This window comes from Myotis myotis, unplaced genomic scaffold, assembly GCF_014108235.1.
Source record: "Myotis myotis isolate mMyoMyo1 unplaced genomic scaffold, mMyoMyo1.p scaffold_m19_p_7, whole genome shotgun sequence".
In the NCBI taxonomy this organism is placed as follows: Eukaryota; Metazoa; Chordata; class Mammalia; order Chiroptera; family Vespertilionidae; genus Myotis; species Myotis myotis.
Genome location: NW_023416379.1, coordinates 27182148 through 27254236, shown reverse-complemented (window position 1 = coordinate 27254236; position 72089 = coordinate 27182148).

Sequence of the window (72089 nt, the reverse complement as noted above, 5' to 3'; positions counted from 1 at the left end):
ACAGCTGTTATTGAAGCTTAAGATCATTAGCACAGGAAACTTGGCAACGGCATAGGACTGGGTTATAAATATTGGCTTCAGATGTCACTTTAGGACAGAGTTAAATTCTCTCAGGATGTAGTAGCATGGATTATATGAGAAATCTCAGTTGAATCCAGTTACTGGTGAGAGTAATGAATTAGACCAAAGGAAAAGCATAAAATTAAATTTGAATTCATGTTGTTTTTTATTTAAAAAGTTTGTGAAGCAAAGTTGAAGTGTTTAAATTTTTTTGTAACTTACAAGTTGTCTATACGGAAAGTTATTGAACTTATCTAAGACTCACTTTCTTTCTAAGTAAAATTCATGTAGATATTTTTTTTTTCCCACAGCACCAAGCACATACTAAGCTCTTCTCCTTCCTTGTCCTTTTTTATATTTTTCTTCATTTCTCCCCCCTCCTCCTCCTATTCTTCATCTACTAGTATTAGAATCATCATCATATTTACACATTTTGTGACACAGTGCCTAATTTCTGTTTTGAATAGATTTGTCAGTTACTTGAATGTTTTCAAAAAATCACATTTTAGCTACTACAGTAGCTGTAATAGAACAAAACATTATACATCAAATCACTTTTCCCAGGGATGTACATTTTGAATAATAAATGCTATTTATTCAAACACCTATTCTAAAAATGATTTGAGGCTCTTTATAAAATTACATGCATTCTGACAAGCAAAAAAAAAGTGATGAAAATAAGGAAAGAATGACATGAAGTCAGGGAAAGTTAATACACCAATGAATGCCATAAAATAATGAGTAAGGATCTGAGCAGTAAATATCTTTGCTTTTCCTAGACTAATGCATAAAAATTATAATAACTATAAAATAATAACAGCAAGAGAGAATAAGAAAAATTACGTTTCATAAGTTGTAGAGTTGGTAAGATTGAATCTCAGAACAAGAACAGTAAATGAGGACAAGCATCACTGCTATTACTGAAAAGATAGAATTTTCTCCTTTAGTCCCTATGAGGTAAGTACTAGTCGAAGAGGAAAATGGCCTAGGTATTTCTCCAGTACATGACTGTGTTCCAAGAATGCTAGCTACAAGGTATTTTGACCTTGAACATTAGCATTAGACCAAAGTAAGGATCAATGAATGCTCTTATTTGACTGGTCATAACAATATGGTTCCACTGTAGACCTCTGTGCTGCTCTGACTCGATATAAGAGTAAGGTTTAGAGTGTCTTAAAGAGATGGCTTCACTGCATATTTTTTGACCCTTAACCAATTCCACAAACTCTGGTAAGAAATATGGGGCAGTAGTCAAGCCATACATATCAAGGCTGATTACCTGGATAGCAGGGAAAATACAAGGCATACTAACATGACAGGCATAGGACTGACATTTTATCATGACCATAAGAAACTAACCAGAACATTTGAATTAGAAAGTCATTCTATTTCTACACAGGAAGAATATTCTGACCCCCAAAAGCAGGTCACAAGATCCTCACGTGAGAGGTAGATGGAGCAAAGGCACATCCTTATCTCTGAAGACAAGGGAGGCAGAGAGGTATCTGAATGAGCAGTTATTAAGTTTCCCCAGGTTTACTACACTTAGCTCATACCTCCTTTGTTTTCTATCACATTTTCCATGGTTTTCCACTCTTCATCAAACCTTACATAATCACACTCAGGGTTAAGTATTCCTTCAGATCTTCATTTCCTTATGAAGGCTCTCATGTCACTTAGCATAGCCTATATAATAAAAGCCTAATATGCTAAGTGGTCATCCATTCAAACAATCAAAGAGTAATAAACTAATGATATTCTAAGGACACTCAACCACTTGCTATGATGTGCACTGACCACCAGGGGACAGACAGTCGACTGGTTGACAAGTCGCTATGGCATGCAATGACCACCAGGGGGCAGACACTCCAACCAGTAGTTAGCTTGCTGCTGGGGTACTACAGATCAGGACTGAGCGAGAGGAGCCAGACATTCACTGAAGCCCTCCCGTGGTCCCTCCCCAGCTGTCCAACCTCCCACGTCCCTCCCCGGCCCTGATCGTACACCAGTGGGGTCCCTCAGCCTGGCCTGTGCCCTCTTGCAATCTGGGACCCCTTGGGGGATGTCAGAGAGCTGGTTTTGGCCCGATTACATAGGCCAGGCCAAGGGACCCCACTGGTGCACAAATTTGTGCACTGAGCCTCTAGTACAGTGATGGCGAACCTATGACACGCGTGTCAGAGGTGACAAGCGAACTCGTATTTTTGGTTGATTTTTCTTTGTTAAATAGCATTTAAATATATAAAATACATATCAAAAATATAAGTCTTTGTTTTACTATGGTTACAAATATCAAAAAATTTCTATATGTGACACGGCACCAGAATTAACTTAGGGTTTTTCAAAATGCTGACATGCCAAGCTCAAAAGGTTCGCCATCACTGCTCTAGTATATCAAATATATTTGAATGCTTTTCACTTGTTAATCTGTCTTTTGTCACAGATACTCAGCTAAGAGCCAAAAGGGTAGAGGAAAATATGTAAGTTTTTCTCCCCTATAGCACAATACTTTAAGACTTCAGTTTCCTTGTTTGTAAAATGTAGAGATTGGTCAAAGTAATACCCAAGTTCTTTCCAATCAATAACATTCTAAGATTCTAGTAAAATAATTAGTTTTAAAATAGTTATAAATATAAGAGATACAAAAAGGAAGGGAGAAAAGCTATGGTAATATTTAGGGAAAGAAAGAACACATTTTAGAATAACAGTGACTTTCTTCCAGGATTTTTCCTTTGGAGGAAACACATCTCAAAATAGCAGATGCTGGCCCCAGTGTAAGTGAGATTTAACACCTGTCTCATTCTCATGTCTTTTATCATCATGTATAGAAACCACAATAGTTTAATTATTTCCACTAGCCTAAAGTAATAAGGATTTGCAGTTAAACATATGTACTATAAACTTCTGTAAGTTATGCTTTAAAATTTGAGTCAATATAATTGTAAAATTTCAAATACAGAATGTGAAGGAATAAACTGCTCTATATTTCAAGTGATATCTTTGTTATGAAAACATGACTCTAAATCCTCAGTGACACTAACCTGTTTCCTAAAGCATCAGAAAGAAAAAAAACACACAGTATCAATGTAGTTCCACAGTTCATTGTTGTACTTTCAAAGTATTGCCTGATTAAAATGTAAGTTATTTTTTATTGTAAGAAATATCTATTTTTCCAATCTTTATAAATATAGTAATAGTCAAGGTAACCAGCACTTGGGACAATCTCAACTCCAAGAACTTGAAAGTGGGAGCCTTAAAATATTTCATATTTGTTAGGTTCTGAACATATGCATTTAAAAATAGTATCCTGAGGATTTAAGGTCAAAAACAAAACTAAATTAAATTAAACAACAATTGCAAAAATCCTAAGTATTCACATCAAAGATGTTTAAATGGTAATTAATACCACCAACCAACATAATTCAGGGGTGTGGAATCCATGACACAAAGTGAAAAGTATATTTAGGTTAAGAGAGTTTATATCCTAAGAACTTATAAAGGACAATTGCAATGTGCTGCTTTTGACAATCATTTTCAAGAGTCACATTTCAAAAACATTTCAGAAAGAATTATTTATGGAATGCTCATTTGACTAAAGATCATTTGGCTATTTATATTGTTGAAATTTCATTCAGTTTGTAACTAGGGTTGGGGATAAAACAGAAAACTTTAAACTGGACATCCAGACTTACATTCTTTTGCTATTTATATCATTTGTTTACTTTTTGCATTTCCTCAGCTTGGACAGGAACTTTCTGCTTCTAGTCAATTTCACTCTTATTTTTGGCACATAAGAAAATTTTCCAGTACTTCTGGAAAATGTTACATCTAACACATTTTTAGCAAAGAAATGATGGAAACATTCCCATTGGGATTTAATAAATTGGATGGTGATAATTGTCACAATTGTCCCAGGAGATACCCACAGTAACCAAAAACATGTCTCCCAATTGTCTCTGGCAGCCTGGCAGCAGTAATAAATGTACCTTCTCTCCTGCAGCCCGATTCAACACCACCATCCAATGCTATCATTCCATTCTTTAAAACATCAATAGCCTCCACGGTTAGCCTGAAAACAACTCTTTCATAATCCAGCCCCCCCACACCCATGAGTTTTCTGAATCATTCATTGAGAATCCCTGTCAATATTGCAGCCTAGAGAACTGAACTCTGGTCTCTAATGAGTGCAGTGAACTCTGGTCTCCTGTCAGTTACCAAATTTATTTGTTTAATCACTTCATGTTATTTAACACTAAACATTGTATTACCATAAATGTACCCCTAAAGGCTGTGAAAAGGTAAAATAATATTTTGTTTATAATAAGGTAAAGTTTTTGTGGTTTAAATATACTTTGTTAAAAGGGAATCTAAGGATTAATTTTCAGATCAATACTCATCCAAAACCTTCATTTAGTATAGGTGCAAAGATAGCTCATTCAAATTCCAGCTCTTTCTGCTATCATTTTAGTTGGTGCTTTCAATTTTATCTACCAGCTGGTCAGAGGTAAATTTTACTTGCTTTATTGCTCAGTCAGAAGAAAATGTCCACACCAGTGTTACTAAACTAAAAATGAAAGGGAAATTATAAATGCAGCTTGTGGAGGACGGAAGACCATTTCCTTTCAGTCACTCTCAATTTGTCCCTGACCGTATCATGACAAGTAACTCTGCTGCCTCAATCCATGGAAAGTACTACTACTACAAAATACCCAGTGCTGCCTGTAAAGAGTACCAAAACACAACTTCTCCACCGATATTTCTGAGGAACACCATGCATCCCAAAATTGGCTTTCCAACTCAGTCACATTGATCTCAGCCAACATCTTTAGTTCAAAGTTGGCAATTCCTGCTAATAGCACAAACGTTATGATAAACAAGATTCTCATGTTATTATAAATGGAATGTCTGTGACCACTTTTGTCTTTTAATGTCCCTTTGCATCAAAGAATATTGTTAAAATTCCCTAATGTGTCAAGGAAGAGTATAGGCTAAATAAAGATTATGATTTACTCCTTCATAGGAATCTGACATGATTCATATTTAATAATTTTGCCTGCTTAGTTTACATTGAGCAAGTATAATTTTTTGTATACCTGAATTCTCAAATCAACATTAAACTGAAGAGGAAATAAAGCAATTTTATATTAAGATTATAAGCATTTCATATTATATTCTAAAAATGTTATAATTTTACATTGAAGTCTATGACCCATTTTTAGTTGATTTTTGTGTAAGGTGAGATATAGGTTGAGTTTTAGTGCCTGGTGAATAGATCTGTGACATGAAACCAAATGCATGAACTATAAGAGAAAACAATCAATAAATTGGACTTCATCAAAATTAAAAATGTGTGCCCTCCAAGAGACCCTATTAAGAAGATGGAAATACAAGCTATAGACTGAGAGAAAATATTTGCAAACCACATAACTGACAAATAACATATCTAGAATATATAAGTAGCTCCTAAAATTCAATGTTAAAATAATAATCCAATTAGAAAATGGACAAAAGACATGAAGAAACAGTTCACCAAGGAAGGGATACAAATAGCAAATCAACACATGATAAAATATTCACCAACAGTCTCCATTAAGAAGATGAAAATTAAATCCTGGATAAAGTATCACAACCTATGTACCAGAATAGCTAATATTTCACACATTACAACACAAAATGCTGGCCAGGATGTAGAGAAACTGGATGTCTCTTTTATTGCTGATGGAAATGTAAAATAATAAAGACACTCTGGAAAATAACTTGGTAATTTCTTACAAAAAACCAAAAAACATACATACACCATAAAATCCAGCAATCACATTCAGTGCATTTATCCCAGAGAAATGAAAACATGTGCAACCCCGCAAAACATGGACATGGTGGTTCACTGCAGTTTTATTTGTAATAGTCAAAAACTGGAAACCATCAAAACATCCTTCAACAGGTGAATGATTAAACAAACTGCTGTACATCCATAGCATGGAATACAACTCAGCAATAAAAAGGAATGAACTATTGATAGATATAACAACTTGCATTGATCTCAGGGCATTATGCTGAGTGAAAAAGAAAACAATTTCAAAAGGTCACATACTGTATGTTTCCATCAACATTTTTAGAATTGTAAAATTATGGATATGAAACACAGACTAGTGGTTACCAGAGTTTGAGAATGTTGAGGGGAAAGGGATGGGTATGACTATAACAGGGTAGCATTAGAGAGATCTTTGTGGAAATGAAATAATTTTGTATTTCAATTGATGTAGTCATTACACAAAACTAAAACATGTGATAAAAAGACAGAACATGTTTATATACACATTGTACTCATGTCAAATTCCTATATTTTATGTTTTACTATAAGTAGGTAAGATGTAACCATTGGGAAAAACTGAGTCAAGGATTAAGGGTACATGGGACCTTTCTGTGCCTTATTTTCAATTTCCTATAAATCTATAATCATTCCAAAATTTTAAAATATTTTAAAAATTTGATCAGAACATCACATTTTGCATAGGCTACTGGATAAACTAATTCCTCTTTTAGGTTGAAAGTAACTCTATCGAAGTTATTACATAGACTTTTATGCTTTACTTGGCATATTTTATCCTAAAGTTGAAATCTTTAAATGCTGTTACTTAAAACTAAGTGTAATACTGGACCTCTCTAACTTATGGTTACCTGCAAACTACATAGCAAACTACATTGGGGTGGGGAGTATTACCCTGGTCCCGCCCCCAATTAATATGGTCCACCTAAGGCCTTCGACCACACTTGTCAACATCAGTATCTGACCTAGGCAGGCCAGCAAAAACTTTTATTCTCCTGTCTAGAGTGAATGATCTAGGCTTGAGCGATGTGATCCATACAGATCAATCTAAGTATAGTTCTGAGATTAATTTATGGAACATTAAAAAAGTGCATATATATAATCATTTACCATTTGTTCATAGATTTGTAACTTCTCATCACATGGAGAGGGTTGGCCAGAGAATTAATCAACAGGCTAACATCATCTTGAGTCAATGAATCTCTTTGTTTCCTTATGTTTTGTTTAAATTAATGTGGGTTGGGTGTCTGACACCTTTAACCCAGGGTTCTGATAAATATAACAATGAATAAACATATTGACAAAATTCTACTTTCACTTATAATATTTCCATTTGAAGAAACTAAAAAAAGATATATGCCTATGATCCATATTTATAAGTGAATTAAGAAACAGGATAATATTAAATAGATAAAATAGCTTATATTAGACTGTTTTTTTAATTACATAATTGCAACATCATATGATTCAATCAAATCAGGTCTCCCTGATTAGTAGTCACTACGTATTTAGTTAACTAATTTGTTGTTTAATTACTTATAGATTTATTTATACTTGTTTATTTCCACAAAAATTTGAGGTCACATTTTCCTAAATATGAGGAAATTCTGAAATTCCTTCTATGAATTAGCTGGTTTAAAACAGAGTATATTTCAGAAGTCTTATTATATTCCCAAACATAAATGACAGTATAAATAAAACTGAGAACTTGAATTAGAGTAGTATTTATCACATGATATCATGGTGATAAGAGATTTTTTAAAAAGAATTGCAAAAGCAAATCCTTAACTCCTCTATTTGCAGATGGGCATGTTTTGACTTCATTTACTCCCACTCCAATAATACAGTATTTTAATTCAAGAATCTTTTTAACACCTGTCAACCTATGAAGAAAATAGATACAGCATAAAATTTTAAGAGAATGTTTTATAGTTTGCACATGAAATGTTAGCTTCAAATGAAGATAAAATTTTAAAATATTGATATTATATTCACTGGACTTCTTTTTTATTTGTATTGACAAAGTATTTCTAAATATAGTCCTTTACTTCATAAATAGAGCCTTACTTTAAAAAAATAACTCACTCTTTCTTTCAATATTTTGGCATTCTGCCTCATTCTGTATTTGAATATGAAGCATTTAATAATTAAGTTGCATTCCTTGCAACTTTTTCAATTCCTTGAAAGCCATCTCTCTATGGGAAAAACAGGAAGAATTTAAAGGAAAAGAAAAATGTTTTCTTGAATAGTCTTTAAGGTTCAGAGCTATATCCCATGACAGTTTAGAAACCCAGAAACACATTAAGAACTTTCATTAAGTACATCAAAACATGCAAAATAGGATCCTTTTATTTTTATCAAAGTTTGTATGTGTGCATGTAGCACAATTTATTATCCAAACAAATCAAAAACTAGAATTAGTAACACAGAAAGGAAATTGCCTAGGAAATAATGTATTTTATATTTTTCATTTTATCAGAGTAAAAAAAAATCACAAGTAGAATTATTTTCTTTTTCTTGAAGTAAAATCCACAGAACATAAAATTAACCTTTCTACAGTTTATAATTGAGTGGCATTTAGTACATTCACAGTACTCTGCAACTTCTATATTAAGTTCCCAAACATTCTTTATCACTTTAAAAGAAAACCCCTCATTAAGCAGTCATTTCCCATTCTCCACAACCCCCACCACTATCAAAAGCTAATTTTATTTCTGTCTCTATGGACTTAACTCATACGGCTATTTCACATAAATGGAATCTTACACTATGTGACCTCTTGTGTCTGTTTTCTTTTACTTAGCATAATGTTTTCAAGGTTCATCATGTTGTGGCATGTATCAGCACCTTATTTTTGTACGGCTGAATAATATTCCATTGTATGCACATTCCACATTGCTTATCTTTTGAGGGAACGTTTGGATTGTTTCTGCCTTTTACCTATTTTGAATAGTGCTGCTATGAACATTCACATAGAAGTAGTTATTTGAACACATTTTTAAAATTATTTGAGGTCCATTACTAGGAGTAGAATTGCTGGGTCATATGATATAATTTTTTTTTTTTTTTTTTTTACTTTTTAAGGAACTGCTAAACCATTTTTCATAATGGCTACACTATTTTACATCATATCAGCAATGGATTGGGGTTCCAATTTCTCCACATGTTTGCCAACATGTTGTTGATGATGATGGTAATGATGAGGATTACAGCTATACTAGTGGGTGTGAAGTGCTATCTCACTGTGGTTTTGATTTGAATTTCCTTAATGAACAATGATGTTGAGCATTTTTTCATGTGCTGGTTGATCATTTGTGCATCTTTAGAGTTATGTCCAATCAAGTCTTTTAACCATTTTTAATTGAATTGTCTTTTTATTATTAGGTTGTAACAGTTCTTTACATATTCTGTAATCTAAGCACTTACCGAATACATGGTTTGAAATATTTTACCTTGTTTTGAGGTGCTTTGGGTTTTCTTTTTACTTCTCAACATTGTTCTTTGATGCCCAAAATATTTTAATTTTGTGAAGTCCAATTTATTTTTTTCTTTTGTTACTTTTGCTTTTGCTGTTATATCTAAGAATCCAAGGTCATGAAGATGTTCCCTTGTTTTCTTCTAAGAATTTTATAGTATTAGCTCAGACATTTGGGCTATTGATTCATTTTGGGTGATATTTTGCATATGGTGTGAGGTAGGGGTTTTGTAGCCTCATGAATAGTTGAGTCACTAGAGAAATAACTCTGGATATAATTAAAAAATGTTTTACTGAGCTTTATAGCTCTTAAACTTAAAAAAAATACTAATGTGGATTTTGATGGACATATGGATCTTTTGAAACTTGTAAGTAATTGATACTATTCTGGAAATAATCCATATTCAATTCAGTAGATGCATTATTAGAACTATTTGTGCCTTCCTGACTTGTTTCTGCTGATCACTTCAGCAACAGTCCACCAACTCTGGCAGTGATTGGGCTGTTTCTAAGATGGTAATATCAAAGCATATCTATTAACCTTCCTACAGTCTGCAAATATGGAAGGGAGTGGATTTCAAAACCTCCCCCATGATTATATCTCTTCATATTTATATAGGATTTTCCATTTCACAAAGCATTTTTCAACACAATACTTTATTCAATCCTTCATTACCCTTGAGATAGATAAGAGATGTAGTTTTTCATTATTTTACACATAAGAAAATGGAATCTTTGCCAAGCTAAATGATCTTTCAAGGTCACATGACAAAAGTTTCAAATCAGTATCTGAAACTCAATTTTTGGATTCCAGGCTAGTTTTTTTTTTCCCTTTTCTTCTTCCCCCACTATGACAAGAGATTTGTGATTCTGGAGAAAATTTAGAAGACAGAGTCTTTCTAAAAATTATTTTAATTCACTGAAAAATAATTTTTAAAAAGGGATAAAAAGCCATGAAGTACTATTTTGCCTCTAAATGAATGTGTAGTGCATATTTATAAGCTTTTAGTACAATATTTTATAACCAAACAGCTGCTGAGACAATGAAATTTTATGACCAGCATCTCAGTTGGTGTTTTTCTCTTTAACACAATAAAATAAACTTTTTGTGATATAATTCATCTATTTCATCTGCATTTCATATAAGCGTCAGCAAAAGGATACTCAAAAGGACAATCCAGGAAATAAAGTCACATTGTCAGTATAGTAATATAAAACCACATGTTGGTTATATATTATCTTTATTCATGTGTATGCCTGATGATAGTGAACCATCGTTTTTGAGAGTCTTTTAAAAGAGATCACAACTAAGACTCTCTTTTTTAGAGCTACATGGTATCTTTAGCTCATCAGCAAATCACATATACTTATTGAACAGCTTTCATATGAATAGCCTTGTGCTAGATATTATCACTGAATAACAATATAAAAAATAAGACTTAGTCTCCAGCTTTAGTTTACAATCAAAGAAAGGAGACACACATGTATGCTGCTAACTATGTTATAAAAGAATATGCCATGGCCAAGGTAATAAGCTGCCCTGCAAGGTAATGAATTTTCTCTCCCTAGAAGTGTTAAGCACATGCTGGCCTTCTACTCAATGGCACTGTTATAACAGGGACTGATGCATGGGGACAGGGCGGCAGTGAATCATTTCTAAGAGCACTTCCAATTTTAATATAAGCTCTAAAATAATACAGTTTACAGTTAAAGCTGTAAAATAAAACCCTTTTCAAAGTATTTGGTTGCTGTTGTATTAATGCTTTTCCCCTGCTTATGATTTTCTTTATTCATTATTCATGTGTGCTATGAAACATTTTTATTACTTCCGAATGGAACATTTTCTACAACAGAAATAGCCTGGCATGCTTTTTTTATAATAGGAGTTCCATCCAAGATAAGTCCTATAGTTATTCCTAGCGACTTTCTTTTGTTTTCTTCCTTAAGCAGTCCTCTAACATCTGATAATGCTGATTTCATCACCAGATAACCCTGCAGATAATGCTATCACATTACTTTTATATACTGGATCAAAGCATTCCATAAAAACTAAAATATGTCATAATCAGTAGATGAAAGCCTAACAAATGTAAAATAAATTTTAGGGAAATTTAAAGTATTATTTGGCACTGATCAGTACCATATAAAGTATGTCAAATTAAATAATATCCCAATATGCTAACAATGTGTTTTCTAAGAGGTGAAAAGGTTAATTGTTATAAAAGGAATTTCCAAAAGAATGCATCGTCTATTTTATATTGAAATCTCAATTTACTATGGCAGGAGGCCATATTACTGAACTTTGCAGATTAGCAAGTAATTGAGCAAACATTTAGAAATAGTTTTTCCTAATTGTTGGTTGTTGGAGCAGTATATATTTATCATATTTAGCAATCCTAATTAAGGGTAATAAATTAAGGTGATCTCTGTTGTGAAGTACATTTTTATCATACATTTATAAGTTAATAAACATGAAATTGCTAAAATATTTTTAAGACTAATTTTTCATGGTTGATAGAAAACTATTCATCCATTTGGAGGAAATGAATATTTTAAAAAGTGTTTTACTGAATATTACTCGCCGTAACAATATTCACTTCTCAAACTATAAGCTGAATACATCTTGATTGTGGGTTATGGTGATTTGTAGAGAGTTTAACTAGTGTATACAAATGAGTTGAGCTTTTTTCTGAAAATCCACTAATTTTATGTTTCCAGCTTTCAAAACAATAGAGAGCCCAGTGAGGAATGATGAGCTGCACGTTGGGATACACCATCAACGTGATAGGATGAACTTGATCAGCAATGATACTTAGGTATGTTGTGCTATTCAGACGTTGTTCCACAAGAATTAAAGGGCCCAAATCATGCCAGGAAAACATGCCCCAAACCATAACACTGCCCCCACCAGCTTGAAGGGTTGTACTCATGTATGTGGGGTGCATGCTTTCATGCTGTTTCCGCCAAATTCTCACTCTGCCATCTGCATGATGCAACTGGAAATGTGATTCATCTGACCACATGACTTTTTTCCAATGCTCGACTGTCCAATCCTTGTGTTCCTGTGCGAATTGGAGACGTTTTATCTTGGTAGCTGCAGAATGCAAAGGTGTTTGAACAGGCCTTCGGCTTCCATATCCCATACAATACAGTGTGCGGCTAATTTTCCTACAAACATCAGGTGGTCATAATAATCTGGCCACTCAGTGTATATGGAGCTAGCTTAACATAAGCTGTATGGGCACAGTTTGTCCTAGATAATGTGTCATAAAAATAATTGATTTTATAGCTGTCTGTATATATGTGAAAGACTAATATGAGATTTGGCAACATTTGAAATGTTTCTTATATTTAGAACCTGATACATATCACTATTTTAATAGGTAGACTATGATTAATTAGTTCACAGACATTTAAAAAGTCATATTAAATAAATAGTAGACCAAATTGAGAGAGGAAGACACTAAAATTGTTATTTTGGCTCTACTCCTTTATCTCAGTGTATAATCTCCTGGTTGCTATAAAATGCAAGTCAAAATAGTTCAAATTATAAAAGAAATGTTTTGGTTCATGGACCAAAATGTTCTGAACTTCCTTTTCTACTTTCACAAAAAGCTTACTTTGACAGTTCAAATGTTTTGATCAGAGCCCTTTCCTCTCTCTAGTTCTCATTTCTGCCTCCTTGGTGTTCACTCCATGCTTAGCAATTTTCTGTCCTTGTGACCCTACATTGGCTTTCAGTGCCTCCCAGACCTCTTTTCATTCTCATATACATCAAATAGAGAATAATAAGAAAGCATCTTTTTTTTTCCAGAAATCTTATAAAAGAGCACCACTCAATTCCTTAGGTACATTTATAAAATAGGCCCTGAATCTGGCCAGAGAAAGGGTTGGTTTGATAAACTTAGGCCAATGACGCTTCCCTTCTATGGCTGAGATGGGGGTTCAACCCTCTGAAATATATAGGCTGCATGAGGAATGACAAAGCCTCAACAAAAATAGGGATATGCTTTTAACAGGAGAAAAGGGAAGTGGATATTGGCTGCCCAACAGATAATGTACATGAAACTTGTGTTTTGCATCTCTACCTTTCCACTAATCTTCTCCTTGCTTTTAAGGAATTGATAGAAAAATCATTTTTGTAAAGATCAGAGACCACAAAATGATGAAGACAAGTATCCTCCTTCCTCCCATCTAGAGCACTATTACCAAATGTGTTTAAGAAGTTGCCTCCCATCTCATAATGTTCCAGCATCCATGGAAAAAAACAAGTTGTTGAATCCCAATCCTTTTGATAGTATACTCCACTGTCTAATCCTATACAATAAAGAGGTAATATGCAAATTAACCCTCATGCCCTCATAAGATGGCTGGCTATGACCAGGCTAGCAGGGGTATTAGTGAGGGACGACCAAAGGACTAAATGAGCAGACTGCATGGTGCCACCAGGCTGGCAGAGGGGGGCAGTTGGGGGCAACCAGGCCAGCAGGGGTGGGGGGCAGTAAGGGGTGACCAGGCTGGTGGGGGGAGTAGTTAGGAGCAACTAGGCTGGCAGGGAGGGGGAAGTTGGTGACGACCTGGCTGTAATAGGGGGCAGTTAGGGGTGACCAGGCAGGCAAGCGAGTGATTAGGAGCCAGCTGTCCAGGATTGTAAGAGGGATGTCCGACTGCCGGTTTAGGCCTGATCCTTGGGATCAGGCCTAAACTAGCAGTCAGACATCCCCCAAGGGGTCCCAGATTGAAGAGTGTGCAGGCTGGGCTGAGGGCGCCCCCTCCCCCTTGCATGAATTTCATGCACCAGGCCTCTAGTTCTTAAATAATAATCATAAATGTAAATTGTCTCTCCAAGTGTAAATAGAACAAAGTAAAAATTTACAGATCCCTTCTGTTAATTAAATCATATTCCACAATTTTTTAATCTTTCCAAAGAAACCTGCAGGCCTCAGTTCCTCAATTGCAGGTCCTGTGGTTTTCTACTTGGGCCCCTGAGCCAACTAGCAAGAATATAAATATGAGTCGGTGGGCAAATAAAACATGTGAACAGATGAAAAATACAAAATTTAAGCTGGCATTCAGATTTGTAGATTGAGGTTCTCTATACCAAAATCATGTGATAGGGCTCTACTAGGTGGGAAAGAAGTCACTGCCTAAGCTGGAATTGTGCTAGATTTCCTCTAATTGTGTCTTCAGGTTCACGTTCCACCTTTCTTCACCCTGGCTTGTGCACCAGTACTGAAGTGGTATGAAGTGCATATATTTCCCTCACCTCTGATTTCTGGCTAGGCTTGGCTATTAATAGGCACCAGCAGGAAATAAGTGGGGAGTTGGAGAAGGATGTCATGAAATATTATTTCCCAGCTCTCTCTCCTCTAGTAACTCACCATGTGTTGGTTGTATTTATCTAGAAAATTCCACAGCTTATGAAGGCAACTTTCCCCAAAGAGCTATCTTTTCTACTTTCAGGAACCACACCTTCCCTCTACTATGGCTAGCCTGAGAGTTGGATTGTAGGATTTAGTAAGCCATGCACACATTTCTTTAAAAAGTCCACTAAGCTCACTCCAATTTACCTGGTAAAATATGCCATTCATTTCCTGCTAGGACCATCACTGACACCAGGATCCATTAAGATATGGGAATAAAATAGGAAAGACCAAGTTGTGCTCAGCAAAAGCAGGAATGGCCTGATTAGACTAGAGATCAACATTAAGGAAGTATGAGAAATATACTTGAATCATCAGGAGAGGGCCACATGATGGAGCCCCTAAATCCAGAGGACTTTAGAGTTAGGTTGACAAGAATAAAATAACTAGAAAATGTTTTGAAGATGAGAAGAGCATGTTGAAAATACCATTTTATGATATTTATTTTGTTGTTCAAGGTGGACTGGTAATGGAAAGGACTTAAAGATGGGAAGAAAAATGTTAAAGGCTCCTATAGACACCTGGGCAAAGACTGATACAAGTCTAGGCAATGGAGTTGATAAGGAGGAAAGGTGAAGAAAGATGGTTGCACAGGATCTTTCAATTATGGAGAACTAAATAAGGAATATGAAAAAAGGGGTTACAGAGGGTAATCATATAATTAATTATGCAAAGAAGGACACTTCTGAAAGTGATAAAATTTCCATCAATACTTAAGGCAAGAAAATAGCTACATACTAGGATCACCCACATAAAACAGGGAAATAAACCATCCTAGGAATAAACAAAGCATCTCAAGAGCAAAGCATCTAAAAGCAAACTTGAGTAATTTAGCAATTGATTGCTTTTGGTAGAGACAAAGAAATTAAGCAATAAAGCCAATTATATGGGAGCAGGTAACAAATAATGGGTCATTCTTTAACACAGATTTGGAAATACCTAGATAACATTGATAGTACTGGACTAAACTCATGGTCAGTGGAGTACACAGGATGACAAATATAGATTTAAATCTTGTTGACATAAGGAATGAATCTGTCCTACCAAGGAGATAATTTCCGTGACAGAAATTCCTTTCCTCTTAACTATTTATGTCTGTGAATTATTTCCTCCACTGCAGTCTAAGATCCTCAAGGGCAGGGCCTGCTTCTGATTCACTTTTGTAAGTCACCAGGTTTAACACAGTGTTGTATATCTAGAGATACAAATAAATGTTTGTTGAGTTAAAGACTTGTTTTATTTAGGCCACTGTAATAGCATATCTATTACTATGTCTCTGCTGCCACTATCACTCTGCCATATCTCATCCTTTACCAAACAAATATTGCTGCTACTCAATCTGGTTTGCAGTCTAGAAATGAGAACAGTCTAAGAATCAGTGTCTAGCCAAGGAATGAACTATGGCAAAATTCATATGTTGCTTGAAAGTGAAGCAGAATATAAATATAAATTAACTGTATTGTATATACAAGTCTGATGTCTTGTCTAGGCAATTGAATGAGCAATAGTTTCATTGAAGTACTGGGTAAATATATATATAGCTTTTTGTATGTTTTGTGTTTTGTTTTCAATTGCAGTTGACATTCAATATTATATTAGTTTCAGGTATACAGCATAGTGGTTAGAAACTTATCTATCTATATAAAAGCCTAAGTGACCATCGCAACCGAATGGACGACCAAACAGGCTGCATGAGGCAACCAGGCTGACAGGGGGGTTAGTGAGGGGTGACCACACAACCGAGCAGCAGACTGTGTGGGGTGACCAAGCTGGCGGGGGGGGGGGGCAGTTGGGGGCAACCAAGACAGCAGGGGAGGCAGTTGGGGGCAATCAGGCAGGCAGGCAGGTGAGAGGTTAGGAGCCAGCGGTCCAGGATTGTGAGAAGGATGTCTGACTGCTGGTTTAGGCCCGATCCCTGGGATCGGGCCTAAACCAGCAGTCGGACATCCCCCATGGGTCCCGGATTAGAGAGGGTGCAGGCTGGGCTGAGGGGACCATCCCCATCATGCACGAATTTCATGCACTGGGCCTCTAGTCCTAGCTAATAAAAGAGAAACATGGTAATTAGCGTATGACCACTACCCTTCCCATTGGCTAATCAGGGAGATATGCAAATTAACTGCCAGCCAAGATGGCGGCGGGCAGCCAGGCAGCTGGAAGCGAACATGAAGCTTGCTTGCTTCAGTGACGGAGGACTCCAACGTTCCCCGCCTGCCGCTGCCAGCCACTGAGCTGCAACTCTAAGCAACTATGTTACAAATATAGAAGCTAAACAAAACCCCAGAAACCTGCTTTAGTGCCGGGCTTCAGCCAGCAGGATCGAAACATTGTTTCAAATACAGAAGGTAAACAAAGGCCAGAAACGTGCTTTCAGCAGTGGAGGCCTAAGAGCTGGAGCCTCAGAGCTAAAGCTGGCCCAGAATAAAAAAAAAAGAAAAAAAGGAGCGGTTGGGAGCTTCAGTCACTGCCAGCCTGAAAACAGCCCTCAGCCCCTCACCCAGACTGGCCAGGCACCCCAGTGGGGACCCCCACCCTGAAGGATGTGTGACCAGCTGCAAACAGCCATCATCCCCTCACCCAGGCTGGCCAGGCACCCCAGTGGGGACCCCCACCCTGATCCAGGACACCCTTCAGGACAAACCAGCCAGCCCCCACCCGTGCACCAGGCCTCTATCCTATATAGTAAAAGGGTAATATGCCTCCCAGCACTGGGATCAGTGGAGCCGTGAGGCCTCCCGGCACCGGGATCAGCATGACAGGGGGCAGCGCCCAAAGCCCCTGATCGCCCTGCTCTGTGTGACAAGGGGCGGGGCCTCAACCTCCCTATTCGCCCTGCTCTGTTCGTGACAGGGGAAGGAGCCCAACCCCCTGATCAGCCCTGCTCTGTGCCTGATAGGGGGGAGCTCCCCAACCCCCTGATTGCCCTGCGGCTCTGTGAGTGACGGGGGGAGCTCCCCAACCCCCTGATCGGCCCTGCTCTGTGCGTGACAGGATACGGAGCCCCAACCCCCCTGATGGGCCCTGCTCAGTGCATGACAGGGGGCAGCGCCCCAACCCCCTGATTGGCCCTGCTCTGTGCGTGACAGGGGGTGGCGCCACAACCTGCCCATCGACCCTGCCTTGAGTGTGACAGGGGGCAGTGCCCCAACCCCCCAATTGGCCCTACCTTGAGCGTGACTGAGGGTGGCATCGCAACCTCCTGATCTGCCCTGCTCTGTGCATGACAGGGGCGGCGCCCCAACTCCCCAATCGGCCCTGCTCTGAGCCCGACCAGAGGCTGCACCTAGGGATTGAGCCTGCCCTCTGCCACCCAGGAGCAGGCCTAAACCAGCAGGTCGTTATCTCCTGAGGGGTCCCAGACTGCGACAGGGCACAGGCTGGGTTGAGGGACTCGCCCTTCCCCCCCGAGTGCACAAACTTTTGTGCACTGGGCCTCTAGTATGTTATATAATTAAATGTTGTCTTTTTCGTACTCTCTTCTTTATATTCATATCTGAGGTGTTAGAATATGTTATTTTTTCTTTTAATAAGATAAATGGAGAAAATTGTTATATATGCATAACGTATTGATGACTAAGGTCAATATTTGACCTCTAACAAAGCAAGTTTGCTCTAGCTATTCACTCATTCTCATGCTTTAGCAATTGATTTTACAGATAAAAGTAATGTCTTTCACAGTCATTTTAATTTTTTAAAAGAAGTACCATCTCTTCATTTGTCATAAAACATACTTCCTTGCTCTACATCCAATAAATATGAAGTATGTGCTGATAAATTCATTCATTTATCATTTAACGAAAAATTTACCAAGTATTTGAAATGATGCTAAATGAAAGGCATGGATTTTGAGGGTGGAAATTAAAAAATAATTAATAAAATATCATCCCTGATGTCACAGTTATAACATTTTTATGGTGACACACTTATGTGATTCTTTTGCCACAATATTATTTGAAAGAAATAAAAATGTATTAAGAGCTATATGATCTCTCTCTCTCTCTCTTTATCTATCTATCTTTCCCTCTTGCCCTTCTTTCTTCTTCACACTTAAGATATCTATTTTCAGAGCATAGCAGTGCTAAATATTCATTAATTTTCAATGTCCTGGGTTTTTGCCAATTCAGATTTAGTTGATGTTCCATTACACTGTTGAGCAGATTTCATGGCTCTCTAATCAAATTAACTTACTTCCAAAAACAAACATTTTTATAAAGCACTTGCCCAAAGCAATTGTGACTTAGCTCCCATCTTATTTTTTAAATAAAAAATTGAACAGCAGTTTATTAAGCTCAGCACATTACCTGCTGTGTAAAGAGACCAACACACAACAGTTGCAACCAATCTTCCTATAGCACTTCTAACACACACTGTAGATCAGAGAGTTTTATACCACTAATATTCAAAGCCCCCTGGATTTCAATTATACTTTATTTATTATCTTAGCTGCTACATCATTTGCAATGCATAGATGCATAGTAATCTTCTTCTACCTTAATGGTTGTGAAGTATCTTCTTTGATGATATTTGTCATTTAATATTAAGTTTGATATGCAAAACACAGCTAAATCTTGACAAGCCTCATAAAAACCCATCCTAAATGAGCCATTATACAGGGGTAGACAAAAGTAGTTTACATTTGTGAGTATGCAAGAGTTTATTTTTGTATTATTACTTTTCTTTCTATTTCTGGATTGCCCATTGAATTGTGTTTTTGAGGGGGATTTTTGTATTTTTTTCTTTATTGATAAATGTATTACATTTATGTCCTTACCCTCCCATTTCCCTCCCATCCCCCACTCATGCCCTCAACCCCCTGGTGTCTGTGTCCATTGGTTAGGCTTATATGCATTCATACAAGTCCATTGGTTCATCTCTCCCCATTCCCCCCCCGCCCGGCTCCCCTACCTTCCCTCTGGGGTTTGACCGTCTGATTGATGCTTCTCTGTCTGGATCTGTTTTTGTTCATCAGTTTATGTTGTTCATTATATTCCACAAATGAGTGAGATCATGTGATATTTATTTTTCTCTGACTAGCTTATTGTGCTTAGCATAATGCTCTCCAGTTTCATCCATGCTGTTGCAAATGGTAAGAATTCCTTCTTTTATTTTTACTGCAGCATAGTATTCACTATGTGCACCAGGCCTCTAGTATGTTATATAATATTGTGTACTAGTAGATGTGTACTAGTAGATGTACAACAGTTTTTTACTAGTAGATGTACAACAGTTTTTTAATCCACTCATGTGCTGATGGGCTCTTAGGCTATTTCCAAATCTTAGCTATGGCAAATTGTGCTGCTATGAACATAGGGTGCATATATCCTTTCTGATTGGTGTTCCTGGTTTCTTGGGATATATTCCTAGAAGCAGGATCACTGGGTCAAATGGAAGTTCCATGTTTTTTGAGGAAACTTCATACTGTTCTCCACAGTGTCCGCACCAGTCTACATTCCCACCAGCAGTGTACCAGGGTTCCTTTTTCTCTGCATCCTCTCCAGACTCGTCATTTGTTGATTTGTTGATGATAGCCATTCTGACAGGTGTGAGATGGTACCTCATTGTCATTTTGATTTGCATCTCTTGGATGATTAGTGACCTTGAGCATGTTTTCATATGTCTCTTGGCCTTCCTTATGTCCTCTTTCAAAAAGTATCTATTTAGGTCTGTTGCCAATTTTTTGATTGGGTTGTTTATCTTCCTTTTGTTAAGTTGTATGAGTTCCCTATAAATGTTGGCGATTAAACCCTTATCGGAGATAACATGGGCAAATATGTTCTCCCATGCAATGGGCTTTATTTTTGTTTGTTGTTTTCATTTGCTGTACACAAGCTTATTATTTTGATGTTGTCCCATTTGTTTATTTTCTCTTTAGTTTCCATTGCCATAGGAGCTGCATCAGTGAAGACATTGCTTTGGCATATGACTAAGATTTTGCTTCCTGTGGATTCCTCAAATATTTTTATGGTTTCCTGTCTTATGTTTAAGTCCTTTATCCATTTTGAGTTTATTTTTGTGTATGGTGTAAGTTGGTGGTCTAGTTCTATTTTTTTGCATGTTTCTGTCCAATTTTCTCAACACCATTTATTGAAGAGACTGTCTTGACTCTATTTGTATGTTCTTGCCTCCTTTATCAAACATTAATGGAGCATAGTGGTTTGGGTCGATTTCTGGTTCTCTATTCTGTTCCATTGGTCTATATGTCTGTTCTTGTGCCAGTACCAGGCAGTTTTGAGAACAGTGGCTTTGAAATACGGCTTGATATCTGGTGTTGATATCCCTCCTACTTTGTTCTTCTTTCTCAGGATTGCTGCAGCTTCAGGGTCTTTTTTTGTTCCAGATGAATTTTTGGAGAATATGTTCTAGGTCTTGGAAATATGCCATTGGTAATTTAATGGGGAGTGCATTGAATCTATAGATTTCTTTGGGTAGTATTACATTTTAATGATATTGATTCTACCAATCCATGAACACGGTATGTTCTTCCATATTTTTATGTCTTCCTCGATCTCTTTTTTCAGTGTCCTGTAGTTTTCAGAATACAGGCCTTTTACCTCCTTAGTTAAGTTTATTCTTAGGTGTCTTAATTTTTTTGGTGCAATGGTAAATGGTATTTTTTTAAAATCTTTCTGTTAAGTTCACTATTGGTGTATAAAAGTGCCATAGATTTCTTGGCATTAATTTTGTATCCTGCTACATTGCCAAATTCATTTATTAAATTTAATAATTTTTTGATGGAGGCTTTGGGGTTATCTATGTACAGCATCATGTCATCTGCAAATAATGGCAGTTTTACATTTTCTTTTGAATACCTTTTATTTCTACTTCTTGTCTAATTGCTATGGCTAGCACTTCCAGAACTATGTCAAACAGGAGTAGTGAAAGTGGGCATCCCTGTTTCATTCCTGTTCTTAGGTGAAATGGTTTTAGTTTTTGCCGATTCAGTATGATGTTGGTTGTAGGTTTGTCATATTAGGTTTTTATTACATTGAGGTATGATCCCTCGATTCCCATTTTGCTAAGGGTTTTTATCAAGAAAGGGTGTTGGATTTTGTCAAATGCTTTTTCTGCATCAATTGATATGACTATGTGATTTTTATCTCTCATTTTGTTTATTGATATATCACATTTATTGATTTGTGGATATTGTACCATCCTTGCATACCCTGGATAAATCCTACTTGGTCATGGGGTATGATCTTTCTGATATAATGCTCGATCCAATTTGCTAGAATTTTGTTGAGGATTTTGGCATCTATGTTCATGAGGGGCATTGGCCTGTAATTCTCTTTCATTATGTTGTCTTTATCTGGTTTTTGGTATTAGGGTAATGCTGGCTTCATAGAAAGAGCTTGGAAGTGTTCCTTCCTCTTGAATTTTTTTGGAATAGTCTGAGGAGGCTAGGTTTTAGTTCTTCCTTGAAAGTTTGCTAAAACTCCCCTGTGAAGCTGTCTGGCTCCAGGACTTTGTTTGCTGGAAGCTTTTTTTTAAAATATATTTTATTGATTTTTTTACAGAGAGGAAGGGAGAGGGATAGAGAGTTAGAAACATCTATGAGAGAGAAACATCGATCAGCTGCCTCCTGCACATCTCCCACTGGGGATATGCCCGCAACCCAGGTACATTCCCTTGACCGGAATCGAACCTGGGACCTTTCAGTCCGCAGGCCGACGCTCTATCCACTGAGCCAACCGGTTTCGGCTGCTGGAAGCTTTTTGATTACTGCTTCAATTTCCTCCATGGAAGTTATCAGTCTATTGAGATTTTTAGATTCTTCCTGATTGAGTTTTGAAGGTTGTATTTTTCTAGGAATATGTCCATTTCTTCCAGGCTGTCTAGTTTGTTGGAATAGAGTTTTCTTAGTATTTTCTAAGAATCCTTTGTATTTCTGTGGGGTCTGTTGGTATTTCGGCTCTTTCATTTCTGATTTTGTTTATTTGGGTCCTCTCTCTTTGCTTCTTGGTAAGCCTGGCTAGTGGTTCATTAATCTTGTTCATCCTTTCAAAGAACCAGCTCTTGGTTTCATTGATATTTTGTATTGTTTTTGGTCTCTATGTCATTTATTTCTGCTCTGATTTTTATTATCTCCTTCCTTCTGCTCACTCTGGGCTTCCCTTGTTGCTCTCTTTCTAATTCTTTAAGTTGTAGAGTTAGATGATTTATTACTACTTTTTCTTGTTTTGTTTTGTTTTTTGAGGTAGGCCTGTAGAGCTATAAACTTCCCTCTCAGGACTGCTTTCACTGTGTCCCATAGATTTTGGATTGTTGTGTTTTCATTGTCATTCATTTCCAGAATGTTTTTAATTTCTTCTTTGATCTCTTTGGTAACTCAATCATTGTTTAGTAGCATGCTATTTAGTCTCCAAGTGTTTGAATTTTTTTGATTGTTTTTATTATAGTTTATTTCTAATATTATGCCATTGTGGTCAGAGAAGATGCTTGATATGATTTCAATCTTGAATTTGGAGAGACTCTGCCTGTGACCCAATATGTGCCCTTGACCACAATCAAATCCAGAACCCTTCAGTGCCCGGGCTGATGCTCTATCCACTGAGCCAAACAGGTTAGGGGCATTTTAACAGAATTTCTGCTGTCTATAAATTTAGTTGATGCAGAGAGAGAATAAGAGGTGTGCATGACCATTAGTACGGCAAGTTATATTACATGATGAGGAAAGTGGTTAAGTAATTACTTAGATAGTTAAGTAATTTTCAAAGGTAAGTGGAAATATCTGAATCCAGATAGCTGGGCTTCAGAGCCCATATTTCAAACCTTATTACTTTTACATCCACTTTGAATTTCTGTCAGCATTTTCATTGTAAACAACAAAATATGGACATTAATGAGCTATCTCAATTATAAAAAGGTTTCTGAGATTCACCCACTATCACTATCATCTACTTTGTTCCAACTATTTCCTCTATTACTGTGTTTTCATCCCACATCACCCAGTACCATACAGTAGCTACCATAGTCTTTACTGGGAAACTCTTGGTATTTGGAAACTAGTTGTTCAGAGTTAAGAATCACCATTATGTAAACTATGATATATATTTTATTGATTACTCAAACTCTATTTTGAATACTGTGTGAATAAAGGCTTGAACTTTGAAATAAGCCTCTAAGTTCAAAGCCAGCTCTACACGTTCTACCATATTTTGAAGCATAATAACCTCACTCAGCATCAATTTCCTCTTTTATAAAATACTGCTATTAACAGCACTGATTCCATAGAGTTGTAATGAATAAATTAGATAACATATAGAAAGAATCTCAATAGATTTCATGTGACTCACTAAGTGCCCAACACTTTAAAAAATTAATAGTTCACGATGCAATTGCTGAATGATTTGCAAAGAATACATGATGATTTCAGAAAATAATTCACATTAAAGTGATTCACTGTTTAAATTTCTTTTAGAATATCCAAACTAAATACTTATACTCATCTAGAATACATTTATTGTAGGAAGCCAGAATGACTTTCTCATTTGTCAGGTTTTAGGCATCATAGTTTGGTGTTTTATACATCTTAATATATTCAGGAAAGCCCAAGAGAAATTGGTAAAAGTTCAGAGAAATCAAATGTAATAAAAGAAAGTGACTTTTAAAGTACTAAGGAAAGTGGGGTTATTGAATCAGCATCACCCTGACTGTGCCCTATGATTCTAGTGAAGCTTCAATAAAAACACCAAACAATGTACCCTGCAGAAGTTACAGATCCTTTGGGAGAGGACTAAACCCAGGAGGTACCATAAACCCTGTGAGGACATTGCATTTACAAAATTTACAAAATGTACATTATCTTAGAAATGCCAGTAGCTTAGCCAAACTGATCTAAAATGTAATTTTCTAATAAACACAAATTGAGTCAGGAAAGGTATTCTTATCAATACACATTTTAGCTAAATATTAAACGGACAAAAGAGTGAAGCTGAAATCACTATTATAAAATGAACTTTAAATAGATCTAATTTTTTATTTTAAAATGCAATTTTTAAATTATAAATAGTGCTGCTATGAACATAAGGGTGCATATATTCTTTCTGATTGGTGTTTCGGGATTCTTAGGATAGATTTCTATAAGTGGAATCACTGGGTCAAATAACAATTCCATTTTTAATTTTTGGAGGAAACTCCATACTGTTTTCCACAGTGGCTGCACCAGTCTGCACCCCACCAGCAGTACACTAGGGTTCCCTTTTCTCCACATCCTTACCAGCACTTATTTGTTGATCCAAAAGGAACCATGAGATCCAAGTCTGCCCTTTTAGTTTGTGTTCACTGTGTGTTTTTGTATAAATACCTTAGTATCCCTTTGTTTGTATTTATCATTTGTACAACTGAATGAAACATTTTCTTTTCTTTATTAATCTATGAAATTTATAAATAGTTATTTTTTTCCTTGGAGTGATGTTGGCACTAGATATAGACCACATAGCAATACACAATCTTAGGAAGCATTTTAGCCATCGTGGAGTCAGTCATTATTGACTCTGGATCAACGAGACATTAAGCAAAAATCCAGGAACCAGCCAATTCTCAATGTCACTGATGCACATTCATTGCTTTATAAAATAAGCAAAAGAAGAACACTTTGGTTTATAGAAATAATGAGAAATTATGATTTGCATTTTTGTTTTTGAACTGCTTTTCCTAAATCACTTGACTTTCTGATGTCAAATTCAACAAATTCAATTCATATTGATTATACAGACCACCTGGGATTTTTATACAAAGCAATTATTTAACAATTGATTTTTTTCTACATTAATGGCTTTTGCATATTAATGATACATTTTATTCCCCTTAAAACTAGGCACCTAAAGTAATGGTCTGCATGTGCTTGGTCATATTGACAAAGAGTTTAACTGAAACTTGAATTGGACTTCTGATACTGGAGGCATAATCTCTTCAACTCAGCCCAGTCCCACTCCTGTCTATGTCTTTTTCCCAGATCTAATTCATACACTAATATACTGGCATGAGTCTTGCTTAGAATTTTCTCATGATTTTAACACAACTTCCACAATAACAAAAATTAATAAAGTACAGGAAATTAATAATGCTGTTAAAATGAACTGAGCAATTCTAAACTATATATTTTCAAGTAAGTCAGTGAAAATTATGTTAACTCATTACTGAATCACAAAAAAGCTTGTGTATGAGAAAAATAACATGACTATGTGCTATATTTGTTAAATATCTACATGCATTCTGTGTGAAAGCACCAATAAATTTTGACCAATAAAATTGTACAAGCAAAAAGTGAATCTAGCTGCCCCCATGTCTAACTCAGTGGCAGATGCAAGGTGCCTCATTTCTAGTATCTCCTAAAAGAAATAGAGCTGACACTAAATAACTTGACTCACAGTCTTAATTACAGACTATAAAATGTTCTGTAAATGAGTGATTATGCATTTTCCATTTTGTTGGTTATTTCAGTGGATAAAAAGTTTAAAACTAAGCAAAATTTTAGTTAAGGCAAATCACATTTGCTGAAATAGATTTATTATCTAAAGAGCAATTAATAGCTTGCCAGTTCCATATCCTAAGTCCTTTTAGCTCTGTGGACTACCTATATGATCTCAGGGAAGCCTTGTCTCAGCACATGAGTCTTTGCAGCTTATAAAATGAAGACTGATACCTGCTGCTGATTAATCCCCCTGATTATGTAGATTTAAAACAGTGATTTGTAAAGAACATTGGGCTTTGGGGAAGCAAATGAAAGATTAAAAACAAACACATGTTTTTATTGTTATTGCTAAAAATTCTATGACTATATTGGTTGATAACATTCCTCAGTGAGAGATTTGTACAGGAGATTGTTATTTGAAAAAAACGTTTTCCATGCTAAATGTTATTCATTTGTTAAGTTAACCATCAACACGATACTTGATTTTTCCTGTAATTTGTACATTCTTTGAGTTTTGTGGAATTACTGAAGAGAAAAAAAACAATTCTCCTTTTTTCATGCTTGGGAATATCTCATTATAAATCTTATTCCACATTTATCCCTTTAAAATGAAAAGAGAGAGAGAGCCTTACCTGATTTGGTTCAGTAGATAGAGCATCGGCCAGCAGAATGAAGGGTCCTGGGTTCAATTTTGGTAAAGGGCAAATATCTTGGTGGCAGGTTCTCTGGCCCTGGTCATGGTGCATGCAGGAGGCAACTAATCGATGCGTCTCTTTCACATCAATTTTTCTCTCTGTCTCTCCCTTTCCTTTCCACTCTTTCTATAAAGAAATGGACCCTTAGGTTGTTTCCAAATCTTAGCTATGGTAAATTGTGCCGCTATGAACATATGGGTGCATATATCCTTTCTGATTGGTGTTTCTAGTTTCTTGGGATATATTTCTAGAAGTGGGAATATATCTGGGTCAAATATAACTGGGTCAAATGGGAGTTCCATGTTTAGTTTTTTGAGGAAACTCCATACTGTTCTCCACAGTGGCTGCACCAGTCTGCATTCCCACCAGCAGTCCATGAGGATTCCTTTTTCTTCACATGCTCGCCAGCACTTGTCGTTTGTTGATTTGTTGATGATAGCCATTCTGACAGGTGAGAGATGGTACCGCATTGTCGTTTTGATTTGCATCTCTCGGATGATTAGTGACCTTGAGCATGTTTTCATATGTCTCTTGGCCTTCCTCATGTCTTCTTTCAAAAAGTATCTATTTAGGTCCGTTGCCCATTAAGTGCCCATCAACAGCGAGTGGATTAAAAAACTGTGGTACATCTACACAATGGAATACTATGCTGCAGTAAAAAAGGAATTCTTAGCATTTGCAACAGCATGGATGGAACTGGAGAGCATTATGCTAAGTGAAATAAGTCAGTCAGAGAAAGATAAACATTCATGATCTCACTCATTTATGGAATATAATGAACAACATAAACTGATGAACAAAAACAGATCCAGAGACAGAGAAACATTGATCAGGCCATCAAACCTCAGAGGGAAGGTAGGGGAGGTTGGGGGTAAGGGGGAGAGATCAACCAAATGACTTTTATGCATGCATATAAGCATAACCAATGGACACAGACACCAGGGGGGTGAGGGCATAAGTGGGGGGTTGGGGGGCAATGAGGCGATAAGCATACATAAGTAATACCTTAATCAATAAAGAAAAAATAAAAATAATAAAGCTTCAGGAAAGACACATACAAAAAAAATAAAAATAAAAAGCAATGGGAAATATCCTTGGGTAAGGATTAACAAACAAAAGGAGAAAGAGAGAGAGAGAGAGAGAGAGAGAGAGAGAGAGAGAGAGAGAGAGAGAGAGGAGAAACAAGCTTCCAAAACAAGGGCATATTCTAAATGAGATGATTTAGTCTATAAACATCCATTAATTTTTTTTTCGTTTTCATTTCCTACACAGGCAATGACCCAATACATTCTGATTTTTCAATGACTAGAAGTGGAAGATACTGTTTTTCACAGAAGGAAATAAACAAAAGCTTCAAAACCTAATTTATTCAGACAAATAATTTATGTGCAGAGGAAGGTGGTTGTGCAGATTTGGAGAGTGCCAAATACCAAATACCCTACATTACTCCACAAGACTCACCATCAGTAGTTGCAACTGCTAAGGCTTTGAAGCTTATTATATGATTGAAGTAAATGACCCTGCTTTAGGCCTTTTTCCTTTTTATTAGTTTGTCACAATGAAGGATAATTAAGTGTGTATGTCATAAAAACCCTGTACAAGCACGGGTACAGAATTAGCATAAAAATTCAAGGCATTATAAAATAACTATAATAGTAAAATAGCGGTATGCCATAATTCACAACCACAAATATCTAATATTAACAGTTCAGAAAAGAGCAAATACATTTCGTTGTTGGAAAGTCCTGGGTATTTCATGCCATTATTTCATGTGTATTTATGAACAAACTCTTAAGAGGAAATATAGAAGGAAAAATAAGTTAGTAGTGATAGAAAATAATAATCAGTTCAGCAAGTGGATCAAGCTGAGCATAAATTTAACTCACTCAATTTTCCCTTTGCCTCCTCTTTTTTTCTTTTAATTTATATTCACAGACCAAGAAGAGCCCTCAAAAATCATCTCATCAAAGCCACTATGAGATAATATAATCAAGATAATTCCAAGAGTCAGTATCCAGTAATAAAATATGCTAGTAGGTATCTTCATTGTTTCATCATCTTGACTCATGTAATGGTTTTCCACATATCACCTCTGAGAACTTTCTTTATCATATTGGAACTAAGAACACCGGCTCACACTCTCTCTTTCATGGTCATTACTTTCTGTTATCGCTCTTGTGGGCTAAATTGTGTTCTCTCCCCAGCATTCATGTAGACTGTCCAATAAAGCAGAAAGTCAAGGAGATTAAGCATTCCTTTTGAAATTAAACCATCAAAGGTCAAAGGTTAAAGGCCACAGGCTAACTTTTACAGTAAGCCTCCTAATAAGACAATTTTCACGTAACTTATATGGATAAATCTATTATTTTAGGGGAAATATTACTATTTTCTTAGTACTTTAGCCAAAGGTGCCTTAATCCCTGGTGAGAAGATAAACAAGTGTCTAGATCTTCTGTGTCAGAAGAGACAAAAATCCCAATTCTCACTCTTAGATACTTAATATATTGGTGGAAATGATGGTAGCTCAGTGAAAGCTCAATGGCAAGAAAAGGCATGGAAGCCCTGAAATTAAAAAAATCCCAGAAAGAGAAGATAATTTGCTTATTGAACACAAGAGCCATAAGATTTGAGAGGTCAGGTGGGTATAAGATGAAAACTAATTCTGGTGCAACATGAAGTTGAAAGCCTTCAGAATCCAGTCATTTGGCCAAACAATTTACTTTGGAGAAAAAAATGTCTCACATGCAGTTCTTAAATGAAGAGAGTTCTAATCTTGGAACTCATGCATGGGACACCACTGCTACCAGTGTGGAGATAGATCCAAATAAGGACATAGCTTCAGAGGAGGGTAGTCTCCATGAAGTAAGGAGAATTTCTAAACAGGAACATCTGTCAGCAAGAGCAGTGGGAATGAAATAAAATAATTCCTGGTTCCCTTGGAAGCAGGACTATCCACTCGTCACCCCATCCTTCTGTGATTGAGTAAATAGCAGAGTTCTTGTATGATTTACAAGAATGAGAGTAAAGACCACAAATGGAAGATGATGAATTTCTTATAAATAGGACATGTGGATTTTCAAGGGATTAATCAACTAAATAAGAGATGAGACCATATATGAACCCCTACCTCCTATGTAGGCTATAACTGCTCCATGTAGACTAGTGCCATTCATATTCCACTCACCCACACTCAAAATCTTAGGATCATTTGCTATATGACTCCCCCCGCCAACTATTTCCTTCTGTTATATGTGCACACATACTCATACATATAAATAAACATCAATTTTCCAATTCTGACGCCACAGTTTCAAATCTGTATTTTCTTTTGTATTCCAAAAGACTCACAGAATCCAAGCTCCATTATCTAGCTGGACTACCATAAATATTATCAAATTATTTTTATCCTTTCAATAGGTCTTTTACATAATTCATTTCTCATTTCAATGACTACATATGAAACATTATTTTATTTGCATATGAATTATTAATATCTATTTTAATAGAAGTCAAGAATACACAGAATCAAAGTGGCAGCTCTGAATAAAATTTCACTTATACTGCTTATTGTGAATAATTTTTTCAAGTTTTATAAGCATTAGTTCTGTCAATAATTTTTAAATAATTATTTATTGATTCCTACTATGTGCCAGGCAGTGCTTTAAATATTAAAGATTAAGTAGTGAGTGATACAACAAGCTTCTTTACAGGGAGTCTACATTTTGGTATGAATAAACTTCATCTGAAAATTCACATCTAAAAGGATAACTAGATGGACCTTTTAGGATAACGGTGAATATTTAATAATAAACACAAATAAAGCATTTCGCATAGTGTCTAACACCAAGTAGCTGACTAATAAAAGCCTAATTTATATTCTCAATTAAAAAAATGACAAGATGTGTGCCTAATAGGGGGAATGCCTTCTTTTCCCCGGGAAGGACTCTAAGTCACCATTACCCATGAGAATATTAAACTGAGATGGATAGCCCTGATGCAGCGCTTTGGGCCCAAGGACACCAAAAACAATGCTCAAAATGCTCACTTAATAAAAATCACATCTAATTCCTAACCTAAGAATTCGCACCAATTATTCACATATTGTTTTTTTGACCTCTATTCTTCTTCTTTCCCCTAAAATAATCTTTATGAGAAATATCTTTGAAATATTAATATTTTAAGAAATATTATACATGATTATTCCACTTTTTCAGCATAGAAAAACATTTTAACCCTAATTTTGATGAATTTTAGAAAAACAAAATGTTATATATTTTTTGTACTACAGGCCATTGGAAAGTGAAGTTCACTTACACATTGTTCAGACTTCACTATTTCCCTCTTATATCCTTTTCTTATCTGTTTCCTCTGTGAGTACCCAATAGGTCATATATAAGTACTAGAGGCCCGGTGCACGAAATTTGTGCACTGAGTGGGGGTTCCCTCAGTCCGGCCTGTGCCCTCTCGCAGTCCAGGACCCCCCAGGGATTGGGCCTAAGCTGGCACTGAGACATCCCTTTCTCAGTCCGGGGCTCTCACAGTCCAGGAATCCTCGCTCCTTACTGCAGCAGGCGGGAGATGCTCACGCCAGGACTGAGCCCAGCTTCTAGCTGAGGAGGGGTAGTGCCGCTCAACCAGAAGCCAGGCTCACTGCTCCTTAGCACTGACCCCACATCACCACCCACTGGTGGTGGGGAGGGGCAATCTGGGGCCAGGCTGGCTAGGGGAGGGGCCATGGGAGGTTGAGGCGCTGTGCTTGCACCTGTCCTGCCTCTGTGGAGGCTCTGGGACCATGCTGCCCACATGCCCCCCACCCCTGCCTCTGCAGAAGGTGTGGCGCCGGGACCAGGACCAGGACCACACTGCAGCTTCTCCAGCCACCTTTGCGAAAGGGGCAAAGCAGGGACCAGACCGTGACACCATCTCTCCCGCCAACTCTGAAAAGGGGTGCGCTGGGACCACTATGGCTGGCCTCCCAACCCACTGGTGGTTCCGGAAGGTCATCTGGAAGGATGTGTGGAAGGTTGTTCGGCTATCCAGTCTAATTAGCATATTATGCTTTTATTAATATAGATAGACTCATTATCAGTTGTGAGATCACAAAATTGAACAACTGTCTTGATACCCTGCTGAAAGCAATAAAATAATTACTGTTAATACCTATATTTAAATTCTAACATACCAACTTATCTATGATTAACATAATTTATGAAAGATCTACTGAATTTTGGCTCATTCTTAATTTTTATATTTTGATTACACAATATCATGCTTAAATGTAAAGACCTTTACAGAACATTCTTTGTGATGATTAGATTGTGATAACACTTGGTAATCATTCATTAATTCACTATCATTAATCATAAAAGTTTCCACATACAACCTCCTTTTTTTATTTTAGAATATTTCTGACTTCATAGTGTTAGATTTATTTTCTTTTCATCTGACTATCACCTCTTATACTCTGCTTCAAAATATATTAATTATTTTTATGTAGGTTATTAATGCTAAAATCTCATACTTCCAGAATAGAAACAAGATCAATGAGATCCATGTTCACTCTAAATGTGATCTTGCCCTAGCTGGTTTGGCTCAGTGGATAGAGCTTTGGCCTGTGGACCAAGGTGTCCTAGGTTCAATTCTGGTCAAGGGTATGTACCTTGGTTGCAGGCTCCTCCTCGGCCTGGTCCCTGGTTGGGGCCCCTGCAGGAGGCAACCAATCAATGTGTATCTCTCACATTGATATTCTCTCTATCTTTTCCTCTCCCACTCTCTCTCAAAAATAAATAAATAAATAAATAAATCCAAGGAAAACTATCCTCAGGTGAGGATTAACAACAACAAAAAAAGTGATCTCAAATGTAAGGAATCTTTTTCAATAACTTAGTATAGTCAGTGAGCTTTTAAAATTTTTAATAGCCAGCTTCTTTGTGCTATTAAATTTAACCTAGAAACACAGTATAGAAAGAAAGAGAGAGAGAGAAAAGAAGGAAGAAGAGGAGGAGAAGAAGAATCAAAATCAAATAAGTATCAGAATAATAGTAAGAAGAACAACAAAAACAACAGGAACAACTGTCTGGTTAACAGAGGTTGTTTCCCACTTGACCTCTTTGATTTTAAGATGATGCAAGAAATCTTAAAAGAATCTTCAGAGTTTGATTTCAAGATCTTGGTATGGCTCTAACTCCTGACTTGGAATTACAGTGAAGGGATTCTCAAAGAATCCGAAATTCCAACACCCAAATTATCCAAAGAGAACAGAGGAATGAAACCCTCTTACTGAGGCAAGAAGGTTCCCCATTGGTAAATAAAATTTTTAAAATTATTGTATATTGCCCTTGCCAGTTTTGCTCAGTGGGTAGAGCATCGGCCTGTGGACTGAAGGGTTGGATTCCAGTCAAGGGCACATGCCCGGGTTGTGGGCTTAATAGTTATTGATACACTTAGATAATTAAATAATTCACAGATACTTAACTTCAAACACATTTTTTTTGTACTTCCTGGCTAATAAAAGTGAAGTCAAGCCTGGTAAAATATTCCCTCAGTAAGAATACAAAAAAACTACAAAAATGTTACCAAATTTTTTTAAATCCATAATTTTTTGCCATAAATTCAAAAGGAGGAAGCCAGAAAATATATCAAAGATTATCTATGACATGACTTTAAAACTCTCCACTTTTCCCTAAATTCCTGAGGTCATTCTCAATGACCTCAAAATTGTCATGAATATTCATGAATCACCCTTCCAGACTAATAGGAAGTAAGTGGTTTTTAAGCATGTGGCTACTAGAGATGATTCTCTCTTAAGCATAAGTCACAGAGAGTCAAGGTGAATTAAAGAAATTATTGCAATAACAAAGTGTACCCCACACCATAAAATATTATATCACTGCCAATCCAAACTCTAGCTGCACTATGTAAGTGAATTATGACACAGGAAATTCAACAATATCTAAGAAGAGAAAGTAGAACACATTCCTCTAAGGCAGTGGTTTTCAACCTGTGGGTCACGACCCCTTTGGGGGTCAAACGACTTTCACAGGAGTCACCTAAGACCATCAGAAATCACATATATCTACACTAATAAAAGAGAAACATGCAAATTGGTGTCACTCCACTACGCCCACTAGCCAATCAGAGTGACTATGCAAATTAACCCAACAAAGATGGCAGTTAATTTGCACATGCAGGCGCAGAGTGAAGACTGGAGGCTCCAGCCGGAGTGAAGACTGAAGACTGAAGAGGCTTGGCTTTTCTGCTGTGGCCGGACCAAAGGCCTGGGTCCCGGGTGCTGGAGGAAAACCAGTGCCGGCAGTCAGGGGAAGGAAGGCCTGTTGCGTGAATCTTCATGCTATGGGCTTCTAGTAATTACATATTGTTTTTGTGATTAATCACTATGCTTTAATTATGTTCAACTTGTAACAATGAAAATACATCCTGCATATCAGATATTTTCATTCCGATTCATAACAGTAGCAAAATTACAGTTATGAAGTAGCAACGAAAATAATTTTATGGTTGGGGGGGTCACCACAACATGAGGAACTGTATTAAAGTGCCGCGGCATTAGGAAGGTTGAGAACCACTGCTCTAAGGCTTCACATACTTCCAATAAGAGCCTCTCTCACCTAACATAACTTTCTAAAACAAAAGTTATATTTAACTACTCGTACTATCACTCAGAGGAGACAGACCTCAAGAAAGAGGGAAAAGGAACCAAAGAGAAGTTAGACCACACAGTATCAGGAAAACAGAGCTGCTTACATGAAAAGGATAATAAAAAAGTATGATTCTGTTAAAAGTTAATCAATGGGAAAAATAAACAGTTGAGCCTGATGTTGAAGTATAACACGGCAATTATAGTATGGTCTTAGGATTTATTGAACAAGTAATTAGAGAGAACCACATACTGCATAGTGTTCTGACAATTAAAATTAACATGAGTCTGTTGCCAGAAAAGTCTTATTGCATACAAATTTTAGGAAAAACATTGTATGTTTAGATTTATTATAAAAAATACAAATAATTGTAACATTGGCAGGGTACACTGCAAAAATACCTTGTGTATTAATAATAAATCTTAACAAATTCCCTTAGACATTATTTTTAATTTCTACCTCCTTTTTGTTTTAGTTATAATTGACTTATTTAAGTGCACCTTTTTACATGAAAGAGAAACTCAAATAATAAACAGAAATAGTAATCATAATAATTTTCAAAATAAAGTTGAATAGCAGTTGCTCTGGTTAGGGCTGCAATAAATTATTTTAGGAAGCTTTATTATTTAAAGTCATTTCCAGTTATGGAAAGATTCAAATCTCAACTAATAGGAATATTTTGTTTATCAATTTTTGCCTGCTTATAAACAGTGAACAAAAATTGTATTCAAAAAAAGAGGCTGATAATTCTCTGGAGAATGCATACTGGAGAATAAAAGTTAGCATTAAGTAACATTTTGTTGAATGCTTAAGGATTTTTGAGAATAGAATAAGAGTTACCATGGGTACAATATTCACAAAAGAGTTTGATAGCTCTCTGGAGATTGCATACAGGGAAATGAATATTTTTATTGAGTAATATTTTCTTGAATGTTTAAAAATTTTTGAGGACAGAATTAGAATTACCAGGGTATAAAATTTGATATGCATTTTAATAGATTTAAAATAGAACCTAGTGATCATTAAAATGTCTTTAAACATTATTTAGGACTTCTGCTTTCAATCCTGCCATGTAAAGATCTTTTAAGATTCCAGCAGGCAGGAATCAGTCCAGACACATTTGACATAAATAGTACAAATAGAAGAGTTTGAGAGAGTGGGCTAGTTAGCATGTTGAGAACTGTCGGGAGGAGTAGGACCTCTAGAAAAGCTGCATGAGTGGCTCATAGGTGAACCTCTCACCTGGAGATATCTAGTAAGTGAGTTAAAATCAGAAAATATGTTTTTCAGACTCTGGAGATTTATTAAAGGGTTTACAAAATTTGAGAAGCTTATATTCAACAGAATCTATGGAAATTTGTCAAAAACAATGAGGGGCAATAGCACTTGAGCTAGGGACTGTGACTGTCTTTCCATATTTCAGTCTGAAGCAGCACCCATTACTCCCCCCCCATCTCCTACTATATAGGGAGGATCCTTCCAGGAAGCTGTTGAAGATTATAGTTCCTCATTCATACTTTATTACAGAAGACCTGCTTCAGTGGTCTAGGTAGTTGAGTAACCAGCTTCACCAATCTCCCAGAGTGAAAAGACTTATTCCAGTGGATTCAGCAGTTAGTGAAATCAGCAGATTCTATTCTCCCAATCTGAGCTGAGGAAGATTCATACTGAGTGGTGGCAGAAGCTAGACAGCAGCACCAGTTATCAGCCACCTCCAACACACTTCCAGCTCCATAGGAAGGATATAGTGAAGAGCCAACTTCCCCGTTTGTGTGTTTGTGTGTGTGTGTGTGTGTGTGTGTTTTGCCATGCACAGCTCCTGGCTTTATAGACCAGAGGTTCTGCTTAAGAGAAGATCAAAACAGCTTCAAAGACTTGCAACACTCTACTTACCACTTCCAAGGGGGCTGACTTCAATAGGATGAGAATGTAAGCAATTTATGTCCTAAAGCATTATGGTACATTACTGCAATCAGCTAGCAATTAGTATAAGCTAACATCGGAGTGTGATGCCAATAGAATCAGGTAGATGAAAGAATTAGATGGCTAAAGAGACTCACTAGACTAGCTGGTTTGGCTCAGTGGATAGAGTGTCTGCATGCAGACTGAAGGGTCCAGGGTTTGATTCCGGTCAAGGGCATATGCCTGGGTTTCAGGCTCGATCCCCAGTAGGGGCTGTGCAGAAGGCAGCCAATCAATGATTCTCTCTCATTACTGATGTTTCTATCTCTCCCTCTCCCTTCCTCTATGAAATCAATAAAACTATATTTTAATAAATAAATAAAAATAAAGAGCCTGGCTAACACCACAGTCCTGGTAGTGCATGCCCAAGTCTGGAATCGTTAAGCGACATCAGAGGCTGCAAACTGTGGAGAAAGACTTTACTGAACAAGGACAACTAAGTCACTAAACAAATTAACAAGCAAACAAACAAGAACAATGAAAATCCCCAAGTGATAAATACCTAGAGTTGCTTCAAGATGTTATCTAAAATATCAATTTTCACTAAATAATTATGAGACATGTAAAGAAATAGAAACACATGACCTATACGTAGTGTGTGTGGGAGGGTTGAGGGGAACAGTCAGTAGAAATTGCCTTTAAGGGAGTAGGCTTAGCAGTCAAAGATTTGCAAGTAGCTACTATAAGTCTGTTCAAATAGTGAAGGGAAGTATGTTTAAAGAATTAAAGGAATGGGCAATAATAATCTTAGCAAAGAGAGAAAAGCAATAAAGAAATATAAATTATTTAAAAAATGGAAATTCTGGAATAAAAAAGTATGACAAATGAAAAATTCACTAGAGATTTAAGAGTAGATTTGAGTTGGCAGAAGAAAGAATTGGCTATCTAAAAGATAGATCAATAAAGATTATTCAATTTGAAGACAAAAAGAAAAGTTAATGAAGAAAAATGAGGAGAGCATTGGAGAAATGTAGGAGATCATTATATGCAGTAAAACACATAATGAGAGTACAAGAATGAGAGAAGAGAGACAAAGAAGCAAGAAAAAAGTTGTAGACTTTGTAACTAAAAACTTCCTGAATTTGATGGTAAACATCAATCTATCAAGTTTAATTTCAAGAAAGAGATGAAACAATCCACAGAATAGGGTAATATTACAAATCATATATCCAATAATGTACTCAGAATACATAAAGAACCCTTGCAACTCAATAATGAAATGATAACCCAACTAAAATATGAAAAAGGTGCTTCTTTCACAAGAAGATGCAAATGGTGATAAGCGTATGAAATGAAGCTAGACATCATTAGTCATTAGGAACATACAAATTAAAACAAAAATGAGATACCACTCATACCTGGTAGGATGAATAAATTTAAAAAAAAACAGATAATAAAAAGTTCTGGCAAGAATGTGGAAAAATTGGAACTTTCATACACTGCTGGAGATAATGTAAAATGTTGAAGTCAATTTGGAAAACAATTTGGGATATCTTCGAAATGTTAAAGATAACCTATGAACTAATGATTCCACTCCCAAACATATATTCAAGAGAAATGAACAAATATGTCCACATTAAAACTTGTACATGAATGTTCAAATAGCATTATTAATAATTGCCAAAAGTAGAAATAACCCAAACATTGAACAACTAATGCATGGATAAGTAAAGTATAGCATATCAATACAATGAAATATTATTCAGCCATAAAAATGAATGAAGTACTGATACATACTAGATAAGGTTGAACCTTGAAAATATAATGCTAAGTAAAAGGAGTCCATCACAAAGCACACATATTACACGATTAGGCTCATATCAAATGTCCAGGCCAATCTATGGCAACAGTAAGTAGGTTGGTGTTTGCCTAGAACTGAGAGTGGGGAGAGGAACAGGGAGTGAATTCTAGAGCATATAGATTTTCTTTGAGGGGTAATGAAAATATTCTAAAATTTGAGTAAGGTGAAAGTTCCACTATAATATATTTAATATACTTATATTGTGTAGACCTATACTTAATAGAAGTATATACATAATATGCTTATACTGTGAATATACTTAAAACCACTGACTAGAAGGAAAACAGAATTATGGAACCAGTTAGGCAGATATAGCACCTGATAGACTGGAGTAGTAGCTCCTGAAGCATTGCCCAAGTGGCTCTGGAGACTTCAGTTATAGGTGTGCTGGGATAATAAACTGGGGTATCAGCATGGATATATACTACCTGATGCTCATCCTCAAGGAGTTTCTCCTCATCAGCTCTTTCTCTGATTTCCTTCAAATTCGCCTGATTCCTGCCCTTATATGTTAGTATATATGTTTTATCCTCCTTACGATAAGTATAGTGCCCCTCACCTCAGCAAGCAATTATTTATGTTTCTTGTCATTGTTACTGCCCTCAAGCTGCATTATTAGGAATATTACTTCAATACTACAGTATTTTTTAAAGCAGCTGTGTTGATTGTTCTGGTTGCTATTCTTCCCTTAGTATAAGTTGTAATGATGTCAGTGGAACATTTCGGGAAGTTATATGTCAATCTTGATATGGTCTGTGCTTGCCAAAGTTTATATGGCCTCTTCCTGTAAGTGAAATCCTTGAATTGTTTTGGAGCTGTATGGCACATTTACACAATCTACTGAAATATCAAAGGACAAATAAGCTTTCTGGAATTGCTTTTATAATGCTCAGTGCATAATCAGACAGTATAACTGAATATTATCATTCACATTAGTTTTATACTGATAATCCTACATAACATTCAATGAACAAAGAATTTTGAAACATAAAGTGTAATGCTCTTTTGGTGTTCCATCTATACAGAACTAAAACAAGAAGACATAAAAGTTTACTGCCCCCCCCAAAAAAAAAACAAAAAAACGCCAATAGATAGCATGAAAGCAAAAAGCTTCCTTTAAGAAATCAAATATCATCTTTAAGGGTATGAAGCTTAGAATACATAGAGCCATTATATTGCTAATCAAAATATTTCCAATGCAATTTCATGATGACTGTTCCCTTTGACCACCAGCACCATTTTCTTATTTCACCTCATGACAGACCTGACCTTACCTTCTTTAATATAAGCATTGGCATGATTGAGCCATTAGTAATAACCCTAGCCCTGTCCATGGTTTGGTCCAAAGATAAGGACATAACACAGTTGAGCCAATGGCTTTGTTCAAGAACATTTTTGCTTGGCTGTTAAACAGCCATGAAAAATATTTTCTTCCACCAATTATGATGAGTATATGAAATGTGACCCCACAGAGCATACAGACCTAGCTGTCATACATTGGGGATCATTGTCTGAGTTGGAATTTAGTCATGGACCAGTGAAAGATTCAGGGGATATAAACACCTAACCATGAGTAATTCCCTTCTCTGTACTAGCACTGTGCAAGGTATGTTGAAGGAAGTGGTAAATAAGTGCTGATCTAGCTCCCAAAGAATTCTTCTCCTTGTCAGAAATATAAGGAGAACATGAATGTAACAAAAGAGACTATAATTTAGAGCATACCAAAGAGCTTTCCTGTGAGGAAATATAGACTGCTCAGGGTGTGAAAACACTAGTGAGATTGCCATCTCAGTAAATAATTTGGCGGTACAAATTTTAAGCTGTACACAATAGTCTATTATATTGATGAATACATCATAATTTGGTAAGTCAGCTTCACATTTAGGATATTTTGGTTGCTTTCCTTCTATTACAAGGTTTCTCAACTTCAGCACTATTAACAGTTTGTGCTAGATAATACTTTATTGTGGGGGACTGTTTTGTGCACTGTAGGATGCTTAGCAGCATTGCTGGCCTCTCCCCATTAACTATCAATAGCATTTTGTGACAACAATGTCTTCAGAGATTAAGAACCACTGCTCTACAGGGTGGAGCAAATGTAGGTTTACAGTCGTTCATATGGAAAATAATATAATAATTAATAACACTACAAAATTAAACTGTGTTTCATGAACTCAAACTATAAACCTACTTTTATCCCATCCTGTATTAAAAATATATTTGTTTTCCTGATTATGATTTTTTAAAACTAATTATAATATTTGAGAAATATTAAAAATTAAAAATATCAGCATTAAAAGTTAAAATTATCAGCATTTTATTTTATTCCAACAGTCACTTAAAATATTCAGTTACATTTCAGTACATTTATTTTTGCTTGGTATAAAATTTAGATAATATATTATGATATTTGGCATCCTACAATTTTCATTCAATATACTATATGAGTATTTCCTCATGTCATTAAATATTTTTTTAAAGTGTAGTTTGAATGGCTAGGTATTGTTCAATTGCTTGGTATGGTTCTTTTATTTCTTTGTTTCTTCTTCTTTTTTAATTTAGGGAGACTCTCCTGAGCCCAAGTCAAACTTTAGGGATGGTATAATGAGCTCTTTGTCTAATAAGAAAATGATTCTGAACAAAGGTCTTTTCATCATTTTGTTTAGTAAAGAACAGATGGAGTCAAGCAATTGGTCCTGTAGTGATTCAATACACAATCTTTCAATTTTCTGATTTTTGGTACTATACAGTTTGTAAAAACTTCATGTTAAAATATTTCAACTCCAAGAACACCTAAATTTACATTTAACTAATGGAAGAACCAATACTAGTTTAAAAATAATTATGACATAGATTTTATATATTTATGATGCTGGACAAATCATCGGATTTACAGATTTATAAAACAAAGTAACCCCACTGTTAAAGTGCTTAAAAGAAACAAGACATGCACAGAAATAACTATAATGTACAATGTAATGAGAACAAGGACCAACAAAGGCATGCCAAATGCAATGGGAATTCAGAAGAAGGACAGACTACAGTTGGAGAGATGAGGATAAACCTGGATGAGGAGGCAGTATGTATGGAACACCTTAAAGGAAAAAAAAAAGAAATCTGACCTGCCAAGCAAGGTAAGGAAACAGAGTCCATTCCTGGCAGAAGATATGACTTGACCATGAAAGAAGAGTACTGAGTGAATAGACTGGAGGGCAGTGGAAAGACCAGGAATGGGGGGTGAAGGTGTCTGGGTGAAGAGGAAAGGAGTAGAAAAGCAAGGGAGAAAAGGTAAAGGAAAGGAGAACTTATTTCTTATCAGGTACTGTGTTTCGGTTTTATTTACATCATTTCATAACTCACATCTCCATGATGAAAACAAGGAGACCAAGGCACACAGTCACCAGATTTCAGTGGCAGAAATGGCTACGGTAGTGGTGTGATTAACATGGAAGATTTACTCTGATTTTCTTTATTTTTATTTTTTAAATATATTTGTATTGATTTCAGAAAGAAAGGAAGAGGGAGAAATAGAAACATCAATGATGAGAGAGAATCATTGATCAGATGCCTCCTGCAGGCCCCCTACTGGGGATCGGGTCTACAACCAGGGGATGTGCCCTGACTGGGAATTGAACCTTGACCTCCTGGTTCATAGGTCAACGCTCAACCACTGAGCCACGCCAGAAGGCCTCTGATTATCTCAGAGGCAGATAGCCTATCTACCTTTAAAATATCATATATCCTATTACTTACATTTGCTCCAAATAAACCTAAGGATCCACTTTCTAAAGCCTTTGATCTTAAGTGAAATCCACCAATTACTTCAAAGTACTCCGGACACCTACTCGGCTGCCCCCTACTCGATGCAGTACATGTATGTATACACAAGAGGACCCACTTTCCTCAACCCACCCCCTGCAATATGGTAAGTGTCCTGAGTGTCAAGAAATTGTCTTCATCATCTCTATGGCTTCAATGCCTGGATCAGAGTAAAGGTCCCAATATATTCACTGATTCAATAAACAGAATCCAAGCAGGGGTACTGAGACTAACATTTCCACTCACCCCCAAATTGGTGTCAATCTGCCTCTCTTACAAAGCAACTATAAATAGAGAGGAAATGCCTTTATTCAGTTATTGACTCCACATATGTTCCTGGCAGTTCCTGGCTTATTAGAGGTCCTCAAATACAAAGAAAGAGAACCTGCCTATAGCGTGTTACATGTGGGAGTGTATGTGTTAAGTTTACTTTAAACGGTGAGCTTAAAGTTGGATTGATTTTTGCACTAATAGTATAATTCCCAGGTATTTGTTTTAATAATAAACAGTACTTGAAATGACTGCTGTTCATGAGTAAGTTTATAGCTAATTAGAGAAGCATCTCACTGATGCACGCTAATGAGAGGGAGAGCTATTACTGATCAGAGTGCGAAAGTTTCAAGGGTAGCATCATAAAAATGCAGTTTGCTCACTTCTGTAAATATATGCTGTTTACTTTATTTACAACAGTCCATAGATTACTCAAGTGCATAATACGCCAGTATACTGGGTGAAATAAAAATCTCGCTAACATGAGCTCTCACTAAAGTGCTCTATCTGCTATTAAACTTTTATTAAGAACTGAGAGAAAACAATTCTCTTTAGAGTAGGAATTAGAGTGCCTGCTGATGATCACTGAAGTGAATAAGGAAGCGACAATAAGAAGGAGAGCCGTGTTCTCAAGGAAACCCTGACTGATCATGCCCATTGTGCTCTGACCTTGCCCCTACCATTGCCAGAGGTACTTCAGGTCACTTCACATAAATGGAAAACAGAACAGCTAAATGTCTTGGAGTGAGTGCTGCAGTGTGTGAAGATACAAAGGCCACTCTTGGGATGGGTGGCTGAATGTAGGTTTTGTTGTTAGGACAGAAAGCAGCTTCATAGCCACAGAGCCAAGTATAACATTCCACAGTGAGATGTGAGCTTTAGAGAAAGCCACGTGGTCCCCACCTTCCATGGGTCTGGGAATAGTGTGCAAGGACAGTGAACGAACAGTGAACAAGCAATGTGAGGGGAGAGTCAGAACTGGACCAGGTACTTAGGGAGGAGTTGGAACCTGGGAAGCGAATGGAAAGAGATATCTTCATAACCAAAGTACATAGCCATGTCCTTAACCAAAACAAAGAGGGCCTTACTATAGAGTAATTGTTTTCATTCCAGTGGTTCATTTTCTTTATACTAGGAATGATCTGACTGAATCAATCAGTCGTTCCAGCTTTCAAAAGATGTGAAGATGTGTTTATGTTTCTCATTGAAACATAGAAATAAAAACTTGAAGCAGACATTCAATTAGAATGTTCACTTTTATATGCAATACTCATATCTAAGCATTTCTTAGATATGTCAAAAACAGCACAAATGTTGAAAATTGAGATACATAAGAACATGTATCAGCTCAGCCCCAAAGCAATGGCCCGGGAGGCTAAGCCATACAGAGCAAAGAGCACAAACCTTGAAGTAGAGCCCTCCTGAGCTTAAGCTCTGACATTGTCACTAACAGGCTGTGTTATTTTCATCAGTTATAAAGCTCTCTGTCCTGCTAATTCCTCATCTATATCTTTTGGATAATAAGATGGATCACTAGGTATTGCTTCTCTTTGCCCATTTGGACTGGTATAGCAAAATGCCATAGACTGGGAGGCATGATTTATAATTTTTGTCGACAAAGATTTATTTCTCACGGTTCTGGAGACCAGAAGTCTAGGATCAAGGTGCTGTCAGATTCAGTGTTTGGTTGAGGGCCTGCTTCCTCATTGATGGCTGCCTTCTCACTGTAATCTCCTCACAAGGTAGAGGGGTCAGGGGGCTTTCTGGGGCCTCTTTTATAAGAGCACTAATCTCATTCATGAGGGCTCTAATACTGACCTAATCACCTCCATCATAAAGAAATAGGGGACAGTAGTATGAATGAAGAATACTCTGTTATAAGATACCTACCCCCGTCTCTTAGGACTGCAGTTATTCACTTCATTTGTCCACATGCCATAATCATCCAGTACTTTGTTATTATTACCTTTCACAGTTATTGGATGGACTCAGAATGAGAAAAATAAAATATTTCTTTTGCCTTTATTTCTTCTTCAATGTTCTATCTTTTATCATGTAATAAAAATTTCTGATCATATCATTTGCTTTCCTTCTCCATGAAGAATTACTTTTAACATTTCTTGCAGGACACAATCTGCTGTGATAAAATCCCTCAATTTTGTTTGCCTGAGAAAGCCTTTATCTCTCCTTAATTTGGAAGGTTAATTTCTCTGGGAGTAGAATTCTAGATTGGTAGAATTTATTTTTTCTATTTCCACTACTTAAATAATTCACTCCATTATTTTCCTGTTTGCATGATCTGATGAAAAACACCTTGTTCCATTATATGTAAGGTGTCCCCTTCCCCCAAGATTATTTCAAAACTTTGTGTTTAGTTTTGACAGTTTAAATATCATGTAGAATTGTGGGTATTTATCCTGTGTGATGCTTTTCTTAACTTCCTGGGTCTATGGTTTGGTGTATGTCAGTTATTTTGGAAAATTCTCAGCCATTCTTATATGAAATATTTCTTCTGCTCCTTTTTATGTTTCTTCTAATTCTTATATTTAAATTATATATTAATTATTATATGTATTATTTTATATATTGCAACTTTTGAAAGTGCCCCAGTTTTGGAAATTCTCTCTCTCTCTCTCTCATTTGTTTTCTGTTTGAATTTCATTTGGGAAGTTTCTAACATCCTCTCTTCAAGCTCACTGATTTTTGTCTTATCTACAGATGAGTCCATCAAAGGCATTTTTCATTTCTGTTATAGTGTTATTGTTTTTTTACTTTTAACACCTATTTTTTATTCTTTCTTAGCATTCCAAATATTTGCTTTTATTAACAACCTGACCTTGCATGTTGTCTACTCTTTCAATTAACATTCTTAGCTTATTAATCAGCTATTTTATAATCCTGTCTGATAATTCTAAAATCTATGTCTGAATCATTTCCTACTCTCATAGCTATTATTGTACTGCTTGAATAACCTGACATATAATACTGATCTCATTTTTCTACCCTCGGTTTACTTCTCTGTAAAATTAGATTAAGAATAGTACTCATCTCTAATACTTTTGTGAGGCCATAATCAGAGAAGGTATGTGAAAGGATCTTAACACAGGATCTTGCACCCAAGAAGCACTTGCTTAGCATTAGCTGTTACTATTATTGATGAAATAATTGATTTTTCATATCTGCCAGTCCCACCAGACTCTGAACTCCTGAAGTGCCTAGGATGGTATCTGTTACACAGAAAATGCTCAGTAAATATTTGTGGAACAAATATTGAATGTAAGTATAAATTCTAATATTTTTTTTCTCTCCCTAGATATGCTTCTCATAACATGACAGAAATAAATCCCCTGCTGGTTGGTTTAATTCAGTGATCAGAATTCACTACAATATCCCCATTGCTTGCTCTCTTACTGAACTCTTCTCCACCTCAGACCTTGAAAGAAACTGCATTTCATCTATCATCTTAGAATCCATGCCCTCTATTCCACTGCACAAAAGAAATCTAAACTGCAGACTATATTTTTTTCTAGCTAAAGCATCTTTTGAAAGTCAAAACTCTTCTTTTACTGAATTCTTAGCTTTATGCTCAATGAGAATTCTCAACTTGCTCATAGATAGAATTTTTTTTCTTAATGTTGGACAGTCTTCAGAATTAAAATGAATAAATTGCAGCTGTGAGGTGTCTGGTTAATCTGGAATCATGAAATTTGCAAAGCAGAAAACCACACAGGATTAATTCAATAAAGTCATTGAATTTCAAGCTGAAAAGATACACATATCATGCATAATCTGAATTAAATTGCTTACCTGAAGACACCCAAGCAATGATTACATTCAAAGTCATTGTTTCTTTTATTGTTCTATGCTCCCTATCCCCTCGAACTACGGGTGAGAGTAAGCCTAGATTCTAATCATTCTATTTCCTGTTCATTTTTTAAATACAGCATAAATATAATTCCTCTGGGAAAAGTCTGGTACGCGTGCGCGCGCATGCGCGCGCGCGCGCACACACACACACACACACACCCCAGATTTGGTGCTTCTCCTATGTGCTCCCATGGCACTTCTTTCATTCTTTATCAATACACTTATTACATTTATTTCCATTTTATTTTTAATTTTTTAAAAATATATTTTATTGATTTCAGAGAGGAAAGGAGAGGGAAAAATGGATAGAAACACCAATGATGAGAGAGAATCACTGATCGATTGCCTCCTACATGCCAGGGATTGAGCCTACAATCCAGGCATGTGCACTGACTGGGAATTGAACCATGACCTCCTGGCCCATAGGTCAACACTCAACCACTGAGCCATGCCAGCTGGGCCTCATTTTATTTTTAATTGTTTGTCTTATCTGCTAGGGTTTAAACTCCATGTTTAAATAACCATGTCTATCTGGTTCTTTATCATATTTCTAGTTCTAACTATAGTAAGAATGCTTAATTCAACACTGAATGAATGAATGGATGAATGGATGAATGAGTGAATGAAAATAATTTTTATGTTTTATTTATTTTTATTATGTATTCATTTCAGGTTTACAGTTTAGTGGCTAGAAAATCGTATACTTTATAAAGTGTACCCCTCAATATTTCCAGTACCCTAAATGGCACCATAGTTATCACAACATTATTGACTATAATTTCTATGTTTTCCTTACTTCCATATGACTATTTTGTAGCTAACAATTTGGGCTTCTTAGTCCAGTCACCTCTTTAAATTTAAAATAATTTTAAAAATTGTAATAAAGCTGAATACCTGGAGATAGATATATATATATATATATATATATATATATATATATATATATATATATATCTATCTTTATCTTTGGAGTTAACTTAAAAATGATTTCGTAAAAGTGGGTACTTGTGCTTTTCTTCATACATTACATGATCTGAAAGACAAACATACATAAATATAGCCAAGGATTTGCTATTTCACCTCTATTTCCAATCTCCCACATTGCCTATTTATTTTAGACACTTGGTCTGGATTGCAGAACAACATTTGATATCCACCTTTTCTTTCACTGAGGTAATTCTACAAACTGGTAGGATAGAAAGATGCTATCATTTGAAAAATTGCTGTGACAAAGATTAGCTACTTCCTTTTGTTATCCCCACTCTGTGAACCCAAATTTAGAAAGAATTTATTTCCAGAATATGTTTTATCCTTAAGAATCAAAGAAAAATGGAGAAGCTATTTCTCTTTATATTTAAGTAAGTAAAATATTTAAAAATAGGAACATCATCCAAAATGTTCTCAATAAGCAACACTATGTTAACATGTAGTATCTTATATTAGGAATACTGTGATTGAGACTGGTTTTCATACATGCGTGGGTGGGAAAAAAACCTACTTTAAGGACCCTCACGCTGAATGGGCTGTGTGTGATTGCAAAAATTTCCAAAGCTTACTATGATTTCTCTTCTTGGCTCTCTCATATCCTCATATATTGGTCAAAATAGTTAACCACATCCCAATATGCCACCCTCCAATGCAGTCTAATATTTGCCTATAAACAATAAGCATTACACTGCTGGTGGTATAGAAGAAACCTTTCCTGCAACTCAATAGCCATAATGACAAAATAAAGCTCTGGGCATCTGTGTATCTTTCTTCCAAACTTAAAAACTCCAATATGTTTAAAGAGTGAATTAGTCACAAGTTCCTCCAGTTTCTGATATATTTCTACAAGCATTTATTTTACTACAAAGCAATTATTCACATATGGACTGATTTCCCTGATGAATTAGAGCTCCTTGCATATACATTGTAGTCTGTATCTTCTCTGTCTACATATCCCATTTTACAACAATGTTCAGAACAAACCACATTTGCAAGAAATGCTTCTTGAATGAATGTACATTATAATCCTAATAATGCCTAACTACTATACTAATTTGATAACAATAATAAATTATAATTAGTTTCTCTTGTGGCTAACTGTAGCCACAATGTAATATTTCCATATGATCAATTACCTTTCATCTTCCATTTTTGCATGGTCTTTCTTCTGGAACAGCCTACTGGTCATGTGCTGTCATTCACCTAGTATAAGATAATTAGATATGTGACACCAAGAAAAGTTCATTAAATCTTCTAATTCCAGTGCACTCTTTTTAGGGTTGAAAATAATTTCATAATAAAATTAAGATTTCTTCCCAATGGAGTAACAAATTTTTCTGAAAATCTTACAAAATCATTGAAGAAAGTAAGATAACATGAATCTCTTCAGCAGAAAAGAAGTAAAATGCTAAGCAAATCAAAATTAAAGATTCATTTTTTTCTCATTTGATCAAATTACTCTCTACTTGAAAAGAATTAATATCTTATATTTTTTCACTTCTTTCACCACAGCCATGCGCTGCATAGATACCTGTTGTTCATTGGAAAGAACGAAGAAGTAAATGCTGTTCTCTTTCTCTAATTTTCTTTCTTTGCTTTTTCTGAGTATTCCTATGTGAAATTATCACCTTTAGACTTCTTTTATTATCTATATATATAAAAGCCTAAGCGACCATTATGACTGGTCAACCAAACAATTGGTTGACTGGTCACTATGATGTGCACTAACCACCAGGATGAAGACACTCAACACAGGAGCTGACCCCTGTTGGTCAGTGCGCTCCCACAGCCAACCTCCTGTGGCTGGTCAGCCTCCTGTGGTCCCTCCCACCGGCTGGCTGGCCAACCTCCCACGGTCTCTCCCCCTGGCTGGTGGGCCCAGTCGACCCTGATTGGGACTGGGCAAGAGGGCCCCGATCACCAGCCAGGTGGAGGGACCCCACCCGTGCACGAATTTGTGCACCGGGCCTCTAGTTCTTTTATAATATCTCCCTTATCAATTGCATGAATTAAGCTCTAGTGCTTTTGCAAAAGCCAATTAAATCACTAGTCCTGACCTTTACCTAAAACCCAGCACCGCATTTCTATGTATCTGATGAGCACCACCTTCTGTAGTCCTTCTGGAAATTTAAGTCTATTATACCCATAATGGCACTCATCATTTTCCTCTGAAGTCTTCTCTTCCTATCATGTTCTTAGTTTCACTGTATGATACCATCATTTGACCCATCAGCGAACTTTACAATAATATGGCATTTCTCTTTTTTACCCAAACTGCAAGTTGAATAAGTTTTCAAGTTGTCGTTGAGCCAGTGTAGTAACTTACCCCACTTCCCCCTCAATTTTATTCCCACCTTTACTTCTCTAGTTGAGGTTTCCTTATTCCACCTATCTACTACTAATCTACCCATCATATATTTTATACATCACCAATTATTTTCTATTCCATCAGTAAAAGTATCCAGGGGGGTGGGTGATTCTAAGAAGACGGTATACTGAATATGATTTGTTACCTTTGGCAGACAGAATTAGATTCACTGAATATAATTAATTGATTTATTGGGTTGACAGGAAGGCTCCATGCCTCAACTCATGCAGGGTTAAGTTAAAGACACATGGGTAACTTCTGGCCAATGAAATATAAATCAGCATGATGCATGTGACTTCCAGATTGGCCTAAAAATCTCTTACACAATCATCTACTCTTTTGCTTTCCACATTTGGTGGTTTTCACAGAAGAAAAGATCTCTAAATGACCATATAGGTCTCTAAATGACTGTATTGCACAAAGCTCCCACAGTCCCTGGTGACCACAAAACGTTTCATATAAATGAGAAATACACTTATTGTGCTACACTTCTAAGGTATGGCATTTAGGACTGTTTTCCAGCATTTGCCTACCCTGATACTCCATTCGTCCACCCCCATTTCCAAGACATATGCTAGTTTGTAGCTAAATGCCTGTTGGGCAGAAGGATTCCTGGATGTCAGTGAGAATTGGGGCACTATATATGCCTCAACAGAGAGAACTTGTACAGGCCTTTCTCTCTCGTTAAGTTGTTGGGAAATGGTCAGGAGACCAGCAGGAGAAAGTATCAAGGTAAGAATCAGATTCTGTTAAATCATTAAAAGAGCTTGACCCTGAGAGATGCAAGGGTAACTGGTGGAGGAAGTCAACATCAACAAACATTCCTGGACCCAATGAGGGGGACTGAATACACCCACAGTGCTTAAGCTGGAAGAGTGTAAGGAAACCTGGGAGCAGAGAGAACATTTTGTGGTGGCTCTTAAGAAAACTGGCATTCTTACGGTAGCTGTAGCTCCAGCCCAAAAGAGTAGAGACTGCTGTGCCTTTCAATATGCTCAGAACTAAGCCACTTGGGGAACACAGTCAACTAGACCTGCTCCCACAGAGCAGGCAGAGGAAAATACCCACCCACCTAAGAGAGCACAGCAGCTATAAATAGGAAACTAGGTTAAAAGAAACCAAGCCCTTGGTTCATATATTATAGCTGCTGGGACAGATGTACAAGGCCACTGTGTAAAGGTATTCAGGGTGCTCACTGCACAAGACACCTAATTAGTAGTGCACATAGGACTTGAAATCCAGTCCCAATGTGTTTGCTAGGCAATGCAACCAATTAGGGGCCACACACACCCAGAGGAAAGTGTACTTTTTTAATTAACAGAAAAAGCGCTCTGCTAGACAAGTTATGTACTCATGAAACTGAGCCACCTGGAGGAAGTGTCCTTTTAACTAAGTTATAAAAAAGGCACTTTTTTGAACTAATGGGCCACTCTGTGGAATGGCAGTGGTCCTACAGTTAGATGGCAATTTAAAAACAACACCAAAAAAAGGATAACAACATTGCCCTAATTTATAGTGCAGCACACACACACACACACACACACACACACACACACACACACGATTCTGGAGTAATATTATGACTTCCCAACTAAATATATTTTATATTTAAATATGCCACTAACTCTTATAAAGCAATGACCTGATATACTGAGTACAAGAAATACCTCAAAACACATAGCTTATATACAAGAGAACACATGACTCCCAAAACACTACACTTAGAGGATACATACTGAAGAAATAAAATTCAAATGAGTCCATTTTATTCATTATTCAACAAATAATTTTTATTACTTGTTATATATGAGGAATTTTCCTAAGACTTTGAAATAAATCAGTAGACAAAAACAAACAAATAATTCTTGGGATCTTAGATGTTATATGCTAGTGAGGATAAACATATAAAGGAACATAATGTATAAAAATAATGTATATAGTATGTTAGTAGGGATGAATTAGGGGGTTACTGAAGATTACATAATATTGGAGAATTCAAACTGACAGCTCCTCACTTCTTCTTACATTCCTACCTGCCATTCCTGAATAAGTTAATTTAAATTCATTAGGTAGAGCTGAGCAAGGAAATTAGATGTGCACAGGAGAGGGGAGTATATATCTAAAAGCAATAAGCACACCTAGGACATAATCTTGGTCTCTAAGTACCTTTCTCCACTATAATGAACCAGAGGTTCTCAAAGAAATGGCTAGACCAGGCTGAGTCAAGGAAAAATAAAAACTATGCCTGAAATATCTTATTGGAAGAAAAATAAAAACTAAACAAATCCTCAAAGAACAATGAGAACTCAGAAAAGGTATAAAGAAGTCAGTAGAAAGAGGCTCTCACTAGCCAAAAATTAGACAATTTAAGCATAAAAATAAACAATGTTAATAAACAAATACAACCAATTCTATAAAACAGCAAATATTGAGTCCATATAAGTATAAATAAACTCTTAAGTATTGATTAGAAAGAGGTCTTAAATTATATCTTTGAGAAATACTTATCCTATATAATAAAAGGCTAATACGCAAATCGACCAAACGGGAATGACCGGTCACTATGATGTGCACTGACCAACAGGGGGCAGATGCTCAATGCAGGAGCTGCCCCCTGGTGGTCAGTGAGCTCCCACAGGGGGAGCACCACTCAGCCAGAAGCCCTGAGCCAGGCTCACAGCTGGTGAGCAGAGCAGCGGTGGCCGGAGCCTCTCCCACCTTCGCGGACATGCTAAAGATGTCTGCCTGCTGGCTTAGGCCCACTCCAATCCCTCGAGGGCTCCCGGACTGCGAAAGGGCACTGGCCAGGCTTAGGGACCCCCCCCACCCCCCCGAGTGCATGAATTTTGTGCACCAGGCCTCTAGTTAATTATAAAAAGAAAAGGTTAGCTGTCCAGTGAAGGAGCATGTCAAACACCAAGTGATCAACATTAACATCAGAAGGAGACAAAGCTCAGCTGTGTCCACATGACAGGATCCAATAAAAATATCACTACTGTGACACTGCTTCAAGAGTCTTAACTATAATTTAATTACAAAAAAATCAGATAAACTAAACTGGGGGACATTTTACAAAATTAATGGCTTATCTTCTTCAAAATTGTCAAGATCCTAAAAATAAAAATAAAAAAAAAGAAAGATATATAACTGATCCTGACTGAAGGAAACTGAAGGACACATGACAGAATAAATAAGATGTTATTCTGAACTGGATCCTTTTGCTATAAAAGTCATTATTGGGACAATAGAGAAGAATGAAGTTTGAAGGTTCAATGCTAGTAATACATTTATGATAATTTGATTTTGATCATTCCATAGTAACTACATAGGAGATGTCTTATTTAATAAGTAGTCATTAAAGTATTTGGAAATAGCCCTAGCTGGTTTGGCTCAGTGGATAGAGTGTTAGCCTGTGGACTGAGGGGTCCCAGATTAGATTCCTGTCAAGGGCACATGACCGGGTTGCAAGCCTGAATCCCAGTAGGGGGCATGCAGAGGCAGCTGACAATGATTCTCTCTCATCATCAATGTTTATATCTCTCTCCCTCTCCCTTCCGCTATGAAATCAATAAAAATAATATTTTTTAAAAGTATTTGGAAATAATATAGCATAATGTCAGCAATTCAAATGATTCAGAAAAAAAATAAGGTTTTTTTGCTCTAATTTCTACTTTTTATATATTTAAGTTTTTTCAAAAGAGAACATTTTTAAAAATTAAAAAATATAAAATTATTATGAAAGTGAAAATTTACAATATAAAATTGATTAAAGGTATTAAAGATATATATAAAATACCATAGTAGTTTTACATTTAACTGTATTAATCTCTGTAATATTTTTTCTACCTAATTTTGCTTCATATTATTGGACTGCCTCCTCACCTAACAATTCTTAATATAATTTTCACAGACTACAAACATATATTTATCTTCTAATAATATTATACTTTTGTTAAAAATAATTGACAGTAAAGGAAAGTTTCTTTCACTGTCAAAATTTGATATAAATAATTAGCACCCATTGTCAAAATCTTTGCTACTTTATGCTACAGTGTTTTATTTTGGGGAGTGAATTTTGGCTTTCTGCTACATTTGAATTTCAGTATAATTAATAATTTTGAGAGAACATATGCAAACAATCTGAAATTAAGACATACAGAAGGAAATTTTATTATTTTAAATATATTTTTATTTATTTCAGAGAGGAAGGAAGAGGGAGAGAGAGTTAGAAACATTAATGATGAGGGGGAATCATTGATTGGCTGCCTCCTGCACGCCCCCTCCTGGGAATCCAGCCAGCAACCCAGGTATATGCCTGGTCTCAGTCTGAAGGCTCATGCTCTATCCACTGAGCCAAATCGCCTAGGGCCAAAAGGACATTTTAAACACATTTTGAATTTACTACAATATTTACAAAAATATGTAATCAAATTACTCTTACTACATTGACTCATTAATAGGGATATGTGAGATGTGGGTCACTGGAAACATTTTAACTTCAGTCCAGTTGACTGCATTGATGACACTTGCATTCCATTTTATTCCAGACTTCAACAAAACAGGATATGTTATATAAGCTAAAGTATAATATAAAACATTGCAATGGCTACATACCCATTTTCCCACACAAACACACTATTTTTTGTAGTCCCACTATAGATTTATGTACCAAAATACAGGAATTAATAAATTATATTTTGTGTAATTCTCAACAGGAAACAAAAGATTGTTTTATCAAGCATACTGCTCTGCTTCTAACCAAAACAACACTTCAATTATTCCTAGGTGTTTAGGAGAAACAATTATATTTACAATTACACTTATTATTTAACCTAACTGATGATGGGAAGAAATTCCCATAGGCCAGCTCCTTGCTCTGAGGTCTTAAACATGGCTTCCCTCTCCTTGCCAACATGACACCAGTAACAGCTGTTGAAGGGCACATTCATATTATAGCATGAACTATGAACCTACAACTTTGGATCACAATGATAAGTAGCAGCTAATTTTATATTAGGATGGCCAGCAATAATAAAACAGAAATGAAACTGACTACAAACCCCATAGATATATTTCATGAATCTTAAATTAAATGTGTCCAACTAAAATTTCCATTGGGCTGATTCATCTACTCCAAGTCATTCTAGTACCACTGAGATTGTGGATAATTTTGATGGGAGGAAAACCTTTGAGAAATGTCTACAATGCCCCTGGTGCATTGATAGTTGGACAGGTAGGTAAGTAGGTAGATAGATAACTGAACTCTTGTTAGAATAAGATAAAAAGGAAAGAGCAGAGTAATAACAATAAACTATCAGGGTTGATAATATATATATGCGGTAATAAAGATTTATGAAATAGAACCATGAGAATACCCTGGATGGAAAATTTTAGTGATTTCCAAAAATCACTACTTATTCTAGCTTAGTAAGATACAGGAGTTAAATGGTAGGGTTCAGAGTACTAGGGGAGCGGGACCTACTGGAGATATTCTACTAAAACTGATGAGAACATCTAATTATATTCTTATACAAACTATTTCAGTGAATAGAAAAATAAGAAATAGTTCTCAAATCATTTTATAGAAGCATAATAAATATGATATAAATAATAATGGAAAATAACAGAGAAGAAAATTATAGTTCATTCCCTTACTCATGAACACAGAATCATAAAAATTTAAACCAATTTAAACAGAAATAATGTATCAATTTATTTTTAAAATGCATCATGACTAATATGGGTTTATCCAATGAATATAAAATGCTTTATATATAAGAATGTCAACATAATTCACCACACTAGCAGATTAAAGGAGAAAAACTATTATTTCACCAGATATATTAAAATCACTTGTTTAAAATATCAGCACCTACTTATGATTAACCATTGTAGGAAACTACAAATAGAAACAAAGCAATGTAATAAAGTATATTTATTAAAAGTTAATTGATAAAAACATACATAAAGAAGAGTTATCAGAAAATTGTTTTTAAAATCAGGATTAAAACAGACATCTTAATATATAAAAACCCAAGGTCCGTAACAACTGACCAAAGGCTCAACTGAACACCGGAAGTCAGTCCTACAGTCAGTGTTGGGTTGCTGTGACAACCCAGCACTTACTGCCAAGGGGCTGCAGATCAGGCCCAGAGAGAGGCCAGGAAAGAGAGGCAGGGTCTGATCTGCAGCCTCCATGGCAGCTTTTGAGCTGTTGATCAGCCGTTGCCTCTCTATTTCTCTCCAGGCTTCACCAGCAGCCATGCCTCTTTTTCTCTCTGGGCCTCCACAGGGGCTGCTGATCAGCCCCACTTCTCTGATCAGGCCCAGAGGTAGGCCTGGAGATGCTAGCTGGCATAGAAACTGACCAATCAGAACTAAATCTGGGTGAACTGTGAGGAGCCAATGGCCACCTAGGAGGCGGAGCTTTTGACGTTGACTGGCATAGAAACCTACCAATCAGAACCAAATTGGCTGGCAGGGAGGTCAGTTGGGGGTGAGATCAAGCCTGCAGGGAAGGGCAGTTGGAGGCAAGATCAGGCTGCAAGGGGAGGGCAGTTAGGGGTGATCAGGCAGGCAGGCAGGCAGAGAGTTTAGGGGCAATCAGGAATGCAGGCAGAGGCAGTTAGGGGATTTCAGGCAGGCAGGCAGGTGAGCAGTTAGGAAATGGCAGTCCCAGATTTTGAGAGGGATGTTCAACTACCAGTTTAGGCCCACAGGGATCAGGCCTAAACTGGCAGTCAGACATCTGCCAAGGGGTCCCCAATTGGAGAGGGTGCAGGCTGGGCTGAGGGAACCCCCCCTTCCATGCACGGCTTTCAGGCACCAGGCCACTAGTTATATATAGGAAAGATTAGTGGTTAAGGAAGTGGAGGAAGGGGGAGGAAAGTGGGGAAACAATAAAAGAGCAAGATGAGGGATACTTGGCTTGAAGAATATGTTTCTTATTTGGACTGTGTCAATGACAGTATCCTGGTTTTGATATTGTACTATGGTTTTGCAAAATGTTACCACTGGGATTTGAAACTGACAAAAGGGTAAACAGTTCTGTCCATATTATTTTTACAATTGCATGTGAATTTGCAAGTATCTCAAAATAAGAGGTTTAATTTAAAAATAAAATAATAATTTAGCGAATCATTATCACTACTATCCTAGATTTTCTATGAGAATCTCTCTGATGAAGTCAGATTAAATAAAGGCATAAAAATAAATAAGAATTTATAAAATAAATAATAAAACTGCCATTACTTGATGATGGCGTCAGAAAAATAACACAAATTCATAAGGGTTGAAGCACATTAATGAATAGAAGATAAATTTATAAATTTCTACTCCCAAGTAGTACATGTTAGAAAATATATTTACAATAAAACACAAATAGACCATATTGAAGTAATCTAATTAAAATATAAAAGTATTATATACTTCACTATCATAATATGCATATTAAAAGATGAACAAACCTATAAATAGAGAAATAAACTATCTTCATAGGTATGAAGATCCAATTAATTACAAAATATATCAGTTTTCTCCCAAATTATCTATACATTCAATACTATTTCAATCAAATTCCAAATAAGTTTTTGACTAAAGATTGAAAAATCAATTCCAAATTTTATATTAAAAAAGCCAAGAATAATTTTAACTGTTTTAAGCATCAGTGAGGTGATTTCAAGACTTATTTTATACTTGTAGTAGTTATGACTATAAGCCTTTTATAGGCTATTATACTGAAACATAACCACATATGAAAGTAAACTTAGTTTACAGCAGAGATGATATTGCAGATTAGGATATTTATACAATAAACTAGAGTAGGGTGTCCCTCAGCCCAGCCTGCACCCCCTCCAATCTGAAACCCCTCAGGGGATGTCTGACTGCCAGTTTAGGCCCAATCCCACAGTCTCCCAACCGCTCGACTGCCTGCCTGCCTGACTGCCCCTAACTGCTTCTGCCTGCCAGCCTGATCACCCCCTAACCACTCCCCTGCCAGCCTGATCGACACCTAACTGCTCCCATGCTAGCCTGATTGCCCCCAACTGCCCTCCCCTGCTGCCATATTGCTCCAACTGTCCTCCCCTGCCAGCCCAGTTGCCCCCAACTTCCCTTCCCTGTCAGCCCAGTCACCACCAACTGTCCTCCCCTATAGGCCTGGTCACCCCCTACTGCCCTTCCTTGCCTGCCCGATAGCTCCCAAAGGCCCTCCCCTGCCAGCCCGGATGCCCCCAACTGCCCTCCCCTGCTTTCCCAGTAGCCCCTAACTGCCCTCTCCTGCAGGCCTGGTTGCCCCTAACTGCCCTCCCCTGCCAGCCTGGTGGCCCCTAGCTGCCTTTTCCTGCAGGCCTGGTCCCCCCGAACTGCCCTCCCCTGCTGGCCTGATCATCCACAACTGCCCTCCCGTGCCATCCATCTTGTGGTGGCCATCTTGTGATAACATGGGGGCGGCCATCTTGTGTGAGGGCATGATGGTCAATTTGCATATCACCTCTTTATTATATAGGATGTTACTGGGGAAAATGGTTATACATAGTGGGGGAGATAGAACATAAAACCATGCCCCTACCTCACACCATACACAAAAAACAACTCTAAAGAAAATATATTTTTTAAAGTAAAACTTTAAACCTTTAGAAAATAATAAAGAAAATATATTTATGACACTGCTGCATGAAAGGTATTTTTTAATCAACTCCCCAAAAACAGAATTCATAAAGAAAGAGTTGGACAAATATATCTACTGTGAAAATTGAAAACTATCACACTTCAAAAGACACTTAAAAACATGAGAATACACTTTATAGGTCAAAACTAATTGATATCCAATATAGAAATTAATACAAATATGAAAGAAATTTTATTAAAAGTAGGACAAATAATATAGCAATTCACAGAAGAGTACTCCCACAAAACCAATAAATGTAGAGAAGATGCTCAACCACCTTAGTAATCAAAAAAATACAATTTAAAATGACAAGGTATTATTTCTTATACAATTATATTGGCAAAATTTTAAATATCAGACAATGTCAAGATATGGTGAGTACTTAGAACAAGAAGAATTCACACAGTTGGTGGTAGTGTACATATGTTCAGCTATTTTGGGAATACTTGACTATATTTAGGAAAATTGAAAAAAACTCATCCATCAACCTAGCAGTTTAACGGTAGAGAAAAAATCCATATGTATACACAAGGAGACAGAGAAGTATTATTTGAAATATGGAAAAATAATGGAAATCACTCAAATCTCCATTAAGAACCAAAAAGAAAAATAAACCATAGTAGAGTCATGTAATGGAATACACTAGATCAGTGCTATATGAGGGTAGATACAGGATCATTGATTGCAGTAAGCTACTGATTTTTAAATTGTTTAATTTCTGAATAGATGTAATATTGAGAACAATAATTTATTGATGTTTAACTAACAATGTTGGGTTAAAAAACTTTTGTTGAAGTACTGAGCCACTGCAAATCCTTTTCACAGAAATGCCTCCATTCAAGCATTGAATGGGCAACATTGTTTGGCACCGATCTTTGAATCAGATCATGTAAACTCATAAGGAACTTTGATGAATATGAGAAGCAGTGAATGTGATTCTCAGTGATGTGATGATATACAACATTAAGTGCTAGGGTGGCATTCTCTGGTGAGAAGAAGCCCACAGTTATGCTTAATGGTTTTGTTGATGCTCTCCCCCTAATAACCCAACCCCCTGCAGTACAGAAGTACACACACACACACACACACACACACACACACACACACACATTCACTGCTAAAGAACCAATGACAAATATTAAGAGCAAATCCACTAATAAGTCTGCAACCCCAAAGAGATCAAAAGAGATTAGTTCAAATAAGTATTTGAATAAAAGCCACATCCAGTTTTCCTGCATCTCCATCTGGTGTGCCAATCTTAGCATATCAAATAGACAGCATGCATTTTGAAGAGGGTAGGAGTCTTATTTTACACTCAAGAGTAAGGTAATGTTATATATGCTCTAAGAGTGGATTAAGTAGTTACAGACCATTGTTAAGCTTCTAAAATAATCATGAAGAAGAATGGATGGAAGAACAGATCCTTGCAACAAACCCATGTTAATTACCCTTGCAGCTGGGAGATCAATTTGCATAGAGAGCACTGAAGCCTGTCAGGTATGAATTGAACCACTGAGCTGCTACATTTGATAATCCAGCCCTTGAGCTTCTTTTTTTCCTGAAGATGTTGTTTCAGCCTACCATGCAGCTTTCCTCATATAAAAGTACTCATTTCTAGTTAACTTGCTCCTATATTTAACACATACCCACCACACACATTGTGACTTTTTAAAAATTATTAACAAAATATCATCGAAAGCATAGATGTTGTTAATTACATACATGAAAGTAGTGTCCCAGGACATGTATAGATTTACAGGTGGCTAATGATAATGAGGTTGCATTACAAAAGATTTTTTACCTATAATAACAGTTACAAGAACCACATGAAGTTGGTAAAACACTTCCCTCATTTTATCCAAAGGAAAACAGAGGTGCAGAGAACTACTGTGAATTGACCAAAATCCACTCACCTAAGAAAATGACAGGGTTAGGTTTTGAATCCAAATAGCTGCATTTTCAGCACACACATCCCCCAAACCTTTATTTTTTATTTTATTATTATTTTTCCAATCACCATTTATCCCCCCTACACTCTCTTTCACCTCCACTTACCGACATAATCATCACACTGTTGTCCATGTCCAGTTCATTCTCCTTTTGTTTTTGCTCATTCCCTCCATCCCCCACCAGAGCTGTCTACCTGCTCTCCATCTATGTGTCAGCACATTCTTTGATCCACTCTACCTTGCCTCTCCTAAAAAGTCTGCGCTATTCTGCTTCCCCTAAGGAATAGAATCTTTCTATGTAATAATATTAAACAGAAACAGAAGCATTGGTAACCACAGTGCTTAGTAAAATTTGTCCATTTCTAGATTTTGAAAATTAAAGCGCTAAGGGAGGTACCTAGGGAATAAGGGAATACAGAAAACCATGTGAGGATAAAAGACTAAGCAATTCAAGGGAACTCTACTAAGGTTAATGATGTTTTTATAAAATGTAGCAAAAACTGGCTCAGACAAAAATAGCAATTAATGTAAACATTTAGCTAGTATTTAGAATCATAAAAAATAATACATACCTTAACTTAAAACATGTAATCCGTAATCTATTACCAATATTTTGTGTGCATTTGTTATGTATTTCTATGTTCACATCACAGAAACTCAACTCAAGTACACTTAAGTGTAAGAAAAATATGTAACAGCAAGGAAACTAAAGGGTAGGGCTGGAGTTTGCCACATAGTTGGCATAATACAAGTAAAGATGGGCAAAGATAACTCCAATCAAGATAGGCAGAGAACAGCTTAAAATATGGCTACATTTGGATAATTAGGAAGAATTGTTAAAATCTCAGAAAAAAAATTACTAAGTACACTCTCTAGTGTGACCCCATGACACATTATGTCCCATAATTTATATAAAATTCTATTAAATTTCATAACTACACATGCGAGAATGTTGGCATATATGTGGGGGAAAAGTCCAACTGACTCTCAATCATAGAGGTCACTGGTTGAAGTATGCACGTGCAGGGCAGAGTATTAGAATAGCTTGCTGACCATGAACACCCAGTGTCCACCTGTGATGATACTGCAGAGAGCTTACTCCACATGCAGAGCAATTGGGCTCCAAGAGTTTTGCCTCACATTCTTGCAGTTCAAGCACTCTGAAATTTTAAGAATCCTAGAAAAGGATTTACTCACCTACTATTGGGCTGAATATTCATCAGCAGGTCCAACACTGAAGTCTCCTGAATGGGTTTCAAGTTTGTTAGCCATGGCAAAACATTTATAAATAATTGCAATAGATAGACAGCTATATCTCCTGCTGAAGGAAGGTAGGTTTTGCATGGGGGAAAAATTAAACTTTTCCCACAACTGAAGTTTTAATATATTTGCATAAACATAGGTAGAAGATTTGGGAAGAGTCTAACAAAGTCAGATTAGTGGACCCTCAAGCCAAATCACCCTAAGTAAAAGGTCACACAGGCTGAGATATTCACCACAGGAAGCATCTGCTGTGAAAGGGCACATTGTGAAACTGTATTTAAAGCCACATAACGCTAGCCACATGTAGCAGTACAAACTAACTAGCAATGTGTCTGTAGTAAAGTGGAAAGAATCCTATGACTTAAAAAAAAGTCACAACAAAGACTTGAAAGCCTGACCTGCCCGATTTTCTTCAGGTTATGGAATTTGGAATTGGCATTACAGATCAGCCCTCTCACATGAAATCTAAGAGGGTGACTCTAAAGCAACCCAAGTAAACAATGTGATAATTCACGGAGAATCTGGGCAACTCCAGGAAAAGAGTGAAAGTATTAGCATTCATATGAGAAGATAGACAAACACCTGTGTCAATCAGAAAAGAAGAAAATGGCATTCTCAACAGGCTGAGATGAGGATATAATAAACCAAACAATTTTCTACAAAAATAAACTAATGTTAGCCATCTAATTTTCAATAAAATACAGTCCCCATTAATCAAGATATGAATAATGAAATGATAAGAATATGAATTGAGGATAAAAATGAGATGCCTGAATGAGAGGTAAAATTTAATAGGGAAATAGGCAAAATAAGAAAGGCTAAAAAATAAAATAAGAATATAATGATTTGAATAATTAATGTGTGATTTAATAAATTTCTTTTTATTAAACCCTACATCCTAAGAGATCAGCCCCTAAAGCAGCCTTTGCAATATTTTTAAAAGCTAATCTCTGATTAAGGCACAATGAATCCTACAAAACAAAAACAAAAACACAGAAAGCAGATATAATACTGACAATAGTCTTTCTCCCAAATACAATAAAATAAAATAATCAAAACAACAATAATAAAAAATCAACAGTGCAGATGTTTTTTTAACTCTCACATAAAATCCTAGGGTCAAAGGGGGAAAAAAAGCTAAGCGTTTACAACTAGAAAGAATATCATACATCATATTATTCATAAAATTAATTACTTTATTACCTAAATTATTTGATTCAATAAGTTTATAAAAGACAAAATAAATATATAAAGTTTAGGATTTTTACAAATAATATATAGGAAATTATCATTTTAAAGAACAGGCTAGGAAGAAATATTTTGAAACAACCTTTAAACAGACAAACCTAGAAATAGACAAAAAGAGAAATAGCTGCCTTGGAACAATATTTAGACAGGAAATAAAAGCTTATAGATTAATTGTTAAGTGAAAAATAAACTGGTTATAGAAATAACATTCACAGTTTAAATGTATACATATATCCATTAACATGGGTTAAAGTATTTTTTTAATAACTGATGGGATATATTTTGCTTATATTTTCTTTTTTGCATGTTTTTCTATATTTTTATGACACATCGGGGAGACTATAATATAGCATAGATGAAAGGGCATGAATGGAGAAATAGATCAGGGAATCATGAACACAGTCCCTGAAGCTATGTGAACAAGCAAGCTCCCCATAGACAAGGGAGAAAGGGAGAGTACCAAGGACTAAACTGTGAGGGACATGAAAAACACGGGAGAAAAGGGATGAAAAGAAAGGAAGAAATATATGCAAATGACCCAGCTGTTTTGGTTATCTACTGCTATATAACGAACTCTTACAATGCTTAGTCACTTAAAACAACAGCCATTTCATTATTTCTCACTATTCTGTATATTCACTATGCCCAGAACTATTCTGCTGGTCTTACTTGGGGTCCGCAATGAAAATGCAGTCAAGTGGCAGATGGGGCTCACATAGCTGAGACCCTGGTGGAAATGGCTAAAAGTCTATGCTCAACTGAAACACTGAACATCTATTAGCATGGATTGGCCTCTCTCTCTCTTTCTCTTTATTCCCCTCTTTCTCCTTCTTCCTATATTACTTCTTTCCCCAGTGATCTCTCCCCATCTTCTCTATACATGGTCTCTCCAGCAAGAGAGCCAGACTTTTTAGATGGCAGTTCAGGACTCCTAAAATGACAAAAGATGACGCTTCCAGAACTTCCTAAGTCTTAGGCCCAGACCTGGCAGGGTATCACTACTGCTTTACTTGCCTTTCAAATCTTATTTACCTAATTTTCCAGCATGCATGCTCTTCTCTTATCAGTTGGTCTTCCTACTATCCCACAAGGTTGCTCAAAATTACCTTTGTGGCTCTTGCTGATGGACTTTATCTTTCCTAAAATGTCCTCTTAACCTTCTTCTGACATTTAAATATTAGTTGTGTCAAAGTACATTAGAGGGACATTCCATATTCAATGACTAAGGGTGTTAATTTCAGGAGACATTGTTCATTAGTAATTGTCCTTAGAGTCTAGCTGTTACACCAATATATAGGAAATTTTCAATACAATAAATTTTTAAATTTCAATGCTTCACAAAAGCATATGAAGGATAAATCATTATCCCCATTTGACAGATGAAAAAAACTGAAGCTGAGAATATTGAGTGGTTTGCCTAAAGTCACACAGCTACCAAGCAGTAGTATAGGGCTTGTCAAATTCCTAAAGCTACAGCACACTTGCTAATTTGTAGGATAAAAGCAATAAGCCAAGGATAGGGGTCAGGAGTTGAGTGTATCATACTTTCCCATACTCTTAGTTTAAAGCAGAGTAGTGACAGGAATAATAATCTAGGGGAAAACATGCTATAATGATGCTATAGGATTCTTCAGAAATAAAGTCTTCAAAACACCATTTCCAGCTGAGCCTTTGGGCAAGAAACTTGGTTTTCACTTTACAAATGATAGTCATAGACCACAAACACCTTTTTAAATGCTATTTTTCAAAGCTGAGAGCAAGAGGTCCAATTATAAAAGAATTGATCTTGTTAAACTTATTCTTAAATTTTTTATTTCCCTTCTTGGTTAATTCAATTTCCCTTCAAATGCATGAATCATCAAGACATAATGTGAACATTCAGCCACAATCGAAGAGGATGTTACAGTATTTGGATGTAGCTGGTAGAATTCAGACAGAACAGATTGAGCAGGGTCAAATGAAACTCACCTAGCTGCCTATCTATAGTAAACATGATAGTTATTGTTTTCTTGTCAGAGAAAGACTAATACCATATGATTTCACTTATATATGGAATCTAATGAACAAAGTGAACTAACAAATAAAATGGAAGCAGACTCATAGATACAGAAAATAGACTAACAGTCGTCCTAGGGGAGGGGTTTGGGAGTCTGGGTGAAAAAAATAACGGGATTAGGAAAAAAAGCCCTCATAGCCCAACTGGTGTGGCTCAGTGGTTGAACATCAACCTATGAGCCAGGAGGTCGAGGTTCCATTCCTGGATAGGGCACATGCCTGGGTTGTAGGCTCCATCCCCAGTGTGGGTTGTGCAGGAGACAGCTGATCAATGATTTCCTCTCATCACTGATGTTTCTACCTCTCTCTCCCTCTCCCTTCCTCTCTGAAATCAATAAAAATATATTTTTTTTAAAAAAAAGAAAGAAAAGAAAACCCTCATAGACACAGACAAGAAATGTAATTACCAGAGTTAAAGGGGTTGGGGAAGGTAGAGGAGGGTAGACTAGGATTGTATCAAAGGAAATTTGACTTTGGGTGATAAACACATAATACAATATACAGATGACGTAGTATAGAATTGTACACTTGAAACAATTTTATTAACCGATGTTACCCCAATAATTTCAATAAAAAATTTTAAAAGATACTCTACAAAATATGTCATAATAAAAGAGAACACACATTTATCTTTGCTTATTTAAATTTGTTACTGAAACGATAACAGATTTTAAAAGTGATGGAAGCTGACATTTATCTGTGCTTACCACCATGTGCCAAGAATTGTGCTGGGAAATTTCTCTTCATCTCAAGCAGTTTTCATGGTAACTCTGCTAGAATGTGGAACAGCAATACATTTTTATAGATGAGAGGAAATAAAACTCAGAAAAGTAAGGTGGCTACCCAAGTTTACACAGCTGACCAATAGTAGCAAATTAAGGATTTGAATGAAGACCTATCTGACTCAAAAGTCCTTGCTTGTTTGCTACCTCTGCCAGTTTCATTATCATTTGTAACCACAGGCAAAAAAAAAAAAAACAAAAACAAAAACAAAAACAAAAAACACCAAAAAACTAAAACAAACAACAAAAATACACACCTCAATATTCATAAACAAGAATAGATCTGATAATATCATAAAATCCACTGTGTAGAAAGAATCAAAAAGGTTAGAATTTGGAGGCTTTTGGGGTGTAGAGTTTTGAGGGTAGAGGAAGTAGGGAATGAGAGTCATTTGCTCCTGTTTCTTAGAGAAGGAAATGGGAACAAACCAGCCCCCGGAGACTCTCCTTTTCATCAGGATTTTGCTCATGAAATGTTTTGGGATTGTCTTCTTCCTTACCCCCTACCACTTTAACCCAGAAATTTCTGACTGCACATTTGCCAAAGGGGTTTTACTATGGTAACCTTCAGGCCTACACAAAGAACACAGTCAAAACAAATAGCTCGCTTTAAATGTCATTAAGGGGAGTAAAATTCTATGTGGTGTATTAATGGGCCTCCCACAGCTAAATCCTAGCATACCACTTTGAAAAATGTCCCCTGTGGGTATCACTTAAACCAACAAAAGTGAGGGAATTTGAGAGTTAAATGACAACTCAATCTAGTGCTGGTAAAAATTAATAGAAGACACTGTATGAGTAAAGAAGTTAGGAATCAGGGAAACAAATTAAACTGGCTTTGTTTTTATCCTTTTTAAATGTTATTTTAATGTGGAAGGCCTTAAGAGATATTTAGCTTTTATTTCTTTTATTTTTACATGCAATTTCCTTATTTTTAAATTTAATAAATCATTAATGGAAGTGGAAATCTGCCTTTGGCTTAAGAAATATAAAAAAGAAGAGAAATATTTCTTCCCCAGCCCTAGACAGTTTTCATAAAACACCAGAGCAATGCCCTAAGTAATATACATATAGTGTTTACCCAGCATGCACTGCTTACCTCATAAATATGTTGGTTGCTCAATTTTTAAAGAACTTATTAAGGAAAAAGCTAATTTCCAAAGCTTATTAAGGAATTAGTCGGCATACCTAATAGATCTCTAGAGACCATTTGACTGATAATGTAAGTGCATCTTGAGGAGAGGACTGATGTATGGCTAGATATCTTCATGAAAATACGTTAAAGCGTTCACCAGTTCTTTATTAAACCTACAACTTATTTGCTTGCTATATTACATCTTTTTCAAGGCAAAGGAATTAGTTCCTGTTTTGCTTCCCCCTGCCTGGAGCCTGAGGCAGCTAGCTTTAATCTATGCTCTGACTCCCTAGGATAGCTGAAAAACTTCATCATCCATACCCAACAGGAAGAAAAACTGACATTGAGTATAATCATCACTGGCTACAACCAGGATGTTTATGAGGTGGTTTTAAGTCTTTAAACTATCTCTCCTTTGCTCCCACTCTTCTTTCTTCCACACATCTCTCCACCAACTCTACTTCTAAAGGCCCTCTGCAAAACCAAATTAAAAAACAGTTTAACCATATAACACCCAATACAGTATGGAGTTCTGCAAGAGCTGCTCTTTTTGTTATTGGATGATAAATGTGAACTTCTAAGTCTTATACCTAATAGCTCAAATAAAAAAGGAGATTTTGACTTCCTAAAAGATAGTCTGTGATTTCTTTTCTGGAACTGTCTGAAAGAGAATCATCTGAGAAAAAACACACAAAAAAAACTACCATATCATTTTCAAATTGTCTCATTAGATTCAATTCTGAAGTGATAACAGTGAGTTTAGAATCCATGCCTAAATTTTATCTACCAATAGAAACTACAACATGGTATATGCCACATGCAAGTGCCTATGAATGTTTCTTTGTAAATGTTTTGATATTATTATTTAAGAAAATATCAAAATATTCAGAAATAAAGCCAACTTTTATATGTTCGTGGTGCTCCTCTATCACACTACGAAAATGAGTTAAGTTCATCTCTCATTGAAATAAGCCTTAAAATTATGTTAGCAGGTGTTTAGTAGAAAGAATACTAACTAGATCAATGTCTGGACGTTAGCTCTGCCATATGCTTAAATTGATTTTGGTCATTTCCTCTCTTAGAATTTTTTTCTTCTCTGAAATGCAATAATGGTAATATATATCTTATTGCTGTTAAAATTAAATTATATAATACTAGAGGCCCAGTGCACGAAAATTCATGCACTCAGTGGTGTCTCTCAGCCCAGCCTGCATGCTCTCACAATCCGGGACCCCTCTGGTAGGGTCCAGTTCCATCGCAGCATGTCTCTAGTTCCCCGGAGCCTGCGGGCGTGGAGTTGGACAAAGATTCCCAGGTTGCAGCATGGCTCTGGTTTCCCAGAGCCTGTGGGTCAGGGGAGGGACCAAGAGGCCAGTCCAATCGCAGCATGGCTCCAGTTCCAGGAGCCTGTGGGCTGGAAGTAGGGACCCAGAGGCCAGTCTGATGGCAGCATGGCTCCATTCCCACAGCTCCCTCCTGCCGCCATGCTGTAACCGGGACCCAGGACTGATTCCTGCTGCAGGCAGCCAGGACCCAGGACTGACTCCCGCTGTGGCACCGGGACCCAGGACTGACTTCCCCCGTGCTGGCCAGGTCCCTAGCCTGGTGTTCGATCGTCCATCCAGACATTTAGGTTGTGACGGACCCTGGCTCTTTATAGATTAGGATTCATTTATTTAACAAATTCTTATTACATCAAGCAAGGTCCAGAGGATAAGGTGATCCAAAAAAAATTTCTATTATTGCAAAAATTATATTCTAGAGGTATAAGAAAATAAAGGTGGAGGAGAAAGAGAGAGAGAGGGAGAGGGAGAGAAAGAGAGAGAGAGAGAGAGAGAGAGAGAGAAGCTGGTAGAAAATCACATCATAGAGGTAGCCAGTGACAGACCAAGTGTTGAGTGGCTTTGTATATTTCAATGTGTTGGGAGTTGTTGAAGTTAATAATAGCAGAAAAGTTACATGATTTCATTTACCTTTGGAAAAATCAATTCTACTTTTCAAATAAAATAGTTGGATTATGTGGGAGTCTATTGTAAGAGTCCTAGCAAAATATGCTGGTGGCTTGGACTACTGTGTTAGTGCTAAAATTCTTTAGAGATTGTTAAATGTGGACTATGTTTTTAAAGGTTGACTCAAGAATGTTTGCAGATTAATTAGATCTGGGATAGAAAAGAAAGAGAATCTGTCACTCTTGGCCTGATCAAGGGAGTGTATGCTTATGTCTAGATACAAATAACCACTGATGCTCATGAGGCTTAAGCTCCTCACTTACATAGAACCTTTCCAAGGCTCTGAGGCTCTAGTCTAAAAGTGTATTCACATGGCCATATATATATGTTTATAGTTTCCAAAACTGAGATAGATTAACTATGATTGGATAAATCCACTGTCTCCTTACCCTGGGTCACACCAGACCTTGGGTCAGTTTGTATGGCAGTGGTCATAAATAATTCTGGTATCCAGCTAAAAGTAAGTTAAGTAGGGGATTGTGATGGACTGTTAAACATGGCCCCCAATAAAACACTCCCGCCTACCCTGACTGAGCACTTTCCTATATAACAAAAGGTTGCAGATTCGATCCCCAGTTGGGGCAAGTTCAAGAAGCAACCAATCAATGTTTCTCTCTCAAATTGATTTCTCTCTCTCTCTCTCTCTCTCCCTCTCTCTCTAAAATCAATAAATATATCCTCTGGTGAGGATTAAAAGAACAAATGCTCCTCCCTTTGTCTATACCCCTTTGCAATGTGACTCTATTGCTCTCTTTATCTAGAAGTAGAGTCTATTTTCCCTGAGACCCCCTTAAATCAAGCTGGTCTATCACCAATAGAATGTTGTAGAAGTGAAATCTTAAACCCCTACTTTAAGATGACTTGGAGCTTCCACTTTTGATCTTGGTAGCCAGATTGAGAGCACATGGAGAGAAAGACCAAAATGAATGAGATACTATATGGAAAGAGAAACCACACAAAGGACAATCAAGGTGCCCAGTTTAACAGCAACAACTAAGCTCCCAATCAAATTACTCCAGATAGACACTACATGGAGCAAAGACAAGCCATCCCAAGGAAACCCCAACTATCCACCACTTATAACTGTAAGCAATAAAATATTACTGTTTTAAGCCACTATACCATGAGGTGTTTCTTTACACAGTAGTAGAAAGCTGATATAAGAATAACTTAGTTTGGTTTCAGTAGAATATATTTTTGTGGTTTGCAGTCACTTGAATATATTATTAGGTTATAATTTTCTCTCCATGTGCAGCACTGGGCTCTAGGAATACTCCTGCCACCCACTGTGCTGACTCTCCTGGCGTTATGACACCAATGCACAGGGCCAGAGATGCTACTGCACAATGACTGTCCTGTGGTGCCTGGCACCCAAACCAGGTGAACATTGGAAGAAAAACAATGCTGAAATCTACAGAGCCAGAATAAATGTGAGAACATCAGTTGTGTAAAATTCTAGTAGAGTATTAGGTTTTTATTAATATCAGATCAAAATGGAAGTTCCTGAAAATGTATCATATTCATTATAAATGTACCATGTATTTTTTGTTTTTAATGAGAATTTCACTGTAACTTATCTGTAGTTCTGTGCTTGTAGGGTACAAACTTGTATCAGAAATACAAAAGCCAAGTATATTTGCAAAGGCTCATATCTATACTAATAATAGCCTAGGTGGTGGTGGTCATGCCCTCATGCCATGATGCCCTCATGCCTTCACATTCCCAGAATCCATCACCAGTTGGCTGCATGTGCAGCGGACTTGACACTGCATGTGCGCCACGGAGGCGGGGCCCGGCGGCTGCTCCGCGCAGCCAGGACTGGGGGTTCCACAGCCCCACATGCCATGGAGGTGGGGTCTGTTGGCCGCTCCATGTGGCGAGGCCTGGGGGTCCCACCGCAGGACCCCCGGCTCCAGCCTACCTCTTTGGGGCAATCCATCAAGGAGCCCCGGAAGGGTGGGCAGGGCCTATCTCTTTGGGGTGATCGATCATGGTGCTCCTGCACTGTGAGAGGGCACAGGCCACGCTAGGGGACCTCCCACCCCCAAGTGCATAAATTTCATGCACCAGACCTCTAGTTTTATATATACACTAGAGGTCTGGTACATGAAATTCATGCATGGGTAGGGTCCCTAGTCCTGGCTGGCGATCAGGGCCAATCAGGGCCTTCTGGCTACCAGCCAGGACCTCCCTTTCCCAGCTGCCGGCTGCTGGCCAGGGCCTTCCTTCGGTTCGTGCCGGCCCCTGGTGGTCAGCGCATGTCATAGCGAGCAATCGAGCTCCCTGTCTCCCAGTCGAACTGCCGAGGAGACACTTTGCATATTAGCCTTTTTTATATAGAGATTATTACTGAGTTCAGAGAGGAAGAAAGATGAAGAGAGAGAATCATTGATTGGCTGCCTCCTGTACACCCCACAGTGGGGATCAAGCCCGCAACCTGGGCATGTGCCCTGACTGGGAATCGAACTGTGACCTTGTTTTCTTTTCTTCTTTTTTTTTTCTATTTCATTTGAACAAGGGCCTCCATGGTAACGGTGACCTTCTTATTCACAGGTTGATGCTCAACCAGTGAGCCATGCCAGCTGGGCAAGGCTCATATTTTTAAACAAGCCTCATACAAGTTTTATTTTTAGGATAATAATTTCTAAGTGTGACCACAATTCTTAAAATTTCTTTGACATTATTAATGACAATTGTTAAGCTGAAATAATCTTTTCTATAATACATTTAAATTTATAATACATTTTAAGTTAATTTTAAAAACAAATTTAAAATTAGAGAAATTTTTAAAACTTTGATTTTTCAGGTTTATTTTAGGTTCATAGCAAAATTGAGAATAATGTATAGAGATTTCTCATGTACTCCCTGCCCCATATATGCATAGCCTCTCTCATTATCACATCACTCACCAGAGTGTTGTAGTTGTTACCATTAATTAATCTATATTGACACATTATTATCACCCAAAATCTGTAGTTGAACTTCTGGTGTTGTACATTCTGTGAGTATGGGCAAGTGTATAATGACATATATCCACCATTATTGAATTGAACAGAGTATGTTCACTGTCCTAAACCTCCTCTGTGTTTTGCCTGTTCATCCTTTATCCCCACAAATCTAACCCCTAGCAACCCTTTATCTTTTTACTGTCTCCCTACTCCTGTCTATTTCAAAATGTTATATGGTTGGAATCATAAAATATGTAGCCTCATAGGCTTCATTCATTTAATGATATGCATTTATGTTCCTCCCATGTGTTTTTGTAGCTCATTTCTTTTTATCGCTGAGTGATATCCCATTGTTTAATGCACTACCTTTTATTTATCTCCTGTTTACTGAAGAAAATATTGGTTGA